Source organism: Typopeltis vanoorti, chromosome 11 (assembly GCF_054136105.1).
Source record: "Typopeltis vanoorti isolate ZY-2024b chromosome 11, IOZ_Tvanoo_1.0, whole genome shotgun sequence".
Taxonomy (NCBI): domain Eukaryota; kingdom Metazoa; phylum Arthropoda; class Arachnida; order Uropygi; family Thelyphonidae; genus Typopeltis; species Typopeltis vanoorti.
The window spans coordinates 4,659,737-4,731,825 of NC_143559.1; positions in this window are offsets into that span (position 1 = coordinate 4,659,737).

The window sequence follows — 72,089 nt, forward strand, 5'->3', positions numbered from 1 at the left end:
GCTTTGTATTTTAAAAGGCTATCAACTCTGTTGTTAAAATACAGCTTTCAGTTAAATTCTTTTGGAAATGTTTGCTGATGTCGATTTATGTAGTCAGTAACGTTTTTCTTAAAGAATCCCTTCTGCAGATGGTAGAATCGTGGATATTTCAAGAGTATCATTGTGAAGAAGCTGTCAAATACGCTGAAAAGTTTCATTAATAATGATAATCTGAAGGCACGGTTTTCATTATCTGAATGATGAATATATATATATATATATATATATAGTGTCAGCAAATAATATAGCTTTCATTTGTAGAAGCACTCCACGAAATTAATCTCTCCTAACAATTTCAACGAATATTGTTCATGAAGCAATACTGAACATGGAATATTGAGTTTAAACTCCAGTAATTGTCGTTTTGTTTATATTGTACTGGTAGACTCGGATTTTACTGACTACAATCAAATCAGGCAAATTCTGTATATTTTATTGCATTCTGAAACTTGGAACAAAACTTGGATATTCTGAAAAAATGAGCTTGCGTTCATTTTTTTCAGAATGTCCAAGTTTTGTTATACGTTTGCCAATCCATAAGCATGGTTAAGTAGTGCTCAAAGATTTAAAAAAAAAAAATAAATAAATAAAAAATAAAATAAAATAAAAGCAGGCATCTTTGAAAAACTACTGGGTGTTGCAAAATTCTTGTAAACCTGAAAATTCAAGTACTTGCAATAATAAACATTCAAGTTCTTATAAATACTTTCTTTCCTCTAGTAGGGCTGTCATGGGTTTATCAAAAACCCACAATCAAAATTCGGTTTTTCGGGTGTCTTTTTCTATTACTATCGTAACCGGTGCTCGTCCCTCCTTGCACGAAGGTTTTTTCCTTAAGGAATTCCACTGGAAAAGGAAGTACATTGTCAGTAAACAATCCTGGTACTTGATCAACTTGTGTTTTTGACTTCATTGGTGTCAAAAACCCTTCAGCGGTATCTGTGAACAATTTCAAAGCATCATGCATTTATCAACTTTTTTTTAATTGTATTTTTAAATTGACCCCCAAATGGTCGCGAACATAATAATTTGAGAATCCCGTTTTCTACAGGAAAAAACTGCATAATATTTCAGGCTGTGTGCTGCAAAGTGTTTGAAAAATTCTCGGTCAGGAAAATTTATTGAGATTCGATTTTGTCCAGTGCATTAACGAAATACTTCGTGATTGCCAGTATATTCCTTGATTGAAAGAAAACGAATTTCAGATACCTTATCACTCGAGCGATGTGATGTCACTGCTTAACACTTATAAATGAATCGCATGACAATAAAATAGTCTACGGCAGTTATAGTCGTGGTTCTAAATGAGATAAATGAATCAAGAGAGATTCAAACAGGTCTGAGCTTGAACTCACCTCTTTTAGAATTTACACTCGTGACATGGCAAAGTGCGATGTGAAGCAGACTGAATTTCATTTGGAGTATTCTTCACGATTAAACATGCTCAGATGCTTTATTCATTTCACCTGACTTCGGTGCTTCCTGAATCATAGCTATATTAGGATCATTAACGAATCTTTGTTCAGTAATTACTGTCGAATAATTTATTATAAAGTGTTCACTATAAAAATAAAGATTTCTATAAAACGTTATTATTGATTACCGGATGGGATATTAAACTGCTTCACCAAAAGTCATTCTTCTTTTATATTGAAAAGCGGATATCAACATTCAAATTTGTAATCGATACTTAAGAATTTTCAATGACCACACGCTTTTCAATTTTTTTTTAAAATGTAGAAACTTAAATATATAAATAAAACAGGGGGTTCAACTAGCGCGTTTTACTTCAAGTTTTAGCTTTCAAAAACCTCCGTGTTTCTTGCCTTGTATTAACCTCTTCTGTTCTCTTGAAGATCTCGCTAGAAATCCGTCAATGAAATTAATTTCATGTAATTCTTATGTCATTCCGAGAGGCGCTTACACATCCTTCAACTCTTGGTTCTTAGCTAAGTGCGACGCGTTGTTACAACTTTTGTTTGAAGTGAGCGCAGTTCGCTCCGTCTTGTCTCGAAGCACGCGCTGCGATGTATCCAGAAGTAGTGCTGTTATTCCGCGATGTCGATTCCAATCGGCAAGAGGGAAACGGAAGTTAAATACGTGGTTGCACCCTGGGATTACAGCCAAGTGTCACTCGAAAAGAATGCAGACAAATAGATAGAAATAAGGCCTCGGTCTACCGAGAAAGGTCGATTGCTTTGTGTAAAAATACAGAAAAGGAAAAAAGACTGAGCCTCGAGTTTCGGAGAATGTCTAAGATTATTTCATAAACAAAACTAGAAAATAAATGTTGGTTGTTCATTCAAATAAATGTTGGTAAGATATTCAGGAAACAAAAAAAATCTTGAAGGTATTAAACTGGAAATAAACGCTTGGCTACGCATCTAATAATCTTTTATCTTGTCTGGATAAGCATGGAATAGCCCTCCCTACAAAAGCTCGCATTTCACTCGTCCACAGACTCGAACAAAAAAGTTCCCTGCATACAAAAGAAGTTGCTGAGTTTATCGAGAATGTGGAAATAAGAGAGAAAATCTAAAACTAAGAAGGAATCAATCGATTTCACATCATATTTTTGCCAAGCGAGCGTTTAAGTCTCGTAGACGTATGCATACGAAAATTTAGAATAATAAAGAGAATAGTTAAGTTTGTTTCGGAGACTTCTGCGGATGCGGAACATATTGAACGGACATTAATTTCAATATGTGGAATCTAATGTCCATTACTAGTCACTGCAGTTTCGAGCGCATAAACACTTTAAGGAGAGTATCTATCTGATATCACAATGAGCAGGTTGACAACAGGCAATCTGAAGATATCGACAGTCGAGTACATCTGAAACAGACCAAGAGTGACGGGCATGAGCGATTCGTGATGTATCACGGATGCCGAAGTGATGAGAATGTTTGATAACTGCGCGTGCCAGGTTTATATAAATATAAACGCCCCCAGGAGTCAAGACTCATCGAGAGAGGCAATAGTAAGATGCAATCACAGAAATAATATGTATCGTACCTCATCTTAAATTGATTCAATATCTGTGCATTCGCCAACCACTCACTCTACATGTAAAAAAAGTCATGCCTCGCTCTAACATGTACTACCTTCATACTATTTCCAAGAATGGCTTCTTGTCACTTCCCTTCTCTCCTACACATCCTTTGAAAAATATCCTGGACTAAGTCTTGAAATTAAGCTCATCTTAATTTCTGTCTCGATCCTAACACCGCTCTTCTGCCTATTTACCAAATTCTGCTAATTACATTCCCTCAGTTTGTCATCATAATATTACATAAATCCAATACTGCTTTTGTTCTCTGCCTCAACCTTTTCCAGAACTTGCTTCCTCCTAGCAATCCAGGCGACCACAAATCTGTGTCTTGATATGGTCTAATCAAAACTTTGTACAGCGGAATGACCACATCCATATCTCACTTGTTTATGTTGTGCCTAATATAGCGATCTTATCATTTTCGCAACATGTCCTTCATTTAATCCTCTATCCACCAATATCCCAATCCTCCCCCATCCTTCCAGCAAAACTTTGCCTCCAATGTAACACAGAGGGTAACATTACCGTGTTTCAATGTGCAAAATCTTTCTCATTTATTGCTGTTGAATCGGTAACCACAGAAGACAAGTCTATTACTGTTTTAATAGACTTGTCTTCGTCTATTATAACAGTTCTGAACTACCAATATATCAGTATCATTCCTGATGGTTTTGTCAAATTTTGCAACATCTGCAAACGTCTGAAACTCGGCTTACAAACTATCAAACAGACTAAACAGGAGTGGGCTCAGGACAGAATCCTATGAAATTCCATTGTCACCTCTTCTCCTCAGCGACATAGCTCTTATACATAAACTTGTATAATATCTATACATAAACTTGTAATACAATAACGCAATACAGCAATTCGTATAGTAAAGTGTGTAAGTTCGGTTCACTTAAACCTTGGTATTCCAGGTCTATCTACTCACTGATGAGACCTCAATAAAGGTCGAAACCGGTCTGGGTAGTGACCTCTCATAATGTAAAACAGTAATACATCTCCTAGGAGCCGCGTTTTACATTATGAGAAAATATTAAGGACAGTGATCGAAACTTGCTTCACCTTTGCTCCGAGTTGCCCTAGTATTATACTACCAGGTGTTGACTTACACTTGGACTCGACGATAGTTCTTCGGCAGGAAACTCTTAGATTTCGATCTTCGAGTTTCTTATTCGGCTTTGAAATAATGAGGGATTTATTATCCCCTTAACTTAATAAACTTGTAATATCAGAGAGCCACTCTCTTATCCAGTCAACTAATCGATTATCCCAACCCATTCCCATAATTTATACAGAAATTTATGTCGTAATTTCACTGCCTTTGCACCATCCAGAAATATCACTGTATATGAATCAACTACATATAGCCACCTTATTATAAAACGTAAGTAAATTACTGAAACACACCTCCCTTTAACAAACCCATATTGACTTCCATATAGAATCTTGTAGTAAATCCAAATCCACCAAATCCTATTCCTAACCAATCTCACCAAAATCTTTTCCACCCCAGAAATGTAAACATGCCTTTAATTTGAAAGATCTTCGAAAGATTGTTTCAAAATGCAAACAGATCTGTTTGCATTTTGAAACAATCTTTCTCTCTTTCCATTTATTAGGGCCGAGGACATTCATTAAACAACCAAATCAGTTTAAAAACACATTTTAACACAACAAACGGTGAAATTTTATCCACATCAAGATAAATTAACTTAGACATCTACTTCGTTTATATTAAAGGGACTGAGTTGATTTATTGATCCCTCAACTTCCTGCTTCCTTAGAACAATATTACAAACAGGATTAAAAAAAAACTTCTAAAAATGGTTATTGAATAATTCGCTATAACTTCTGCCTTGGTCATTTTTACACCTTCAAGATTCAGCAGAGTTATCCTCCTATAATCATTCCTTTGCTACTCGCATAAGGTGAAAACTACATCAGAAATTTCCCAGTCTGTTTCGCTAGTCTCTACTCATATTTGCACTTCAAGATTTCATGTATTTGTTCACTTCTTTCGAGTTTATATTTTCTCCACAGTCTTATTAATTTCTCTAATAAACCATTTAACCCCTCTTATGTCAACCTTTGTAGATTTAGGCAAACACTGTTATTGCTCTCTTCATATATTTCTTAACTATCACCCATACTACATTAATCTCTCTTCCTTCAAGTTTCTTTTTCCAGAGAATTTTTTCAAGCTGTTTTCTGATACCTTCATAATATCCTGCCCTGTATTTCCACAAGTATCCTCGTATTCCAGACATATCTGCATGCCTTCCATTTCGGGAATGTATGATCACAGTCACCAATTGGTGACAAATATGACATCTGGTCTAGAATTTCCATCGTAATGAACCCACGAGTTCTCTCCATCACCAATTGTATGAGATAATCCTGTAAAACATTCCAAAACTCTTTTCTGCCGTCTACTATTTCTTTCTTCAAGTTTATATTTCGTAAGTTAAATTCCCCATTATCCCTTTATTCTCCAATATAACCCTTTTTTGCACTAGCTAAACTAATTTTGGCTGAGCATTTCTTTTTCAACTTGTTCATTATTTCCAGATCTGTAACAATGATTTATTTCACATTAAAATTTATAAACAAAAAAAATCTTAAAAAATCAAACTTAAAAAGATCACATATTGGTCATCATCAGCAATACAACTCCTCTTATTATTTCCGTATTCTCTAAAAATACTGGGCCCATCAATTTCGATTCCAAGCAAGACATCTTCAGTCAACCATGTTTCTGTTATTCCTAATATTCGAGGCCTGACAGTACCATCCAAAGCTATAAATTCTTCTCTCGCTTTTATTCTTCATACTTCTGGAATTGGCGTATTAGCAGAAGAGTGTATTTTTAGACTTTTTCCTTGATTTTTCATTTTCTCATAATTTCTTCATCCCGTAAAAGTTACTTATAATATCCATCCTCATTCCCTTCAATCCTTGCAACTCCTGTTTCCCTGACCTGATACTCGCACAATTAAACTTTTTTTTTTGTAAACGTGTGCTTCCACAGTTATTAAATACAGCCCATCTTTAGCATACGACTCTTCTCTCTGATCACGCTCATGGCAAACATCCTCATAATATCAAGTCCTCCCTACCTACACATTCTAGCTACCATTTCATTAGTTGACGAAAAATCAAGTTGTTTACGATGTTCTACATTTTTTTCATTATGATCGAGTTCTTAGCATCTTTTTTTTTTCGGAACTACTGGAGAGTTTGTGTGCCTTGTCTCGTAGTTGTTACACACACACACACACCTATTTTCTGTGACAAAATGGTGGTGGTTGCTGCATTCAGGTATCGTCCTGAACATGGAATTCCCGAGTTTATGCTGCTACAAATTCTCTAGGACAATGTATAAATAAAAACGTTTCCTAATTCTACGATAAATTTATATGCAGATGAATGGTCTTAAAATAACTGGCATTCCAGCCGGGCCATAATGTTGAAATGTCATACAGAGTACAATTTCCGTCTGCAAGGGCATGTTTTTCAAACGATTCCATGAACAGTTTGCTTGGAGATAGCCAAAAGCTTTTTTCGGTGAATCTTGTTTTCAGTACATGCAACGCCACTGTGTCCTTAGAAATTATTCTTATTACTCGTGTGGTTTTCTGCTCGAGGTACAACACCACGCGCGAATTTTGACTCCGCTGATCAGTATTTCAGATGCAAAGATTTCTAAGGCGACGATGTGTTTTTCAGGTGAGCATTTAAAATAACATTTATTTTATGCAAAACTTGTAATGTAACTGATGACTGTGTTTGCTGTAGTTCTTTTACAGTAGATTATGTCACTAACTTTGATTCCTCCCCCCCCGGCACCCCATTATAATTCATTCTAATAAGCAGGTGCGCAAATGACTTTCTAGATTGAGTGGATTTGCCTTTTCAAGTTATTATTAAAAGGGTATCTCTATGGAGGCAGAAAGCTCCTTGAGGGAGGACCATTATTCAGACACTAGCCATTATTCACACAAAATCCTATCATACCTCTCTCTTTAAACTCATTCACTGAAAAAACGCTTAAACCTTCCTCTGCAACCCATCACCTTTTAGTCTTAACACCCTTGCTAACCACATCCGCACACAAGTTCCATAGGTAAACCCATGTTTTCTCTCTCTCTCTTCCTGCAATGTACGGAAAATGTCTGTGTTAACCCTATAAAATCTTTTAAATAACTTATATATTTCTCTTATCTCTTCTCCGATTATCAGCTAGTTTTGAAGCCCATGCACCAATCTATTCTCATAAAGTGCACTCCAAAGACCTGCCACCATCTTTGTCACTCGCCTGTGCAGCCTTTCCGCCACTTCATTCCCACGGAATGCTGGTGACTAAATCTGCAGGCAGTAGTCCATATATATGGTCTTATTAGAGCCAGGTAATTTGCGCTGTTTTGGAGCCCTTTGCAATATGTCATCTGAACTTCAACTCCCCCCCCACAATTCTCTGACCTGATTAGTTTCCTACAATTCAGTTCCATAGATATAGTACACAGCTTCTGATCTCTTACCAAAGAGCGTTACCTTCCATTTGGCCACACTAAACTGGTAGCCATTTATCTTTGCCCATACAGTTAGTTTATGTGTATATAAGTGGTACTGCTACTTTACATAAGTCATTTTGTAGGATCTCTACATCACCTTATACTATCGCTCTTCCCAGTTTTGCAGCAAACAACTGAATGCTTTCCATCAAATCATTTCCTATACCATTTATGTAAAAATTAAAACAGAAAGCCAACTATTGAGCCTTGTGGTACACTATTAGTCACCTGCCTTCTCCTGGACTCAACTGCTTAACAAACCATTCTTTTATATTTGCCCATCAATTACCCTGTAATCCAAATCACCAGCTTCAGATCCATTCCCATTTGCTCCAATGTATGCAATAAAGTTCTATGTGGAATCCTGTCAAATGCCTTTTCAAAGTCCAGCAGTATCACCGAGTAAACACTTCCTTTATCCAACTCCACTGTTACTTTATTACAGGAAGTAAGTAAATTACTAAGACAAAACTTATCCCTCACAAAACCATGTTTCCCCTTATAAAGTATCATATTTCTCCACCCTGTCCTGAATTCTGATTTTTATCAACTTCTCCAAAACCTTAACCACCATCCTGATATACTGATTGCCTATAACTTGCTACTTGTCTTGGAGCTTCCTTATTTAGTTACACTATTTTGCACTTTTCCACCTTCCCAGTACAGGAATTAAACTTAAGCAGTACCAATAATTCTCCAATTAGTCAACGTCATATCTGTTTGCAATATTCATCACCTGGATGGTACTACATCCTTGCAAAATGCTCAATGACCTTCCCCCACCATCACCACTTTTTAAAGTCGACCTTCCATAATTATTCCTCCTTTTACCTACCGCATAGCGAAACACCTCTTTGGTGTTTCGCTATGTGGTAGCTTTGTTATTTTTTGGCCTTTCTTACCATACTGGTCACCCTTCTTGTCTATGAATTTGTACTGCTTATGAGCATACCGATTATCTTTTTGTTTGTGTTTCCTCCACAAGTTTTTTTTTCTCTGCAGCAGCTCCTGCTTAATGATGTTATTCATCATATACCTCCTACCTGATTTATCCCTCTGGCTATGAATATACAGTCTTGTTTTGCTTTCTTCAAACAACCCTTGATCCCCTTCCATGCATCACGAACATCTCTCCCCTCCTAATTCTCAAGCCATTGCTCACTGAAATCTGACTCCTGAGTGTCATAATCACGTGATTTGTAATTTCACACATATTCCTTCTTAATAGAAAATGCTGCATGCCTGGCAATCTCCAAGGTCACGATACAATCTCTTTCCCCGAGCATTGGCTGCGTATCTAGATTGGTTCTAGATACAGTGGTCTTTAATTCAATGAACAGATAAGCACTTGAATCTCACGTTCTCTCCATTACATTGCATGCCGTCTCAGGTGACATTTCTCAGAATCGGTCTAAATACCATCTGCTTCCCACAAGGTGGGAAGCAGATGGTATTTAGACTGATTCTGATGGTATTTAGACCACTCCTCCTCTCAATCTATGTCCTCATAGTTGAAATTCCTCCCCCCCCCCAATAATTATTCGATCTGCATTCATCATGTTAATTTTCCAATGCATACCATTTATGTTCTCCCTTATACATCCCGGTTTATAGCAGCAACAACTAATTATATATTTCGTCCTGTTAGTCTATCTCGTATACCACATAGCCTTAAATGAACTGCCCTCTTCATCCCTGTCCTCCTGATGTACTTCTCTTTTCGCTTCACTTCCTCTGCTTATAATCAGCAAAACTCCTTCCGCATCCTGTTCCTTCCATCATCTCTGAAGACGCCATATCCCTTGCATTCTATCCCTATGACCACATGATCCTCAGTCCACCAGGTCACTAATGCTTATAAACGTTTAGCTAACCAATGCCAAAAACTCCTCTCCCTTATTCCATATACTTCTGACACTTTCTCAAGAATCCGCGCCCAAAATACATTTAAATGCAATCCACTTTATATAAATCCTTCCTTCTAAACTCACTCCACACCGTTTCTCCTGAATAATCTGTGCACTGATCAATTCGGGATCATAGCTTTCCGTCTCTAGCTTTACCCGTACTGCGGCGACAGGCTCAATTTTTAATTCCTCTCTTCTTTTTCGCATGTACCAGCAGAGCGCATATGAAAGTCATATTTTCCTTTAATACTTTTTTTCATAACTCTTATAATGCATGACACAGTCCAATCAAGTCATCTTTTTGAAAAGAAATTTCTTCTACAATGTCAAGTTATAACTTGTTTGAAGAAAAATATTGTATATGAAGCAGAATCTGGGTTTGCAACCAACAGACTGATTCAGACTCCAATTTGGCCAGGATATTTATGGAAGTCTTTAAAAAGAGGTGGTTGATTTCAATTGCAGGTGCGAGACCATCCTCCGATTAAAATGCACCTGAAATGGTTTGAAAAATAATGTGCAATAAACCAAGGCTTTAGTACTCGTAAAAATAAACATTTCCCAGATCTTCACCAAGTAAAAACTGATATGCGAGCATTATTTGAACGTGAAGTGTTTCCCGTATGAATTAACTTGAGTATGAACACATGAAAGCTGCATAATTTTTGTATCCATCATGGAATTCCTGATCTTTAAATTTTTATTCAAGAATCACCTCGCTATTCAAGAAGTTTAAATATAGAAATACTCGCAAAGTAATTTTTGATTTATATTTCCTTCCGTTATGCAACGTGATTATAACCGAATATTATAAATCGAGAGGTTTTATGAGATCTCAAGAATGAGCATTAAATAAAGTGAATTCTAAGAAAGAAAAAAAAACGGTCTGTGCCTTTCACACAATTGCCTCATTCACTCTCCGATGCCAGCATTTCTGTCAACAAAGGTCAGCACTCCTATCGAGATTTATGGCCTTCGCACTTGGTAATGCGATGTTTCAAAAGGAAGTCCCTGCGCTAATCTTGACTTATGGTTTAGTGGGAAAACGACATTTCCCTCCATTCTCAAATCGCCCATTTATTCAAGATGAATTGTGATGAATTTCACTTTTCTTTCAGAGGATGCTTTTCAATTTCTTGAAACTTGGTCTCCCATGTAGTGGTCTAGTGATTTTGAACGTCAAGACGAATGGAGAAATCCACTAAACATTCTTCTGTATGACCCAAGTAATCAGCGGAGAAAGAAAACCACGGCCTACAAGTAATGCCAGGAGGAGCGTCTCATAAGGGCATCGTTCGCGAATGCATTATTTTGATAGTACTTATCTTGAAGCGTTTAGTGCTCCAATATGCAGCATTTATTTTGCCCTTGCCGTAATCCCCGCGTAGTCATATCGAAATAAAAAAGCATCGCGGCTGACACGCCAGGAATTTAACATACAAGCACCACATTTGGTAATAGATATGATCCTTAAAGAGACGTAGATAAAGACCATCTGCGCAATTAATCTATAAACATTAAAAAATAATGTTAATATTATCTACACATAAATATTTGTTTATTCGTTAAAGGGTGCGAAATGTTGCGTTTTATATAACTTAATGAAATGTGCGCGTTGTTGTCAAAATCTCTTGATGCAAGTTACTATTTCAAAGCAACAGCAGCGTTGCCGCATTTAGATATCGCTAAGAACAACTGCGTTCCTGTCATGCGCAATTATAAGTTTCATCCTTCTGCAGTAGTCGTTTTGTTAAAGATGAGAAATTCTCCAAAATAATCTACTTTGTGAAAATGAATGGACAGAAATCTATACAAAAGACGTTTGCTGATCCAAGTTCGTGCTTTTCTAAATGAAGACGACGCTTCTATAAAAGCATTCGTTAGACGGGCTCAAATTAAAACGAAATTAATACTGTTGTTTTCTTGGCATTCCGGGTTACTCCTCTTTCAGCTGTAAAACGGAAAGGGCGATGCGCTTTTGCTAATTATTGCTGACTTCGCACTTTACTAAAAGAACGGCATCTGAAATTCCCGGAATGGTCCTGAAATATTTCGCTCGTAATGATGGAATCTCGCAGAGAACTACTGAAAGGAATTTTCCCCATTCTTATTTCTGTAAATGCTAATTTTATTTTATGCAATGCAGCATCGAAAACTTTTACGAGCAAGAGATATTTACTGCAGCTATCACTAAACAGGAATACTCATCCATACAGAAAACTGTCATCTGTAATGTAAATCTGTGTTGCGAGTTTCCCTTTTATTCCTGTCCTTACACTTGTAACCATTTTCATAATCGAATTAATTGCTATGTTAAAATGTCTTCCATAGATTAGGAAACATTGTCAATTGTTTATCTTAAATTATTGACATTTGCTGAGCAATAACAAAAAGTATAAAAAAGTAAAAAGTTGTTAATCATACATATAAATCAGGAATTCCTTATCTTTTAATAATTATTCATGAGTTCGAACCTTAGAGTGACTACCACTAGTTCCAATAAAGGTGGGAGGGGGCAAAGGGCTGATCACCCTTCCCTTTAGAAATTTACCTATTATGGAAACCGAGACTCCAAAACTCAATGTACCAACCAGGTGTTGGGTTTGACTACCTGCAGGATCCCAGCAATTGCGAGAATTAACAAACGTGAAAATAAGAATTTGTAAGATAGCTCGCTTAAAATAGCAAGCGGGAAATGCATGGATCAAGTTTTAAAGACAGAAACTGAAACAGCTTCCTGCAGTCACCGCTTTCATCAAAACAAAAACACTAATTTTCAAAATGGAACCTTCAAATATCCACAAGAAAGAAGCCGTGAAGATTTGATGCAGCCGCGTCAGTGTCCTTTCTCCGTATCAAAACGTCAGAAGAAAATTAAATTGAAACTCCCATCTAGCCTTCAACTACGCTATATGATGCTGTAGATGCAAGTGATTGTGATGATGCCACTCTTACTTATGTACCCTTGTTGACATTTACTGTGCAATGATAAGTTCGGGATTCAAGTGTTTTTATTTTAAAATAAAGTTACGGTTTTTCTCCTGCTAAATAACGAACGTACCGTCGAATTAAACACAAGAAGGTTGTTTCGACATCTCAAACGTGTGAAGGCGCTTACCTTATCTTACCCCACAAAATGGCGTGTACTCGATATTCCGCTGACATGGGACGCCAGCTGTTAATCTTCCTTTAACTTACGTTACTTAATTTACCAAAAGTGGTACTTTCTCTTTAATGTGTTTCTTTCAAAATTGTATTGCAGGCATCATCATGTCTAGCAATATAAATAAATTTATTCTATGAAGAATAAAAACTACTTTTTTTTTATTCCACCCACGAAGGTAGGTTATAAAACGTGCCTTTTAGTACTGTAAGGAACGAGATAAAGCTGGATAATTCAGTTCCCTTGCTCTATAGATCAAACACGATATTTTGTGGATCCTAAAGGCATTCACGAATATGAAGTTCATCGTTTGTTTGAGTCTACAGCCTGAAACCTACTTGGAGGGCGAAGTTACCATCCACTCAGCCAACCAACTTTAGAAAATAAATATGTATATAAAGCAATTAATAATCCAGATTAGTTTTATGTACAGATCTGAAAGCGAGCTATCTTACAAATTCTTATTTTCACGTTTGTTACTTCTTTGGTACAGGATAAAAAAAAAAAAATGAGCTGCTCAAGTCTTCTTAGTTTGTGTAAGGTCGAAATTTCAATCAATTTAGTTTGCATAAAAAGGTTGAAAATCTTTATACACAGATTAAGTATGAAAAGAAAAATGATAGGATTAAATACGGGTGAATTATTTATTCAATCATGTTGAATTAAAAACGCCGAATTTGACCAGCAAGAACTTCTGAAATTAGAGATCCATTAACCACGTAGATGAATATATATTTTGAGCTGCAGCAGAGCGAGTTAATCTGCTTAATGACATCCATTATTTTAATTAATGAAGGCTGCATATGTTATTCTAATCTAGCATGAGCCTTGATTATTAGCTCCAAATGATTTAGCGATACCGCGTTCGCTAGAGATTTCCATAATTTCCCTCCAAGATAAGAGAGCGACGCGCGTGTTACTAACCTGGCCTCATCGTCTCTCTTCCCACGGACAGGTTTCGTAAGTGCGCATCAAGTATTGAATGACCAATAAATTTGATAAACATTACTTGTCTCCCGCACTGTTCTTTTACAGTGATTTAAATACAGAATGAGCGATTTTACAACTTATAACAGGTTTTTTTTTTTTTTTCATGTCAGAAATTCAAAACCTTTTGAAGTTCTGGGAGAAGAATGCTTACGTTTTTCTATGCAAAGATATAAAATATTATACTAATTAGAGGTAATTCTGAATGGGAAACCAAACCTCATTCAGAACTGCACTCAGTCTGGAAAAATCGTGCAACTGAAGAAAGTCGCTGTCTCTTGTGTCTTAACTAACTGCACTCCAGTTACACCACGCGTAATCTTCATGTGCGCGAATGCAATATGACCCTTGCAGCAGTGCAGCGTTCGGTCAAAATGCTTTCGTGAAAACCTGCAGTCTTTCGAAAGGGCAACTAAAAGCGCAGCAAGCGTTTTAATTTGTGAATAGGCGCTATTTTACTTTAAAATAGCACGAGGGGAAGGTCTCATATTTACATGCACGCAATTCGAAGCATTTAAAAAATAAAGTTATTACATTCGCAAATGAAACCTCTTGCTGTTATTTCAGTATTACCAATCTTACACGTATTACAGAAATTCACAGTATTAATAGTAGGAGTAGAAGAAATAACGACACGTGACTGATTATGACAAAGAAGGCTGACCCATTAGTTCAAATGTGTAAAAGCAATAAGAAATATTGCTAACCAGAAAAAATAGCCTGGTGGAAGGAGAGCTGTGGCCTCATTATTCGCCATCTATTTACACCTTTCGTTATTCAAGCTTTTAAGCCACGTAGAGCTGATTCATATCATTGCGGTAAGATCGAAATTCAATCAGTTTGTGAAGGATACCTTTGGATTTGTACCTGTCTGAGCAGGATTACAACTACTGTACTCTGCGGTTGTGGTATGGTAATTAATAGGTTAAATATAACTAGAGAGAGAGAGACTGATGATTGGTCAAGTTTGAGTTCGTTTGAACAGAAGTTGTCTTCACGGTGATTTTAGAATCGCGGCAGTGGGAGATGCTTCTTTGCTAACAGATTTGCAAAAATTCGATCGATTTTTAATCAGCTGCAATTTCCCGTTATATGGGCTGAGAAGTTTCTTGTAATCGTTCCAAGCAGGAACGAATACTAGAATTAGTAATCGTTCCTGCTTGGAACGATAAAAATTAAGTGATTGATCACTTAAAGAGATGACTTGAGAAAGGTAGTCCTCAACCTGTACCTCACCGTGTGTACGTACGTGTGTGTGTGTGTACGTGCATGACGTACGCTGGAAAACTTTCCTATCTCATCTAGATTGTTTAGAATCAGTGAACAATGCACCTTGCAAGCGATATACTGGACAGGCAGTTGTTTCTTTAGAATACTCCACCTGTTTGAAAGAATTCAGTTGAAACTTTTGCTCTTCCAACCATTTCGTAGACACTGGCCTTTTTTTCAGGGAAGCTACGCCACATATGGAGAGCAGAATTTTGCCATCACACGTCCTAAATGATCACAGAGGGGTAGAAGATATAACTTGAAACTTAATTTGATCTGCTGAATCTTGATGTAACCATCAAGATTCAGCAGATCCTACAGTCATCCAGGACTGTGTTAATTCATATAGCTGGAATTCAGTATTTATTTCTATTAGAGAGGGACTATAAGAGAGAGAGAGAGAGAGAGAGAGAGAGATCCTAAGACTATAATATGACAATGTTTTGGAAAATGCAGCAGGAGAAAGGAAATTGTTACTGCGTTTCTTGAAGTGTTGGGGTTGCAATCATCTTTGAAAACGGTACAGGGAAGAATACTGTTCCAGAGGACATTACAGTACAGTCCTTTACAGTCGATTCAATGAGTGCACATATGCTTTCCGGTTGGTTTTGCCAATAGTATTACTGGAGAGGACAAGTTTGCGACAAGTCCACAGCTGCTAATGCCCTATTTGGGGAGTTTACTCAGCCGCTTTGTCCTTTTTCAAATGGACACCTCGTAAGTCGCGCTTGGGCTGTTTTGATTTACACCCAAAACAAACAGGCTGTCAATTCTTCGCCTCCCATTTAGGATTTCATCGCAAGTCTTTTCAACCAAAGGGACTTGCCTAATTGCCAAGAGAAGTCACGCAAGGCACTTGCGACAGACCGTCCACCGGAATTATTCTTGCTGTTACAAATAATGAATTTCCAATTGCTTCCACGCGAAGATTCCCTTTTAGAATTCATGCGCTGATGAGCCTTCAGCTGAGCTGCTGCTATATGAAAATATCACTTGTGTGTGTGGGGGGGGGGGCACACATAGGTAAGGTTCCTATCATACTGATTGATTTTTGCTGCGTATGGGCGGCCACCTTAGTAAGGCGATATCTATTTGCACATTTGCTGAGCACACAAAAATTCGGAACGATAGGCAAATATGTAAATAACTATAAGGTATGGATGCTTGCATAATCCCCAACGTTTGTTCCGGAAAATGCGCATTAACTTAATCATTCAGCTGTCGCGTCAGATAAGAAATCTGCCCTCTCAGCATTTCCTTAATTTAGTGCCGCATCAAAACTGATGGGACCGGCGAAGATATCCACACAAGTGCAATTGCTGCATTTCCGGAGCCTAAAACGATTCGCAACAGAAAGGCGTGAACATCCTTCTGGAGGCCAAATGGCGCTTTTCCGACGCTTTTCTAAATCCAGTGTGTCCGACCTCACTTTCATCGAAACTTTAGCTTAATGTTTGATTCATAAGGTGTCGCAAGTTTTCAAAGATATGAATGCAGCGGCTCTTTGGCGTGAGCGCCGAGTTCTCGCACCTAAATCATTCATTGTGAGGTGGCCGTCAGCAATGACGCCGGATCTTTAATCATTGGCAGCGCGCGATGCATTATTTGAAATTCAAAAAAATTATAACATGACGTCATCCCGCGAAAGAGTAGCGCGTAATGCGGGAAACTTCGGTGTTTATTTTCTTTCATTACACTAAAGCATTTTTTTTTTTTTAAAGTATTTTGCAATTTCTTTAAGAGACGGACTCTTTCACATTTCAGATGAGATTCCGTCAACGCTGGTGTCACACGAACCAGTCAGGAAAGGCAGCTGCTAGTTTACACGAATAAATCAGAACTAAAGCATTGCGGTGATTACAGGGGTTTATATTCAAGGGACGACCAGAAAATGGGTCCACGTGTTTATTCAGCACGCTATCTGCAATTGAAACCCATTAAATTCCAAATCTCGAAATGGTTCACGCGTTTCACTTCCCCCTTCATTAACTGTACTCAGTAAGCAGTTTCGTTCGTGAAGTATTTCGGAGCAAAGATTGAACGAAACTTCTCAAGATCGTCAAAGCAAATAACGCAGAAGTGTTCAATGATGAATAACTTTTTTAGTAATAAACAAAAACAAGTCGGTGAAGATGAGAGCCAGCTAGGAAAGGATCTGCTTAGTTATCCCTGATTGTGATATTTATCACAATCAGGGATAAATATTAGTGGACCGAAACAACTCCTTAACCAGTGATTCGTTTCATGAAGCTGGTTGTAGCTCAAAACCATCTGCAGCTAAAACGACTTCATTGAAATAGTACTCACGCAGAAAATTTCCAGCAGAAACTTCAGAAATCATTTGGTGATTGCATCATGTACGACTATATTTAGAAATCATTGCGGCAGAGACAACACACCGTTCATATTTAGGGCTTGCGTACTCTTGCGATGACAGCGAGAGACCGGAAAATAACAACAAATACTGTAATTCGTCTACAACAGTATTTAAACAGTATATGAACACAGTAAACGAATGGAACATGAAAGGTTTGAAGTAAACTTGTACGTTGATGAAGCAAGAATTGCTTTACAAGATCGAAAGTTAAGCCATCAAAAATAACAGACAAATTTGGAAGAACGTAGAATACAAAGTAGTCGCGAAATGAACTGTCAATAATCTGATATTCCCGTTCAGGATAGATACCATATAATGGCGATTTCGCAGTAGATTTACATAGGAAATGTCTGTTAGGAACTTAACTTGAAAAACACGATCTTGCCTCGTATATTAAAATGCAGAGGGAGAAACTCTTTACTTCGTTCATCGTAGTAATCCTGATTACTGAACTCTGTTTATAAATACCAAACCATATCAGTATCAGCGAACATTAAGCGAGTGGATTTTCTTTACAACAAGATCGTTCGATTGGAGTAAACATCGACGAAGGGTAGCGGATTATAGACGAGCGGATCTCGTACTCGATGCATCGCGCCTTTAAGTTTAAAGGGTCAGCTTTGCAGGGTTTGAGGAAATGGGAAACAATTTCTAATTGAACGAATTCTCTGCGTTTTTAAAAAAAAAAAAAAATCTGTGGGGAATTTACATTCCTAATACTTTCAGATGTTTTTTACAACAAATTTTTCTACAAACCAAGATTTTATAGTTCGATCGTCAAATTTGAAGTACCGTTCATGCGAGGAAAAATAAATCACTTTCCAAAGCGATCGTTTGTTTTATTAGGTGCGCGAGAATGGGCTCTGTGAAACTGGAAACGACTGTCAGATTCGTAAAAGGCCCAACAGGATCGGTTCCTTCACATATTCATTCGACTGAACAGGTGGATAGAAATACTCCTCTCTCTCTGCAAGCCATACATTCGAATCGTGGTGTGTGGACATTTGGGAATGTATTTAGGTATTACGTGGTCATTACCGTCCAATTGAGATCAACCCTCTTACTGGAGGATCTAAATAGCCGAGGAAAAAGGTTCATGTTTGGTCTCTAAAAGGATTTCTTGGTTGCCTGACCTTTAGCCCAACTAGCGTACTAATGCTTTACCGGTTTAGATTCTTTCGTGAATATCTTCACATATAAATATTACTAAAAATATAAGAAGAATGCATACCCGTCTGGACGGTCAGAAATCCAAGATATTTTTCACTACGTATTTTTATAAAACTGCACTTGCAGTGAATTCTCAAGCCATCAATCAAGGCTGCTAGACTGAAGGTTTGACTAGAGTTCCTTTCTTCATCCCATACTCGCAAAGTTCTTTTTGAAATGTTTCTTGAAGCAGTCGTTAAGTAAAAATCGCAGTCTTTTTGTTAACTGTTCCTCTGACTCGAAGTGAGTGTGTTAGTGCTATATATACTGTATGTGTAGAAAGTATTTTACCTTGGGTATAATATATGTTAAAGATACCAGGCTATTTTAAACCTGGTTTTACTCCATTTCCCAAGTAAGCAAACAGACAAATAAGTCAAGTTTGCGCCTGCACGTAATGCAAGTCTAAGTGACCCGTAAAGTAGTACAAGTCGAGTACAAACATATATATATATATATATATATATATATATACTAACAAGTTGAGTTGGCGATTTTAGTAGTGGAGAATTTGCGTTACAATCGCAGAAAAAAATTTCAAGCAAAAGCCAGAATTGTTTTTAGCGGATTTCTTCTCAGGCAATGTTTGCGATTTCTTTAAGGAGAGACTTCGCAGAGATACGAGATCGTTTACTTACAGACCTCGGAGGCCTCTTTAGAACTTCTTAGATTTATTTCTGTTCGCCTAACAAACGTTCGGTCGGCGTCCGTTTTGAAGCGAAACTTTTTAACTCTCGAGCTGGAAGAGAAATCAACTCGCAACCAAAGATGTTCACAGTGGACTCTTAGCTGAGATCGCTGGTACCCACAAGATATCTCAGCTCGAAAACATTATTTGCTTCACTTATAGACACATATTTAGAGAGGAATGGATGTATTTGGTGATGTGCAAACAGGAAGTTATAAAAGAAATGTGCAGCTAATTGGTAGGAAATTCAGAATGAAGCATTTTTACAAAATGCTATCAAATGCAGTTCAAAATTTCTCGCAAAATCAAAATGGAGATTGGCTTGATCCTTGTAAGTTGTTTTATAAAATAACGTCGCGATTTTTAAACCTATATTTAAATATACTATTACAGTTTTTTTAAAAAAAAAAAAATGATGAATCTTGCTTTAGTTGTAACTTCTTAACATATTGCAAATATTCCGAATCAAAACGAAATAATGAAGCTGCTACAGCATATCGTGTTCAAGCACGCTGTGCTTGAACACGATATGGGTGCTCATTTTAATGGTTGCTGTCAATTATAAACTTTGGGTGATAAAATAAACCAGCGAGGATGTGTCCGCGACAGCGATTATGTGGAGCCATGAGCTCTACATAATCGCTGTCGCGGACAACTTCCGTCAGGAGTTGAACTTCTCAATCGCATATAAAGAATGAACAACAAAAAAAAAACGGCGAACGAAAATCGGGTTTCCATCTGAAGTGCGAGCCATTTTAGCAAAATCTCAGCAGTACCCTGCTCAAACTTTGCTACAATGGAAATCTCTTTTTGAGCTGGAAATTTCTGTAGATCGAGATTGTCTGCAACTCGAGATTATCATTCTGTTCAGACAGTGCGAAATCAAGAAAGGGCAGCCTCCTTGAAAACCTCTGACTTAAGAATTTCTTAGTATAGAAGGTACAGAACTTAATATAATTCAGTTCTCATAATTTTTTTAGTGAATTATGAACTGAAATTTCTGAAGGTCCGAATAGTAAAAAAAAAGAACTTTTTTTTTTTTTTTTGCTACATCGAGGAATTGAATGGAAAGAAAAACAACGCCATCTAATTCGATGATGGTGCCAATTCTATATGTAATTTTCTTACCCACAAATATTAATTTATTGTAGAGCTAACCCATGCCTTCTTTTGTTTCGTGTGTGGTTTATCGTTTTATTTATAAATAAACCTTGAACAGTAAATTTAAAAAAAAAAATTACACTAAAGAAGAATTAACATACAAACAAACTTTTTTGAATTATTTGAAGTTATGCTAAATATTTAATAATTCATGCAGTCAATCTATTTCTCTGGAAAGTGCTTTCAAATCCCGTTTCTCCTTAGAATTGGCACTCAAAAATCTTCTCTCGGAGTGTCGATTCGATCTCATAGCGAAAATGCATTTCGCCGAAAGCAATTTCCTGAGCTTTATTTGATTGCGAAGAAGGAAACCTCTAAATCCAACAAACATCTTACGGACAAGCATCCCAACGTTAGTCCAGACAGCCGATATAAAATATCTCATGGCGCCTCGTTTTTTAAAGAACCTTGATATATAAAGAGACTCGCGACGTCCAATTGTCGGCTATGTTGCAACGGTCGAACAGTTACAAAGGGCATCATACATATTTACGACTGAAATGAAACACTTCGCAAATATTCGAAAAATGAAAGCGCTTTCGAGAACACGTCGTCCTCTTCCAAATAGTTGTTAATACAAAATCGCAGCACCCGCTGATCGTAAATCCATAGCCAGTTAACGTTTTCATTAGAAAATCTGTGTTCGCAGTTTTCGGCAAATCTTTACGACTTTAAAAAATTCGAATTTCAACTCTGTATGTAATCTGTGTATAGACAGCACGTGAATGGTGCCTGTACACAGAATCCAATGGTGGTAATTTTTGAAGCAAATATTCTTATCCAAATGTATCATTATTCCAAAGCAATGTTTTCTGTATAGCTTGAGAAATCACCAACACGAAATTACATAGTTCGCCAGATATTTCAGGCATGACGCTCGAATAACCTTACACTTTCGTAACTGAGGTGAATTTTGAAGTAAACAAGCAAGAAGGCGATCCATCTGAATTCAGTTTACGTGGGCAGTGTGGACATCTGAATGCATTTGCTGTTTCTCCACATCATGGAATGTCATTCTTCTTATTTTAATTATCCACGAAAGCCTCGTTATGATTTGAAAGTATTTAAAAAGAAATAAATTTATACTTAGGAAGCAAAACTCATGTTTGTGCCGTAAAACTTCCAAAGGAGTTTCGAAACCTTCACAATTTTCCTTGTTGATGCCGTAATTAAGACACTATCGGACAAGTTTCTGTCCTGTTTTTGTTACTGCTGTTGACCAACGGCTCCACTGGCGCGACAACACCGTCTCAAATTGTTTTATCCTCGGAAGCAAAGCGCAGAACATGGTATGCGGTTCTCTAATATGGGCAAACAAAGGTCTTAAGTTCAATTTAAGAAGACAAAAAATCGTGGTTGTGTTCCACGGCCAACGAAAACGAACTTCACGAAATGAATCAGCGATTTGGAATCCCACTCAGACATCCACATTTGAGTTGAAAAACTTTTTTTGAAATGCATTACGGTTATCTGGAAATCAGTAAAGGAGAGAATTTTCATTGCATTTTAATCTTAAGAGTGCGATTCCACAGGCACCACTCTTAAGATGACAACTCCGATCCAAGAAAACGCTTCCTGTCTCCTGTACTAACTTACAACTAAAGTAAACGAAGTCGTGAAAACGCTGAGGCTGAAACAATCTCGCGTTGTTTCCATGTGACCCACTTATTATCGTCATTTCTGCAAAGCTTGCAGTTTCGATGAGGCAAAACAAATTAACTCCGATCCCCCAACCGTGCAATCGGAATCCGTCCTACAAAGCCGTTCATCAAATTCGCTTTCTAAGCATGTCAGGGAATGAATCCTAATTTCAATTAATTCTTATTAATCTTCGTTTAATTAAATGCACCGAAATTTCGTTTTAGCGCATTTTAATTAATTTGAAGACGCAACGGCTTTCTTTCGTGTTGAATCCAATGCTGTTTCATTAAAATCAGTGCGTGCACACGTCTGAATAATTGAGTTTATTTCACCACGAATATTTAAAGCAGCTTAATCCTAAATAATTTAGTTGTTTTGCCGAGAGAGGGAAATACACCGCGACGAGCAAAACAGCGTGTTGAAAGAAAACGCGTTTCCCGTTATGACTTGAAAATTTTTGAAAAGTGAAACTAACCTTCTCAGTTAACAAAACGAAGGGAAAAAAACGAAAGCAAGTCGAAAGTATTTCAACTTAGCTATAAAGCCTTATTAAGAAGACTGATAATTAACCAGAATCGTTTAATAAGAATTAGGCAAACAGAGCTTGTCTTGGAAACGGCAACATTTTCGACAGTAAAAGAGATTACTGAAATCCCCGCCTATTAATAGCTCTGCTATTGCACTTCTGAAAACGAGCTCCTTCCCCAACAGTCAGTCTATTCCTAAGAGTATTTGCACTTACCAAAGTTTAAGATATTCGAAAAGAAAGTCCGTAAGATAATAAAACCCAATTTGATTAAAATACTCGCAACATGGAGTTGCAGTATATTTGTGTTGATGACCCTGAATCTGTTTTCAGGTCACCAAAATTGCGACAACTTTTAACTACTTGGCCTGTGTAGCTCAGTGGAAGTGGCGCTTGCGTCCTCTGCGCTTGGTCGGTCGAAGTCAGAATTAAAGTCAAGTCTAGTCGCCGACTGGAAGAACTTTTTCTAAGCCTTTCTTCGACCGATTCCCGAGTTAGTCGATCTCTGGCACGGACAAGCGGGTTTTTCCTCCCGGAAACTCAAGAAAATCGACCGTAGTACCCACATTATTTCAGACAGTAACACATCTTGTTAGGGTTAGGTACCAAGAGATGGCAGCACTTGTTTGACAACCTCTTCATCGGTGGCTGCTATAAGTGAAAGACATGGGCCAGCTATCTCCGATTGGCTACTGGTGGCGATTGAACTGCCCACTCAGTCTCCAAAAGCTAGATAGGGTATAAAGGCCTCGTCTACTCCCTATAAGGGAATAAAAGGCATTAGCTGATTTTGTTTTCTCCCTGTACTCGTAAGTTTTCTTAATTAATGCTGTCGTTTAGTGTTTTAACCGCACAACTTCAAGAAATAACAGAATTATGTCTCCGCAAAGACATCTAACTGAACTTATCTTTGAACTTATCTCACCTGTGAAATGCGGGTATTTTGTAAATCGATTTTGTATACCTAACGCAAAGCTTACTATAAAAGATGATATTGATGAGCTCGAGTTTTTCGAAGGGTTTGACGTATCTCCGAGGTTTTTCACTTCTCTTATATTGTACTTCGAGACAGGAGGGAGTTTTTCATTTGTTATTCCCGATGTGTTTCACAATTGATAAGAGCTACGACGTACACATTGCATATAAACCGACATATAAACCCTTGCATACCCTTTAAATTAAATTGCAAGTGACGATTAAACGAAAGAAACACACCGATAACCACAGGCTTTTTTTAATATAGTGTTTTTGTTTTTTTTCATTCCAGTTAAAAATACGCAGTCTTTTGTGTTCAAGTAAGGAACTTGTTTTCAGTCTAGGAAAACGAAAATAAACCAACTTATGAATATAAATGAATCACGTAATAACCTAAAAATAATAATGGACATGAATGAAAGTATCGAAAATTTGCAGCGATGCTTCACTCCAACGCATATTGGCGATGGGTACTCTTTGAACACAATACTTTCGCGATACTTTCAGAAAATTCACATTGATTGTTACATGTGGCAAAAAAAGTTTTCGATTATTTGGTCAACCAAATTATGGGGGATTCCACAGCGAGTTCCCGTCAGCGAAACTACAGCAGAGATGACACGACCCCTTAACATGCATTTGCACTCCAGACGTGAGCAATTAACAGCAAACTAGTCAAAATATGAAATATGAGAAAGGCGTTTGAAAATGATGTCGAATTTCCACGAGAAATAAATATCGTTCTGTAAAAAAGTTCGGACTCTTCCATAGGAACGCTGATGTGCACGATTAGTGTTCTTAGAATTGAAACAGGGAAGGGTCAAATTGAAACGCTCACTCAGTTAACGCGGAAGAAAAGTGGATCAGTCTATTTAGATGTATTTACTGTCTTCACTAAAACTCGATAAATTCTAATAAAACTCTGACAAGAATATATTGTCAGAGCGATCTGTTAACACAAGTGTCACGTTCGTTTTTGCACGGCACCGGACGACTATTATGGTTTGCAACTTTTGTTCGCGGGATAATTTCACATCCTTAAGAAGACACGCATCCTAAGAAACATGATGAAGAGAAAAGTAAATGACTCGACTCTGTTCGCACAAATTTAAAAATCGTAGTAAAATTGATTCGAATGTGAATATTCAACATTTCGTGGATGAGCGTTGAATAGGCAGAGATGGTTTTTTTTCTTCTTGCATTCAGGTTGGCATGCAACGATCATTCATTTAAAAGTTGACGTTTTTCGTTTTTACTGAACATTCAACGGAGACCTCTGCTTTTGGGGGTCAGGAGGGGATAATACGTAAACGCGAAGAGTTGAAAGATTAAAAGTTTGAAAAATTACAAAAAAGCAGAAATACTTTTGTACCACATTAACGAAGAAAACACTTCTTGAAATCCAACGAGCACTTGCAACCGTGAATGAGAATTTCCGCGCTGCTTTGCTCACATTTTTATGACGCAATCAGAGTTGACTTAGGAAGCAAACTTTCTAATTAAAAGATGCGACGAATGCGAACTGTACTTACGTAATTGTGCGTCCAAGTTGCTCAAAATGACGTCAAACAGCATGCGAATCCACCGCACAGAAACAAAACAAGTTTCTCTCCAAACTTCCAAGTCAAACGTTAATTCCTTTACTAACTTATCAAAGTCAGTAAAGAGTTAGCAAAACGAGAGCCACTCGACGCACGAGGTTTATTTAATACTCTTACTGCTGGTGCCAGTCCGGAGGACAAATAAACAAAGAACAAAGTTGGGAAACAGTTGCTCTGTCTACGTGCTCTGAGTGGTATCCGCTTCTGTTGAAGAACGTCCCTAAACAGGAGTGCGCTTTGGAGCACCTCACTGACAGAGAATCGCTTCTTGATATTGCTTTCTATTGATCCTGCACGAACTATCCGCTCCGCTTCCTCCGTAACACTTTTGGAACATGCGCAGAACAACCTTGGCTCGTCGACATTACAACAAATGTTTCCTTCTTATGAGTCAGCCTATTTCGTTCATTTAAATTCGCTGCGCATTTGTTCCAACCAGAGTCGCCTTGAATTCGAATGAATGAAGCGACGCGCTTCTGAAATAATGTCAACATAAACATCCTCCCAAAGAGAACTTGTTACTAAGGGAAGCAAGAAAACTCGGAAATTAAACTTTTTTTTTTTTTTTTTTGTTTGTTTATGATAAATTGCACGCAAAAAAATTGCAGATGAAATAGTATCTGCTGAATAATTTCAGGGAAAATGGAAACTTGTTACTGTCAGATAAATCCTGGAATTAATTGAGAAGCGCAGAAGGAAGAAAAGAGTAACAGAATTCATCAATTCGGCAATAGATGCAATTGTAACACGGATCAGGACCAGCATGTCTTATTTTGTAAGAAGTAGGCAAACAATCTTGTGTTCTCGGAGATACTAAAACACTGACAGAACTAACATAAAACACGTGAACTCCTGAACAGCCCGTCAGTGTATCCGCTAAAAAAGCGAATATCAAATCGCTCCATTCAATGCAATCTTAATTATGACTACACATTTCGTTTACTAATTTGATAAGGGACGTCGTCGTGATTTGAAAATCTCCTCCTCCTCCCCCACAAAAAAACTCGCATCATCTGTTCTAAACTGAAATCCGGTTGGTTTGAAACTCACTGAAGGGGATGCTTTCGGTTTTTCCCTGAAGTAAGTGATAAATCATGAATCGGTTGATTCTGTCCCCTCCTACATAAATAGCTCTGAAAGAGCACGTTTTCACTCCTTTCCCACATTTGGAAGGCTCATTAACTTGGCAGTAACAGAACTTCACCGAATATCAAAAGTGAGGACGCTGCTGATAACTAAGTTTAGTCTGAAGAGATAAACTTTTCATAAATAAGACCAGAAAATATTCCACTGTCCAAGGGTAATCAAAATTCTTCGATTGTAAAGGGTTGATGTGTACCTTGGTTAATGTAATTATCTTAGTGTGTATTTCAGGTCAGTGTCGAAATATATCCTGGAGCTTAACATCAAGCGTTCTGAGTAATGTGTGCTCAGAGAAGGGCGATTCGTACTAATCGTTGTCCTGGCTAATTGCGTGAGTTTCTGTAGGAGTAACGTTGAAAGCGACCTCACAAGGTGGGTAATAAAAAAAGCCATAACGTTGCAGACTATAGAAAGAGACAGCAGATAGCCTGTGAATAATTTAAAGGTTTTCCTGTTCAACTGCCGTAGTATTCGAAAGTGCGCGAAAACGAGGTATTCCTTGTTACCAGAAATGACTGCCAAGAAGAAGATGAGTTTGTCACATTTGCATTCACTGCTATTTGAAAGAGGGATGCAGCAAAGGGGTCTGCTCACTACCTAAAAATGCCCGCGCATCGGAATATGCACTTTATATTCAATCGATTTATGACATGCGCAGCTATTTCTGAGATTTCGGATGCTGAAAGAGGCATCGTGCACCTCAACGAAATGCGTAATTTCCCTCGAGATCCCGAGCGGTAATAATGCTCCTAAAACACTTCTCCGAAATCCACATAAAATGGTTTGGTTATCACCGCATGTGCAAGAAATGTCCGTTCTCGTAGCCAAAAAGCATCCTCGCGATGCCGAGCTGAGCGAGTAAACAACATTAATTAAAATAGTTCAATTCCATTATTGGTGTTACAGATAAATGCCATCGAACAAACAAGCTGAGAACGGCCAGTTCTGACGGTCAGGACTGGTGACAATGCATCACTGCACAAGGATTTTGCGATTCTTTATAATTAAAACATACCTTAAAAAGTAAGTAGTCAAGGAAAAGTGGGCTTTATTATTAAAGAAATTCTAAACTGAATATTTTCTTTAATACGACAACAACAACAATCTATTTAGATTTCTTTCTCTTTATTTCTAACAGCATATCCGTTAACTTATCACATTATTAAATGTACTCAAGGTTTAAAAACTTTTGTGGATAAAATTCATTTAATGAAGTTAAGCGGACATAGAAGATTTTAGTCTACGTATCCCAGAGGAAGGGCAATTAAATAAACACCAAAAGAAAAATTTTATGAAGATCCAAATCTAATAGATAAATATATGAAAACTGTAGATTGAAGAAAGCCTGATCGATTATAAAAATAAACCAAGATAATACCAGAAGAAAATAACCTAAGAATGTTAACATCAGTAGCTAAAATTGTTTAAAAAGACAGAAATTAGACTAAAAATAAATAAAACAGTGTACAGAAACATATAGGGATTATGTAGATAAAAAATCATTAAACAACTGAAAAATAAAATATGAAAATCATATCCAATGCAAGAAAAACGGACGTGTACGAAGAGATATTCTAGGAAGCGCAGCAACAAAAGAATTGAGAGAATATGAACTATAGAAAGTACATTTTGGCCTTCTGATTTGTCTTTTCCTGCATCTTGGCAGAGAACACTTATTTCGCTAACCTTTCTTCTTCCAACCCTACCACCAGAGATTAGCTCTCCGAAATGCTAACAACATTTTCGCCAAAATAAAATGGAGAATGAAATGCAAACAAATAAGATTCACGGTCATTGGAATAGATAAAGGAAAAAATATTTTCTTAATCTAAACACAAAAGAATGAGAATAATCCTGAATATGCAAGAAGATTGTAGATCGTTCAAATTAAGAGAAAAATAGCGAAACAATTTAAGGGATTAAAATGTGACGATTTAAAAATAATTGCATTTATGAACAGAGCATTCATGAAGGAAAAGCAAAAATATTGCTGCTTTTTTTCAAACACTTAACGGACATCAGTAAAGCGATGCATTATATGAAGCGGCATTTGATAGTGTTACGTCTATGAATATTCCGATAAAGATGTGTCAGTTGGTTATCTACGATTTCGTTAATGAAGTCACTGGTTGATAGACAGGCGATTAGAAGTGCTGTTTGCGAGGGAAGTGTCCAGAAATTAGAATAAGAGCGGAGAATTCTATAGTTTAGTTTTGGAGCATTCGCTTTTCGACACATTTATCAATATCAATTAGATTCACGTATTAACTGTAAAATTTCCATTTACTGATAATTTGACCTTATTTACGGTAGTCAACTCTCCTGATGATCGTCATTTTAGAATGTCTTGAGATCTAGTTATGTCGGTCTTGGAATATTGCTTTCGACTTTGATCTCGATTTCTAATGAATGATAAAAGAACTGAAGGCATACTGCGAACGTTCCTAAGAGTATTTAAGGATATCTGTCATGAAAGCTAATCAGTTAAAATTAGTTAAAATCAGATAACGTGATTTGTCGAGGTAAACAGAAAAAAGAGGAGACGATTGAAGTTTATAAATTACTTCGCGGCAAATAAATCTCAGGTCTCTTTCGCACTGGCTGAGCCCTGCTCGTACTACGCGGTATAATGAAATTGTGAGCAATCCACTTTAAAGTCGGGGCGTAAAATTACGGAAAGGTGTTTCCCTGAATGAAGTATACAAGCAGAGTGAACAGCTTTAAAATAAAATAAAAAAAGAATATTTATATTTTTTAAACCAGTTGAGAAATATAAATGTAAAAAAATTATAAAGGTACGTTGGTTAATAGAAAGACTTAATTATTTAGTTAAGGTTAACGTAATCACGACAGAGGAGGATTTTTGCAGTATAATTACGTGTGCTGTTGAACATGTTGGTACGATGGTTACTAATCTGGTCTGAGTTTAGGATGTTTTGAACTGTCTTCGATGTCAAGATGCCACGTACAGCTGAACTAACAGACGTACAGACGGGATGGTAGTTGGTTGTCACATCAGTGATCTTTCTGTCCGTGACATTGCTACCCGGCTCAGTATACTGAAATCCAACGTTCTTTATATCATTCGTAAGTTGAAAGTTCAGACCTCACCCTATCGAACATATTTGACAGACGAATTAGAACGTCTGCACCATAACAGCTGTGAGCGTGAAATGGAAAAATATTCCTGCGACGTATTAGAATTCGGTGGAAAGCATGCCCCGAAGGGTGGTTGTGGATTCAGGCCAAACGTTATCCTACTCGGTATCAAGGATGTAATTAAAAGTTTTTTTTTTTTTACTACAACTAGGTGTCCAGATACTTTTGTCAACAATATGTTATTAGCACATGTTTAGCGTTTCGATTTTTATTAAGAAGAATGAGAAAAAGTCATTCTATTCAAATTTAACAATTTAGGAAGGCAATTGGCGTGAGCGCCAATTATTTCAGTCTGAATATGGCTCACGTGTTAGGTACTTGGGGTAGGTTTTGGTTGTTGCGGATTTCTTCTCGGAAAATGAATGCTGTTGTCATCCTTGATGGACTTAAGTCTTCTGAAGAAAGGCTACAATAATGAAACCAAAACGGATGACATTTACCACGAACTTGCAGAACAAAGAGAAAAAAAAAGAGATGAAAAAGTTAATGACACAAAATATTTAGTAATAGAACAAAATGTATTTTCTTCACAATAACTGAAACCAAAAAAAAAAAAAAAACCAACTGGAAGCCTGAAATGGCTTGGCAAGAGTACCCTGTTTGGTCTTATTGGGTTCCCGCAATATCTAACCGTAACCACCGTACAAAGAACAATAATTTGTGGAAATCAAAACAAAAACAAAAGCATAACATGATGTGAAAATAAACGTACAAACAGTGAAAATTGTAAAACAGCACCAACAATGAAAGAAAAATGATAAAATCATATAGAAATACAAGACAACGGATGGTCAAAATGTAAAAAAAATCTGGATGTTAAAGATAATAAGGCGAAAGTTTTCGAAAAATGACGAAGAAAATTATCGAAAAGATTTCAGATTAAATCTTTTAGATCATTTTTTTCCCTTGTTTATGAACACTAACATATTTCAATATTTTTCTAGGGTACAGAAGGAAATTTATAGTGTATCAAAGTTTTTGGGATAAAAATCACAAAAACTATTTCGATTTTCTGCCCGAATTAAAAATATCAACGCAATTCTTTGGGTTAGAATAAGCTGATGACTTCGTTTAATATATTTTCCAATATTCCATTATTTGCATTTTTTGAAACAATTTTTTTTATTAAATCTTGCTTGGAGAAACACCACTGGGTTGGAAAATTCTGGATTCCAAACCTATTTAGGGGAGAAAGAACATTTATTCAGTCGAGGGCAAGTTACCAGTTTTCAGAGAGCCAAGATGGGTTTGTCGCGTGTGAAATCAGGGAAAACCCGATTCGGGTTTCTTCTCAAAAGAGAAAACCTGGGTTTAGAACTGTTTCCTCTCTCTCACATGGGGGAAGCTTACCCATGAAAGGTGGTAACCCTCTAATACGTTAGTGCTGTCATGACTTTTGCAAGCCATTTGAGACTTGCGGTGTATTAACAGGGTGGAATGCTCACGCACCAAATTCAAAATATTCATAAATGTCATAGCCGCAGTGAAATGCGATAGGTTATTGGATTGTGGACTTTCCTATCAGCGCTGCCCAGTCCGTCAAAATTGTTTCTAATACTTCTTAGTATAGATGTGCTTAAGAGTTTAAGCTGTATAACTGGAAGAAGATCTTCGCGTAGCTATTTAAGATATGCGGAGAACCTAATGTCCAACCCTCGCCTTCTCGTGGTGCACTCTGTTAGGGAACTAACTGGATACGTCCTGAACGAACGAGGATAGGCTAGCAATTTGGGGTTTATCAGACCAAATTTTATTCTTATAGGCGTAAACCACAAGTAAAAGTATGGTACAACATGACCGAAAATTCTTAGTATACGAGATTTCTTTGTTATTTGAATGCAATTAGCCACAAGCTGTGGGGAAGGTGATTACTGCATTGTTCATCATCCATTTTCCCCATCTAGTTTATTGTTTTAAGATCATTTTAGAAGTTATTATTGTGGTAATGTATTTTCATTTTTTATAATGCAGAATATGGGAAAAAGCAAACATCCCACAAGAATGGAAGACAGCAATAGTCATAAACATATTCATAAAAGGAAAGAGAAAGGATTGCGGAAACTACAGAGGAATATCCTTGTTAAATACATGCTATAAAATATATCTAGATATAATTAAAAGTAAATTAACACCATGGGCCGAGGAAAATATTGGAGAAGAACAATGCGGCTTTAGGAAAGGAAGATCCTGCACAGATCCCACATTTACACTCAAAGAAATTATAGAAAAAAGGAATAGAATTTAATCTGCCAAAATATATGGCCTTCCTAGATGGTTATGAGAAAGCATATGATCAAATCAACAGGACAAAAATAATCGATATACTGTATGAACTGAAAGTCCACCTCAAACCACCAAAGCAATAACAAATATAATGGAAGAAAGCTATATTAAAATTAAAATTAATAATGAAACAACCGAAAAAATTAAAGCAAAAGAGGTCTCATTCAAGGAAGTGGATTATCACCAATACTCTTCAATATATAGATGGAAAACATTTCAAGAGAATGGAGGAAAAACAAAATCATAGGAATTAAAATAGGAAATAAAGAATCAACCAGTCTTTTGTATGCTGAGGATCAAGTTATTTTTGCTAAAAATGAAGACCAATTGCAGAAAAATATACACGTATTGAGCAAAATAATAGAACAGTATGACACGAAGATCTCAATAAATAAAACGAAATCAATAGCATTTCAAGGTAAAGAAATTAAGATGCAAACTCCGCAACAAAGTAATAGAACAAGTGAACAAATTTAAATATCTGGGAAATTACATAAGCCCCAATGGAGAAATCGACATTGCATATAAAAAGCAAAAATTCCTAGCAGTCAGTGGAACTTTGAACAGAAGACACTTCAGTAAACAGATGTCGAGAACAACCCAAATGAAACTATATAAAATAAGAGCCAAACCAGTTCTGAAATATGGCAGTGAAACATGGACTTGGGGAGAACGAGATAAAAGACAAGTGGAAACTGCAGAAATGAAGTTCCTAAGACCGCTCGCAGGCTATAAAAGAATAGACAAGATAAGAAATGAAGAAATAAGAAAACAGTTATCCACAATTAACATAACAGAAGACATCACAAACTATGGAAAGAACTGAAAAAACCACGTCTTAGAAAGAATGAATGAGGACAGATGGCCAAATATTGCTTGGAAATATAAACCAAAGGGACACCGATCAAAAGGAAGGCCCGGGAGGAGATGGGCAGAAGACTTTTTAAACCCTTGAGAACGTTACAGGCAAACAGTTGCCTAATACGGGAAGCCAAGAAGAAGATAACGCAAGTACTCAGCCGAACCACAGTGTTTAAAAGCAGAGCATAAATTAGCTGCCGCTTTGTGCCTAATTAATTCAGGAATACGAAAACAAAAGTAGTTAAAAGAAGGTTGCAAGAAGCTGTCGAACAAGAAGTATAGGGAATGATGTTTCTTTTTATCATCTTTATCGCTCACCACAGACACCTCTGGAAGGTAGTTAATTAAGAGAAGGGAAGAGAAAAAACTAAATGATAATCAAGCTGAAATGCAATCTCGCTAATGGAAGACTATGTTTGTTGTTTATCCTTCCGATCTTCTTTGTTTGGTTTTTTCATTTTTTTTTTTATACTGGATGGTTTTCCAATCCGTTATTTTAGAAAACTACCTTTTTGAGGAACTTTTTACAAATTTCTTTAATTGCTCCTAATTGGCTGGAAAGGGGAGAAAATGGACGATGTCCTCCATAATGAAATTAACTTTTAATTGCACAAATAACAGAAAAAGATGTATATGTGTTCTATTATTATTCAAGAACCCCCCCATGGATTTTTTTCACGCCCCTTCAGACCTCCAGTAAACGAGGCACCGGTGGCACACATGGGCAGTGATCTTCATTTCACATCTTTGGGCAATCACAAATATCTCCATGCCCACGGCGCAATACGAACCCGTACGCGACGTATTTTACTGTTAGTACGTTACTGACTCAAGCCAACCATATTCGTGTCAGAGCGAGACTGCTTTCATAATCTGATCTCTAATCAACATATAACAATTCCAGATAATCTGATCTCTAATCAACATATAACAATTCCAGATATGAAGTTATTATACTTAAGATTTTAAAGCGATCGTCATTGCAACTTTGCCATTGTTGGCAAATGGTTTAGCGAATTGGTTGAAACTGAATGCAAAACACACTAACCGAAGCTATGATTCAACTAGGCAATAAACTAAAGAATAAATCTAAAGAAATAAAGAAATAAAAGTAGGCAATAAACTAAAGAACTAAACTAAAGGCAAGTGTATACTCCGTGGCAACAAAAATTACCGATTGGTTTTTCTTCCCTAAGATGCATTTCCCCGAAATCCATCATATTCCTTGATAGTTCACCATATCACTTGCTACGATTAGAGGTGGGCTGCCTCTTCGAGTTCGAAACTTTTCAATACGCACAGAATACGATTGTTTTAAACGTTTACATCAAATCTTTCTCTTCAGTATCAAAGCAACATGGAATGTGAGAAGCTTTGCACACAAAAAAGAGGAACTTGATAAACAACTAAGCCAAACTAACATAAAGATATGTATAGTAACAGAAACAAAGAAAAAACAAAAAAAGAAACAAACAACTATATACAAATCTTCAGTGGGGTAAACAAAGAAGAGTAAACGCATGTATAATGATTGTGTTACATAAATCTCTAAGAACAATATTTTATATTACAACTATTTGAACGAAAGACTAATAGAAATTAGACTCAAGACATTAAAAGACCACGTGACAATAATTGATGCATATGCACCAGAAGAGGGAAAAGAAGAAGACAGTAATATTCTAATATAAAGAGCCAAAAGGCTTCATTTCGGTGATGCAAAATTATATAAGTTAAGTGGATGTTAAATCCAACATCATTTCAAAGCCGAATACAGAAACTATAAAAGTTTCGTGTGAAACTTGACCAGAGAGCTTGCGGGAATACACCGCCACCATACTACGAGTTTCCCTAGCCGAACCTATTAGGAAAAGCACGAACGCTAAAAGCGCCCGTATATTGTCTTCTATTGGTCCATTTTAATAGGTTTCAAACTCATTGGTTTTCGTCAGAGACAAGGCAGAAACCTAAGCGAGCAAAAACTCTCAGTACTAGGGAACTCGAAGCGTGGGAGAGATGTATTTTCCGTAAGCGAATTCTCGGTCGGTGCGCCAAGTAATGACTAAAATAAAGAGCCAAAGGCTTCAATTCGTAGAATGGCAGAGAGTGTATTCCCGCAAGCTCTCTGGTCAATTTTCGCATGAAACTTTTATAGTTTCTGTATTCGGCTTTGAAATGATGTTGGATTTAACATCCACTTAACTTAGCTAATTTTGCATCGCCAAAGTGAAACCTTTTGGCTCTTTATTTTAGTCAATACTTGGCGCACCGACCAAGAGTTCGCTTACGGAAAATACATCCCTCCCACGCTTCGAGTTCCCTAATACTGAGAGTTTTTGCTCGCTTAGGTTTCTTCCGGCGTGAGCCGTGTCGGTGGGTTCTTTTCCCTGGAATATGAGCGGTTCTGCTGATTGGTGGGGTGAGCCTGTCACTGAGAAGGACGATCCTTCGGTCACTCTTAGGGAGTGTCCTGCTGAGGGGAATTAAGATTTCGGGGAATTTTTCCTTAAGAGAGTATTTTGAGTCTCCGGGGGGGGGAAGTTCTTTCCGGCGTGGTCCGTGTGGGGGCTTTGTCGGTAGATGCTTTACCCTGGAATATGAGCGGTTCTGCTCAGTGGTAGGATGAGCCTGTCACTGAGTGGAACCAATGCTGAGTTGGACGGTCATTCGTTTTGAGTGTTCCGGGGGATCGCCTAATTTTTAGAGAGAGACCTTTATTTATACAGTGTCTCTGACGAAAACTAATGAATTTGAAACAACTGTCAGACTAGTGAAACCCATTAAAATGGACCAATAGAAGGCAACATACAGGCGCTTTTAGCGCTCGTGCTTTTCCTAATAGGAAAAGCACGAGCTTTTCCTATCGTAGTATGGCGGCGGCGTATTCCCGCAAACTCTCTGGTAAATTTTCGCACGAAACTTTTATAGTTTCTGTATTCGGCTTTGAAATGATCGTGGATTTAATATCCACTTAATTTAGATAGTAATATATTTTATAAAGAATTATAGAATGCCATAGATAAAACAAACAAAACTGACTATTTACTACTAGCAGGAGATTTAAATGCCAGAATAGGAAACAAAAAATACAAAACAAACATACACAAATTTGGCGAAGATACATGTAATCAAAACGGTCGCAGACTGCGAGATTTTGTCAATTATAATAATATGAGAATAACGAATTCGGTGTTTAAACAGAATGAAATACATAAATATATTTGGTCAGCCAGTGGATGCAAATCAGTATTTGACTACGTCATAGCAAAATCTAAATTAGCGGAGTTCATTTTAGTAAGAACATATTTAGGCTTTGAATTAAACACTGATCATTATATGGTATCAACAAATTCGATTTAAACCATAATAGCTAAAAATATATAAAATTGAAAATTCTTATTAACCGAGTTACAAAATTTCTTCATTACGGGATCCCCATGTTAGACAACAATATCAAAAATGCATAAACTCAAAAATAGAAAAACCATAAATGAATCAAGTGACATAGAAGAGGAATGGGAAAATTTTAAACGAATTCTCGCAAATACGGCAACAGAACGCTTAGGAATAAAACGCAAATGGATTGGAAAAAGAGGACTACGAGACTTGAACAAAGAAGTGGAAAATATAATAAAAACCAAAAAAAAAAAATTTACATTTACCAGAAATGGCGAAATTCTAGAACAATAGAAGCCGAAATAGAGTATAAAAGACACAGTACAAATTGCAAAAGGAGGAGTAAGGAAAAAACAGAGAGAGAGAGAGATGGAACAATTTCGTAACAGAAATAGAAAAGGATTTATTTAAGCCACAACCCAAAACCTATAAAGTAATAAAATACATGAATAAAGAAATAAAAGAAAAGATAAAAATACACACAATAGATTTAGGAAAATGGGTGACCTATTTCCATAATCTCTGGACAGATGAGAACAATGAAATAAAATTTTATAAAACAAAGAACGACTTAAACAGAAATATCACAATGTTAGAACTGAAAAATATGAAACACCAGAAGAAGACAATAAAAATATAGAACTATACAAAAATGCAGGACAAAAATTAAATGAAAGATTCTGAAATTTTTTATATGGTTTGGATGTCTGGAAAAATCCTAACTCTTGGAAAAAAGCACTAGTTATCCCAATCTATAAAAAAGGAAATAAAGAAGATTACAATAAATAAAGGGGAACTAGTCTGCTGAATACAGAATATATAAACTATATACAAGAATATTAAAAGAGAAGCTAAATAGTATTGTAGAGGACAAACTACTTGAAGAACAAAACGGTTTCCAAAAAGACCGATCCTGCAATGATCCAATTTTTTGCTCTAAAATTATTAATAGAAAAGAGAAGAAAATTTCAAAAAAAAAACACACGTCGCCTTTGACAAAATTAGTTGACAAAAATTGTTTAAAATATTAATCGATTCAAATACACCAACCAACTTACATTCCATTCAAGAAATAATACAGGAAATAAAATAGCAATTAAATTAGAACACATCTCAGAATGGAAAGATATATCAAGAGGAGTACGACAAGGATGTACCCTCTCACCTCTGCTTTTCAATATATACTCGTATATATATAAATAAAATTATAACAATCTGGAAAGAGTGTAACCCATTTGGTATACAAATAACTCCACAAATGAAGATAGATACACTACTATTTGCAGAAGATCTAATAGCATTAGCTACATCAGAAGAGGATTTACAAGGATCATTAAAATCATTTAGTGATATCTCAAAACAATATAATATGACAATATCTAAAGAAAAAACAAAAATAATGGCATTCAAAGGAGAAACCCCAATAAGAATTAAAATAGTGATAGATAATAAAATATTAGAACAAGAAAATGCAACAGCAATTGTATTTTTGGTGTTTTATTTTTATATTAAATAATTGTATATATGTGATTTATCATACGAAGTAGAAAAAGACAGACACTGAAATATTAAAGTAATGAAAGGTCAAAGTAAATGTTACAATAAATAATATATTTAAGCCATCCCTAGTACAAAAACACACTAGAATCAGGCTATATAATGTCTTATCAAAACCAACTCTACTATACGGAAATGAAACATGGATCATAAAAAGAAAAGATGAAAAACGAATTCAAACAGCAGAAATGAAGTTTCTCAGAAAAATATACAAATTGGGACCACAAAACAAATGAAGAAATCTTACAATCCCTAAAAATAAAACCAATTAATTACCACATAAGACAGTACAAGCAAAACTGGGTAGAACATTTAAATCGAATGGACAACAGCAGACTACCGAAAATATTATACAGATATAAATAAAATAAGTGGAAAAAGAAGAATCGGAATACCAAGAAAGAGATGGTATGAAAACGGAACAGACCACCCGACCTAAAATCTATGGCAGGAAGAAGATCAAAGCTTAATTTTATAAAGGTAGATGGTTGATGGATACTAAGTGAGTGTGAAATAAAGCAAAGAAAAATTATGCGTTTTTGGTCAAAAGGCAACAACAGTTTTTCTCTCTGTGTAGTTTTTGTCCTTTACAGACAAAACTACACTCTCTCTCACACACACACACACACACACACACACACACACACACACACACACACACACACACACACACACACACACACACACACACACACACACACACACACACAGAGAGAGAGAGAGAGAGAGAGAGAGAGAGAGAGAGAGAGAGAGAGAGAGAGAGAACCTACTTAAAATTAGTTCATAATTTGATATTTGGAAACGAAAATGCACGACAAAGATTGCATTCTCGGTCGGTTCCAGACGTCCCTCCTCTTTTCAACTTTGAAATCCGATTAAAATGCGTCTTCTGCTCGATGTTTTTCTCTTCGAAGGCAAATGTTAACGTTTGGAAGGTTTATGTGGTAGTTTTCCCGGTTTAGAGAGAAACTGGATGCCCACGTGCTGTAACTTTGGAGTTTGTCATTCCTGATGGAGCGGAAATATCAAAAGGCAACAACAGCATTTACAAAGCATTGACTCTCGGTGATGACGTAAACATAAAATTGGAAATAAACGAGACCGACGAACCTGAAAATTTACTCTTTTTACAGCCTTCACACACCTAGCTCAGGAATCTTTATACTAAATACAGTAGCGTCATCTGATGGTCAGTTTGGAAATGTCAACGCAGGTCTTTGAGAAAATATTTACTAAAATTCAGATAAAGGTGGATAAAAATACATTTTTCTCACCTAATCAAAGCAAAATAAAATAAAATAAAATAAAAGGCAAATAATTGCTAACTAGAAACATGCAAGTCAGAATTTTTTTTAAAAAAAGTTATTTTAATTACATTGATTTTCTTTCCCCTTTATGTGTTGGAGAGTAGTTAGGACTGTATGAAGGAAGTAGTGCTATGGACGAGTACGTGCTACAAGGTAACGGTGTGCGTTCTTTTGCATATTGGTTTGTTTGGCTGGGAAAGATTTAGTTTATTGGAGAGGAAAACACTAACACGACAGTGGTAGCGTTTTCTTTTCCTGGTAGAATGGCTCTTCAAAAGAAAAAACTCTCCCATCCTAGATGGATTATATTCCCAAACAAACACGATGGTAATATTCTGATGTTAGTTTGATTTCGGATTTGTACAGGCTTAAGAACCGGACATAAAAAAGAAGCAGTGTCTTCACCGGAACAGGTGTCTCATTTATGGAGACTGAGAAAATAATATCTGTGGTTCAAAGAAAGGCTGATATGAATGGTTAAATTTCACTCTATAAAAAGTTAAATTTCACTCTATAATCATTTTTGGCAATTATGTATACTATCAAAAACATAAGTTGATTTGCTTGCTTTTGCGAGAAAGAAGGTAGGAATGTTTTTTGTAGCTCTCGAGATAACTGGGTTTATCCATGTGCCCCAATGAAAGAATGGTATTCGGGATCGTGCTTAAAGCACTGGTTACAGAAGATATTAGAGCTTGGAATGGTTGAACATAAAAGGTTGACTGAATGAAAGTCCCCGGTAACTCTTACATTATTGGCGTCTGAACAGAATAAGCTTACAACTATGACAGACCACACAGTAAACAGCCATGAAGAGAAGACTACTCAGAGTGGACGGTAGAACAGTGGGACAACAGCCTCCATTGGGTAGACTGAAGAAGTACGACAGCCCACCCAGAGCACAGGGGTCAAGTATAATTGCTGGTTGCAATCAGGAGTGGAAGACTATTGTATTTTTGGTCACTTATGATTCTTGGTCCTGTTTTTGGAGTTGAAGAATGTTGCTAGGAAGTTAGTTTTTGTCTCCAGTTGTGTTTTTACTATGGGGCTATCTGGGGAAGAAAAGGAAGCAGAGATGAATAAAAGTCACCATTGGTCTCTTGCGGAACATGGAAGCATGACTATCATTTGTACACGAGTCAAATTATCTGCATTTATTCGTTTAAACGTCAGACTCATCTGTTAATGGGTGTTTTTTTTTAATTTGTTTGTCCGCTTTCCTAGGCCGAGAATGAAGCTAGATCGTCCAGATGAGACTTAACTGGTTGTATAAGATGTTCATGTGTGCAAAGCGATTAAACACACTATTGGACGGATGGGAAAAGATTATTGCAACATAGAAGGCTAACGAAGTTGAACGCTTACTTACTGCTATAACAGTGCATTTTACCGCGTGCTGAGGAAGAACTTGTTCTGCCTTTTTTTCACTTCTATTCTGGAAGTATAATCCTTAGACAGTTCAGAATATCTGTTTCTTTCCTAAAGTTAGTTCATATGCACGCTCTTTTAAATCGCCACATGTTTTGTACAGTGCTAGGATTCTAATTTCCTGGAAAACTTGAAGTGAGGAATTGCGGCTGGACTAATTACAGTCTCATTTCTCTGTGGTTTGTTAATTACACGCCTCAGTGGAGAAAGTGTAATGATCTATGAAGAGAAGGAATCACCAGAGGAGATGGAAATTTTATTAAAGACTGCACTTCAATTATGTTACTTTTTTTTTTTTGGAAGATTAATAATTTCATTATCTTTCTCAAATTTTGTACCTTTAAAAAGCAAAGAAAGTTATCTTAAATTGTCATTGTAAAGAAAGTAGTTATTACTTCTACTCTAGTATAATATAATCATAAAAGAATTACTTTCTTTACAATGACAATTTAAGATAAGTTTCTTTGCTCTTTAAAGGTAGAAAATTTGTCTTACCTTTCTGGAACAGAGAAGAAGAAAATATATTAGTGTGAGTTAAGATTTAGAATGGGAATTCAATAAAATCACAGTTGCCACAGATATGATCTGCCTAAGGATCAGTTCCTTGCAGGATTTCTAATGAAGAGAATATTTATTCAAGCAATTTATTTACGACGAGTGTCAAATACGATGAACTGAATTAAGTACCACGATTAGGACTATAAAGTCTCAGGCTGAACGTAAATACACAATGAGTATCATTAATTTATGAATGCGGAGCCTTCGTAGAGTAGCTTAGTTGGTTTCGAAGAAGTTCTTTGGAAACACCTGGGTTCGAATCCCGTCCATTAAGTGATGAGGGACCGTTCTGAAAAGTGCGTTAGTTGGTCTCAGACGGAATCGGTAGTTTTTCCCTCCCTCCCTCCCTGAAACTAAGGTTTTTTTGTCCCTCAAACGGGCGCGTAGACACAGTCATATGATACTGACCGCGAAATAAATGAGATTAAAGCCTCACCATCTTATCTTGCTATTGCACACTATGGATCTCAGGAAGAGATCCACGATAGTCAACCTTCGGGATGAAAATGAGACGACTGGACAGGAACTATGAATGCAGCAAATCATTTAGTATCGCTGTTCTTAGAAATCATTTCCATCCTACGTCATATATCGTGGGTGTTTTCATTCAATGTAATGTGTATTCAGCGTAACGCGTAGGAAGAGTGTTTGTAAGCAATCGAAATATCATCGGTCAAATGAAACATTCGCAGAAAGTAATGAAATATTTCGTTCCAAAAGTAAGACATTAGCGTAGATGTTTTCAGTGTGCCAATTTATTATTCAAATTCTATTTTCTTAATTATAGTCGATAAATTATTCAATATACAGACTTACAACGAAAGTGTTATTGAATTGCTTTTGCGGTCCTTTAAATATTCCATAAAACTCGTTTTCTTAAGGTGTTGCTCGCAATGCAATTATCTTCAAAATTTTACTTAGAAATGGTCTGACAAAATGTAGTGCCTGCTATCTTCACAGTCAGTATTCAACTAACAGTCAACTCCTTGATGCCAGCTTTCTGCTTATAGCACTACTGAATTGGGTCTAATGTTGTCCGTCATAATAATCGTATGCTGAGCCTGCTCTGCGAACCACATCTTATTCCTCTACGCACTACTTTTCTGCTACTGACCAGTTAACCTTTTTCTTAGAATTCCTACTCAAACATCTGCATAAACAAAAATGAGAATTTATGTTGTAAGGAAATACCAGCAGAAATTCCCTTGATTACAATAATGCCACACCAGAAAATATTTCCTGTGACATTTGAAATTCAAGAAGGTTTTTTTTTTTGGTCGATATTTCATTTTCATTAATTTGTCAAATTAATGAAAATTAATTTAGTAACGTAGATCATTTTTAATGAATCTACGTTATGAAACATCAGTAACGTAGATCATTTTTAATGAATAGTAAAAGCTGGACAAGCTTCAGAAGAAGATATACACAGAAAGGATATCAAAGCGGGTGAGCTTCTCCCACTTATTTGTAATTTTATCTTAATTGGTGTTTTGATATTCTCCCAGTGCTTCGCAGAGAAACCACTTGTGAAGTCTTGGAACAGTTGGAGACTACTTAAAACTCATCTTTTCTGAAGTTTAATGCCCAAGAAATTACGCATGCTTTAAACGAAATATCGTCTTTCATACAACGAAACCCCTCTTTTTTTTACTTCAAAGCGAATTAGGAAAAAAAATGAAACGCCAACGCTTGTACAGAGAGGAGCGTGTTGCTTAGTTAGATTTTACCCGTAAGCAACCCTGAAGTGAAAAGATTCAATTACTTGTCTGCATATAAATAGAGATAGAGAAGGAAGAAAATGAACGTTAGCTACTAGGAGTTTAGGATCCCGATATCAAAGAGGTCAGTCTGCAAGACGTAAAGATTTTACTCAGGACCAAGAAAAGGGCGTGTACCGAAAGGTCCTTCACTTTAAGGAATAAAATAATTTTTTCAGCCTTTTCCAAACTTGTCCGTCTCTCTATGGCCTCATTTTGATGAGGCCAGTAGAGAGACCGTAAGCAGGTATAACATTTTTCCACAAGCAGGTATAACACACAGGAAATAATAAAAGACAGCAAATATATTTACATGCAAAAATGCAGTTTAACTGATAGAAAACACACGATTATGTGGTTTTTCTTCAGGATAAATGGCTCATCTTTAAGAAGGGTGGCTACTGATACAGAAGGCTTCTAATTTTTAATTAGAAGCCTTCTGTATCAGTAGCCAATCACTATACCCAAGAGTTCTTCACTTGAGCATGTTTGGGTTGAATGTGTATGTAACAGACAAAACTCAACAACACTCGGTCCGCTGGGCGAGGTGAGCAATATTAGTTTTCGGGCATTTTCCTCTTATAAGAATGCAGTTTCCTGCGTTAGCATCTCGTTGGCAGAACTATGAATTATTTGGGCTGTAGGATGATTACGAAATATGGTTGTGCCTTTGTTTTCTCGCATTTCTAGCGAGGCACTTATGTTGATTAGGAAACGTTCATCGTCCTTTTCATCTCACTGATGAACTTAATTGATTTGATACAAATGACTGGTGGGTGTTATTTCACGACCTCGTGCTTACCGCTGTCCTACACTGGCCATTTACTTTATAACCAACTACACTCTACCTGTGAATTTGCGTGATAACATGTATATTCTCTCAGTTGATCATATTTCTGGTAATTAAAAAAAATCATTACGCGTATACATTTATACTAAAACCTACAATCGAGTAATAATTTTTAATAAACTTTCTTAGCCATTACGCTGTGGCCAAATAAAAACATTCGAGTCGATTTTACCGCTAAGTGAAAACTAATGTCTGTATTCATTAAAATAATTTGCATTAACTGCGGCATGACAATATTTTGTGCTAGATCAAAGAATCGGTACCGAATGTTTTTTTTATTTTATTTTCTATTATTTTAAATAATGAGAAGTGATTGTTTGCATAGAAACCAACAAAATTGAGTTGAAATTAATTATTACACATGTTTATAACTGACAACGAAATAGATTTCTTAACTGCTGTAATCATTTTGGCGAATTTATATCAGTATATTCAATTCAACCTGGAAAGTGCCTCCTAAGTAGCTAAAAGTGCATGTCAAGCAAAGGGAGTCGGTGGAAAACATTCGTTGTTCTCAGAGTTGTGAGTAATAACATCCAATTCGATATTATCTCACAACAAGATGTGCCCTACAATAGCATTTGTTGCAATAGCAGTGCGAATCACCTTTAGATCTCAGGAAGTTGTATAAGGACACACAGCGATCAGGACCAACTCTGGCGATCGCAACTGACTGCAGATGTTCTTAATATTTAAGAACAAGTTCTCTAAATACAAGACAAGTTCTTAGCCACACTAGATATTATAGAATATGCTTCTGAAGATTCTAATTGATCACTGGAATGTTTACAAAAGCAAGTAAAATGTACAACAAGCTTAAAAAATTTTAAAAATGAATCTAATATTAAAATCATTATATAACGGCGAGATCAAGTTTCCCAATATCTTGCTAGAAATAAGAATGCGCTTCTTAATCGCGCTTGAATATGACTCTGCGATTCCCAACGTCCTTCAATGAATTTTTTTCTATCATAAAAACTAATTTGATGAACTCCGTTTTTAAAAGGTTAGCAGACACATTTGCAGATATGACCGATAATTGAGGCGGAAAAACCAAGGGGTTACAAGAGTTATTTTGAAATAAACTGCATTGGAAACGTTTTCCCAAAAGGAAAGGTTGGTCTTGCTGATGCGTCACTCTGAAGCGGAAAGTTTATTTTTCTGAAGATTTCACTCTGATTGGTTTAGAAATAGTAAAAATCGTGTATTGCAGTTGTCATATGAAATTAAATACGCATTCGCACACTAAAAGCAGAATCTCCATGTTAGGTTCTCAAACTCCTTTGGGCAACATAATTGAAAGGGATGAGATCTGCGGCTCCAACCACATTCCTAATATAAATGCAAATGGAAAAGTTTGATCCGACTATTTCACAAGCGCGTTAAAATAAGATTAAAGTTTTAAAGATCTTTATCTTTCTTTGAGATATTTCTTCATGGAGTAGAATAGGACTCTTCTTCTGTAACTACTAGTAGAGGGTGGAGTGCCATGGCATATTTTTATTTATTTAAATAACGACTGCTGCAAAACTGTTTAGCAAGAAAGATTCAAAGGGTGTCGCCATCATTCATGTGCAATAGAAAAACGTAACTTTAAGGAACCCTTCGAAGTTGCCAGCCGACTAATGGGACATCTCCTCGGCCTAGATTGCCTTTCTGTACACATTAAATTTTTTTCGTTTCTTTCTTTATTGTTTTAACAGTTTTAATTGTTTCTTTAATTAAGTTTTCCGTTTTAATTCGATTTAATCGCAACTTTGGGAGTCGATTTTGGTGTTAAGTGTTTCTTTCGAGCAAAAAATTATTTTCCTCAAAGACCGACTGCCAGCATAATTGAAATTTCTTTAGAGATCTGCTTGTGTGGAAAGCTATGATAAATTTGTCAACAGATTTCCCTTTGTAGTTCTCCCCATTAGGCAGTTTAATTTGCTTAATTGCTCGAATCATTATTACAGCTTCCGTTCTATTAGCTTCGCCATCCATCCAGACAACTCGGAAAAATGTCAAGGTCTCTCATAGCAGACAGGCGGATATTAGAATGGGGATTTGAAATTACTTCTGCCGAACAATTAACTCCATGAAGCTGGCATTTTAATTTTGCCTCCTGTTCATTACAAATGACAGTCGTAATGGAAGGCTTAATTACTATTTATAACGACAGCATTCTCTTCGTTCAATGTTTCTGCGAAGAGAAAATTAAAGCTGTAATCTTTGTTCCTTATTAGCAGGGTTGTTTGAATTTTAGGTCCTTCACGTTACATTAAACACGTGACGAGTATAAGAAAGTAAACGCGTGGAAAGCTGCAAAGGAAACTGCACGAAATGAAAACCGAATCGAAGGATTGCTCTGCGAAAAGGCAACAGAGAAACACAAATCGTTTTAAATTTCGGTGTATTTTAAGTTGATTACTTTAATGACGACGAGGAACTATATTCATTTTCTTCGTTACTGTTGGAATTGATTTGACCAGCTTACGTTTTTAAGATTCGGCACATTAAAACTGAACAATCACTAAATGTGAAATTATTAATATTCAATTTTCATTTCGACCCCAGATATAAACAGCGCGCTTTTTCTGGTGGTAATGATAACTATAAAAAGTCATATTGTTCACTGAATAAATTCTTGTAAACGTTGATAAACTAAGCATGCACCGAAAAAAAAGATATTACTTACTAATTGTTGCACTTGTATCGATAGGATTGAGATGCAGAAGATCGAGATTACAGTTTTTTTTTTCAGCGCATTTAGGCAAGTAATTTTTAAGTTTCTCATATACCATGGAAGAATTAAAGGTGACGTGCAAGTCTGGCAGTAGAAAGTGGCAGCTGCTGCCCTTTAAAAATTCAATTTTGACATTCTTAAGGCAGACTGGGTGACGCCTTCGCTCTTCTGTGGTGGAGGACATGGATATGTGTGAATGTCTTTAGTAGATACACGAATTTTAATGTCTGCGAGATTACCACTCTGCTTTCTGTAGGATTCAGGCGATTTGAAACAAGGTTTTCGAATAGTGATACGGTTTAGTTTATAGTAATGGGTATAGTAATTTCCTATAGTAAAGCCATTCGATTGGTGAAAGCTCACAGTATGAGCTTTCACCAAGTCACTCTAGAGAAAGATTATACATTTGTCTCTCGTTCTCGCACTCCTGGACTCATTCTTACATTTCTGAGAGGAATGGAAAAAATTGAATTAAGTTTCTCAAATGCTGACCTTCGTTTTTTCCGTTTCTCTAAGGGGTGGCTGTCAATTCAAATATCTCTTAATTTTGAAGTTTGCCTCATTTCAGTTATGTTCATTTTCAGTGTTTCGGACATAACATAATTAATCAAACATAATGTTTGGACAGCTGTCTTTTCGAAAAATCGAGTTTTCGCGAGCATCTTTTCCAAACAATGTCCAAGAAACATAACGTCAATCAATAGATTGAACCACCTTTTAGGAAACGATGAACCTCTTCAGAATGGCACTCCACATTTCTCTTATTAATAAGCATCAGATTTCTTATCCATCCATCTCTAAGTGAAGGATTTCTTTATAGTATCACCTCTCATAATTCTGTAATAATATGCATAACCTTTGGTTTAAAGTAGAACCCTTTCGATGACTGTTTCATAGCCAGACGCATTTTCTGACCAAGACAGACCTCCTTCCTTGCCTATTAAAATGTCACTTTAAATAAATAGCATGGGAGACGGAAAAGTTTTGTTCGTGTATATGAGATTTGCAATCAAACGGCCTAAGTAATTCAGAGATCAAACACAACAAGCGTCATTCTTATCTCACCCTCTTATAGTATAGTTTGTTTCAAAAACACTCTTATAATTACCAGAATATCACGAGTGAAAACTCATCTTTCATGTAAGGGATGAGAATAATTGAAAACGTGAAGAGGGTTTCGCATCGCCTGTTTCCACCACTCTCCACGAGATGCATCCAATTAGCTTTATATAAGCACACCAGTGGTCGTCCAGGAACTCAGTCCACTGGAAGAAATTCATCGCTAGTTTGTAGGAGTGTGTGTGTGTGTGTGCAGAAGAGGTTTCTCTTTGGTGTATTAGATGCTATCGAGCAAACCTCAGGACGTCGCTTCAAACGAAAATGCTTGTGTCAATGAAAGAGTTCGACAGTGAGCATTTAAGTGAGAAAAAAAGTGACCGAGAGCATTTAATATTTCACTAGGCAGTGAGCACAGCATCGTTCATGACTATCTTGACTAACATAAATTTGGTAGTTGAGCTTGCGTTCAAGCCAAGCAGCGCTTGGATGGACCGTTCCCCCCTTTTTTTTTCTCATTTAAATGCTCGGTGTCGAACTCTTTAATTTACACAAGCACTGTTTGTTTGTAGTAATGAGCTGAGGCATGCTCGCTGTGTTTCTTTTAGTGTGTTGTGCATGTCTCCGATCATTGGCACGCTTCTAGAATGCTCATGCGATGCATCTCATGGACAGTGTTGGAAAGAGATCATGCAAACTCTCTCTTCACTCCAGTTATTCCCACTCCTTCTACATGAAGGATGAGTTTGCACACGCGATGCTCTACAGTAAAGTGCGGAAAACAGATGAGTCACTTCGTGATGTATGGAAGAGCAACTTTATGATTCCGAACAGGTCGTAACCGATTATTCAAGCAACCTACATGCTAGCTCTAAGAAATATTCAACAGCAAACAAGCAAATGACTTGCTTTGACTTGTCTTACTGCTTTTTTGTAATTAAAAAACATGTTTAGATACCCACGTTAGACAAATTAAAACGTATCCTCGTGCTCACTAATTCAGACCACAACCCAGTAGCAGTAACATTAAAAGAAAGACTATACTGAAATGTTAATGAATTGGAAAATTTACTTTATTATGAGAAAACGGAATTGGAAAAATTAAAGCAACGAAGTGCTAATGCAGACTGGAAATAATTTCAGCAAATAATGTTTGAGATACTAGAGGACCTAATACTAGAGAACAAGGAAATGATGAAATTAAAAGAAAAAATGATGTAACTATAGAAAATTAAACAGATTAAAATATATTGAGTAAAATGAAATACTAGTGAATTTGAATGGTCAAGAAATTGAGACTTACACTCGATAGGATTTTGAAAAATAAATTAAGATAAAAAGAATTCACAGTAATGAAAAGGAACGAACTCACGTGTATAAAAAATACAAAAGTAAACATACTCCTCCTTGAAGAATGAGTCATCCTAGATTATTGGGGGAAATATATTAACGCCCTATCGATGTTCGGGACAATAGACGAGACTAAGAAACAATGAAAATTAAATATATGGCCCTTCACGTTTAACTAGTGGAGCAATAACAGCATCATCCACTTTATTTAATGCGTGGAAAATTTCAAAATGCGCGAATTACAGAACAGTTAGCTCAATGAACAATGATGTGATATTTCTTAGAATAATGTTGGATAGATGCCAAAATGTATTACTCCTCAGCTATTATTTTAATAATAGCTGAGGAGGAACAATACAGATTCAGAAGTTGCAGGGACCACAAGAGATGCCATACTAAGTAAAAAACAGGTTTATCGCTGTCGTAGATTGGGGGGGGGGGGGAATTTGATATTGTTCACTGTGAGAAGCAGAAAAAGAGAAGGAAAGGAAAAGTCCAATAATGGTGTAAATTATCACTATTTATATCTGGAATATTTTCAGAAAGGTTCATACAAGAAATTGAAACAGCCATTTAGACGATTGAAGAAATAAAAACCTTAAAACAAATACGAAAATAATGCAATGATAATCGCTGAGAATAATGGCGATCCTTCAGGTATACTTAACCTGATAGTAATGATAAAAATTCATTCTAAAAAGCAAAATAAAAAAACAGTGATAATCACAGGTAAAGGGATTGATGAAACCATTCCATAGAGCATAAGTAAAGATATTATCTAAGAAATTAATCACTTGGAATAGAAAACGACTAAAAAATATACAAATATCGGAAAACGCCGTCTTACCATGACACAAACAATGACAATGAATGCAATAATTTGAATAACGATTTGCAATGTCTGTTTCGAAGTAATAACAAGCCCAAGAACATGGGCTACTGGGAAAGAAATGGGAAAAGACTGATGGCTGTGGAGAAGTGGTTACTAAGATGAATGATGAGCATTAAGGGGGATGGAAAAGTTTACAAACCAATACAACTGAAAGAGCAAACAAAAAGAAAATTTGTAAATGAGATCTCAAAAAGGAAAAGAAGATTCTTAGAACATATGCTAAGAGACTGGTGTGATCATCACTGAAAAAATTCCAGGAAGAACAGGCGATAGGATACTATACGAAGGACAAAACACTGAATAAGCTGAATTGTCTTTATGGCCAGAAACCTCCGTAACGGATACGGCACTTGAATGAATTAACGGAATATTTTCAACTAACAGATAAGCCTAGGTGCTGAAGGTTATTCATGAATTATTTTTAACGGCATTGACAACAATAATACCGTTAATAATAAGTCATGGAGTATTTTCAACATCATTTCTGGTTTCCTAATCCAAGTGAGCACAATGTTGAAACCATACTGCCATGTGAGGAGGATGTGTCACTATTTCTACTTGTGGAGAAATCATGGTCCGCATCCAAAATTTGCTGATGACAATGGCGTGCCATCAGCAAATTTTACTTCTTTAATTTAAATATTCAACGAATTTTTTAATGTAACGCCTGATCTTAGTAATCTTTTGGAACTTACTTCGAAACGTTCTTCATCATCATCATATTCCTAACATGTACCATCAAGTGGTATAAGGGATGTTATGAAGAAGTACTACATGAAGAACCTACGTCATTAATAACTTCATATCTACACTTCCTCCAAATCAATCCTTTGCCTCTCAAGACATTATCAGATCTTGTATTTCTATATTCTAAGGCATCGTCACCAAATCAATCCACCTATATCTTGGTCTTCCTCTGGGTCTTTTTCCTGACAACCTGGCAGAGAACATTTGTTTTGCTAATCTTTCCTCTCCCATTCTGTTTAAGGGACCATACTACCTATAATAAGCTCTGCTAACACATTTCTGGATACTAACATTGTCAGGATCTTTCCTAATATCCTCATTTTTAATATGATATTGCTATTGAAGCCATCTGTTCATGCCCCTAATCTTTCTCAGGATTCTTATATCTGCGGTCTCTAGTCTTTAGTTAAGCGTTTTACTTCTGACCCAGGCGGTATAACCTTAACACCCTAACAGAGTAAATGCTGTTAGATCTGCCTGTCCAGAGGCGTTAGGTAGCAGCCCTACCACTGGACTTACCCAGCGACAGGTTAGTAACCTGCCCTGGGGAAATTCAAAATACTTTCAAGTTTCATGCAAAGAAAAGCCGGACGGACTGTCAGGGAAAAGACCACAACCCAGGAAACGGTAAACGAAATTGGAAAAAGGAACACATAATGAAGATTGCAACATGGAATGTGAGAAGCATTGCACACAAAGAAGAAGAACTTGATAAACAACTAAACCAAGCTAACATAAAAATATGTATGGTAACAGAAACAAAGAAAAAACAAAAATGTACAAAAGAAACAAACGACTATATACAAATCTACAGTGGGGTAAAAAAAGAAGAAAGAGCAAAAGCAGGTATAATGATTATGGTACATAAATCCCTAAAGAACAATATTGTATATTACAACTATTTGAATGAAAGACTAATAGAAATTAGACTCAAGACATTAAGAGGCCACATAACAATAATTGGTGCATATGCACCAGAAGAGGGAAAAGAAGAAGACAGTAATATATTTTATAAAGAATTACAGAATGCCATAGATAAAACAAACAAAACTGATTATTTACTGCTAGCAGGAGATTTAAATGCCAGAATAGGAAACAAAAAATACAAAACAAACATAGGTAAATTTGGCGAAGATACATGTAATCAAAATGGTCGCAGATTGCTCGATTTTGTCATTTATAATAATATGAGAATAATGAATTCAATGTTTAAACACAAGGAAATACATACATATACTTGGTCAGCCAGAGGATACAAATTAGTAATCGACTACATTATCACAAATTTTAAATTAGCGGAGTTAATTTTAGACGTAAGAGCATATCGAGGCTTTGAATTAAACTCTGATCATTATATGGTATCAGCAAAAATTCGTTTTAAACCAAAGTGACTAAAAACACATAGAATTGAAAATTCTTACCAGCCAAGCTACAAAATTTCTTCATTACAGGATCCTCAAGTTAGACTACAATATCAAAAATGCACAAACTTAAAAACAGAAACCACACATGAATCAAGGGACATAGAAGATGAATGGGAAAATTTGAAACAAATTCTCACAAAAGCAGCAACAGAAACCTTAGGAATAAAGCACAAATGGATTAGAAAAAGAGGACTACGAGACTGGAACAAAGAAATAGAAAATATAATAAAAACCAAAGAGGACAGTTACCAGAAATGGCTAAATTCCAAAACAATAGAAGCAGAAATAGAGTATAAAAGAAATAGTGCAATTGCAAAACGAGAAGTAAGGAAAAAACATAGAGAAAGATGGAACAATTTCGTAACAGAACTAGAAAAGGATTTATTTAAGCCACAACCCAAAACCTATAAAGTAATAAAATACATGAATAAAGAAATAAAAGAAAAGATAAAAATCCAAACAATAGATTTAGAAAAATGGGTGACCTATTTCCAAAATCTCTGGACAGGAGAACAATGAATTAAAATTTTATAAGACAAAGAATGACCTAATAGAAAATATCACAATGTTAGAACTTAAAAATATAATAAAGAAGATGAAAAATAGGAAAACGCCAGGAGAAGACAATATAAATATAGAACTCTACAAAAATGCAGGTGAAAAATTTAATGAAAGACTTTTGAAATTTTTTAATATGGTTTGGATGTCCGGAAAAACCCCTAACTCTTGGAAAAAAGCACTGGTCATCCCAATCTATAAAAAAGGAAATAAAGACAATTGCAATAATTATAGGGGAATTAGCCTGCTGAATACAGGATATAAAATATATGCAGGAATATTAAAAGAGAAACTAAGCAGCATTTTAGAAAACAAATTACTAGAAGAACAAAATGGCTTCCGAAAAGGCCGATCCTGCATAGATCCAATTTTTACTTTAAAATTATTAATAGAAAAGAGAAGAGAATTTCAAAAAGAAACACATGTGGCGTTTATTGATTATGAAAAAGCTTTTGACAAAATTAGTCGACAAAAATTGTTTAAAATATTAACCAATTTAAACATACCAAACCAACTTTTACAATCTATTCAAGAAATATATACAGGAAATAAAATAGCAGTTAAATTAGAACACACCTCAGAATGGAAAGATATATCAAGAGGAGTACGACAAGGATGTACCCTCTCACCTCTGGTTTTCAATATATATATAAATGAAATATTAACAATCTGGAAACAGCATAACCCATTTGGTATACAAATGACCCCGCAAATGAAGATAGATACACTACTATTTGCAGATGATCAAATAGTATTAGCTACATCAGAAGATGACTTACAAAGATCATTTAAATCATTAAATGATATCTCAAAGCAATATAATATGACAATATCCAAAGAAAAGACAAAAATAATGGCATTCAAAGGAGAAAACCCAATAAGAAGTAAAATAATGATAGATAATAAAATACTAGAACATGTAAACACTTTCAGATACTTGGGATGTGATCTATCACACGAAGAAGAAAAAGACATAGACACTAAAATATCAAAGTTTGTCAAAGTAAATGGCATAATAAACAGTATATTTAAGCCATCCCTGGTACAAAAACACACTAGAATCAGACTATATAATGTCTTGTCAAAACCAACTCTACTATACGGAAGCGAAACATGGACCATGAAAAGGAAAGATGAAAAACGAATTCAAACAGCAGAAATGAAGTTCCTCAGAAAAACAGCTGGATATACCAAGTGGGACCACAAAACAAATGAAGAAATCTTACAATCCCTAAAAATCAAACCAATTAATTACTACATAAGACAGTATAAACAAAAATGGCTAGAACATTTAAATCGAATGGACAACAGCAGACTACCAAAAATATTATATAGATACAAAATAAGTGGAAAAAGAAGAATCGGAAGACCAAGAAAGAGATGGCATGAGACCGGAACAGGCCAGATGGCCTATATTCCATGTTAGAAAGAAGAAGACTTCTGACCCAGCTCTCAGATCCATAATTTAAAACTGGTTTGAACACTGTCTTGTATAAAGCTAATTTAGTGTTTTGGCTAATTTCTCTCTTGTTTCATATAAATTTATTTAGTGGACTTCCTACCATACCAACTTTGTTTATCCTGTTGTCTATTTCCATATTTAATTTACCATCTTCACTAAAAATCCTGCCTAAGTACCTGAAATGTTTTATTCTATAGGTTCTCCATTTACAATGCATTGATATTTTCAATGTTTCTGCCCATTTACATTGTCATTTTCTTGTTATTGCTGATCTTCATGCCATATCTATTACAACAGCTGTTCAATTTAGTCAGGGAATCTTGCCGACTTGTAGCGGATTTATTTAGAAGTATATCATCATCCGCATAAAGCAAAGAGCTGACATTAACATCTCCAATTCTGATATCAGGTTTAATACCACTTTTCTTCATAATGTGATCCATATTGATAATGTACTTCCTTGTCTGACAACAGAGTTAACATTAAACCATCTTCCTGTACTTCTCTCAGTTCTAACCCACAACACCAATAAAGACTAAGTATTGCTTTATATAATGCCCCACTCACACCGTATAACTATAGCGTTTCGAATAGCTTCCCTCTTGGCTCCTTGTCGTATCCCTTTTCCAGATCGACAAAACTTAAATACGGATCTTTGTTATATTCCCATGCTTTCTCAACTATTTGTCGTAAAGTGAAAATCTGATCCTGACAGCCTCTGTTTGGCCTGAATCCAGCTTGTTCTTCACCAAGCTTCCCTTCTACAATCTTTCTCAACCGTTCTTTAACAGAAATATTCAAATATAGTAAAGTTCATACCTTCAAAAAAAGGGGAGGGGGGGCTCTTCCTTTGTGACTAAACTATTGCTTTAACGTCGATGATAAACGCATGCATTGGCGAAGCACGATAACTATTCATTGAACACGTAGCCTTTACGATGATTAACTCTGATCATGCTTTTGCTCATAAATATAGCACGCACACTTTATTGAGTCCACTGAGTCCCAGTGTTATGTTGCATTTATATGAAATGCTAAATGAGAAATTGAGGCGGTGATAATACAGAGATGATATCAAAGATAACTCTGCATGCATTTCATTTCCCCCATGAGTAATACCATCTTGACTAAACCAGTACATTTCTTTTTGCTGTTTTTTCTTCTTCCTTTTCTAAAAGCTGGCAGTTTCTTTGAAAAGCAGAAGCAATTTATAGTTTTAAAGAATAGCAGTCTGTTCATCAATATCCTCTTCTTTCCTGTCATTACTTTTAATTTTCTTCTTTGATGTATCTTCGAAGTTATGAACTACCAAGTAATTTATATTCCTTAGATTTCTTCACGAAAGGCTTTTTTTTCCCTTTTCGCAGAATATTAGCAGAAGTTAATTAAGCAAGGAGGTTGTTTCATCAGATGCACATTAACTGATGCACGCCTTCAATGGAAAGTCCATGTACGTCATCCTCGTTCTTATTATGTCGGGCTTAATAGACTCCGCCGATATAATAGTTTCCTTTCTAAGCTACGGGAACTAAAATCACATCTGATGAATTATCTCTCCGAACTTTAATAGCAACCTTTCAGGTCAGGTAAGAAACTAGGCCCGTATAACTTGCCTAGTTACACGTGCACTTCAACAGAAAAAAGTATTCGCCATATCTGATATTTCCATTCATATGTGAAGCAGAAAATCTCTGTAAAATAAATGACGAAAAAAACTGGTGGTGTCTTTCTAACTCAACTATTTGGAATATACGTAATAATGAACACTGGTCCATTGCTCTAAAGAAAAAAAATAGAGTGCATAGTAAGTTACTGAATATTTTTTAACCCAAAGGATGAAAAATCCACACAAGAAACAAGTACGAAAAATATAAAGGCTGTTCCACAGGTGGTACGAAGTCGGAATAAAAGAGGTTGGATTGAAACTAAAAAGAGGAATGATGATGGCCATTCAGAAGAATACTCTTTATTCTGTTGAATGACAAGCACTGGAGACCTAGCGATCTAATATCCACTGTTAATTCATTTCGCTTGTAGCTGGATCTTCGTTCGTTCTTTATTAATAAAACACATCTACATCAAATTTTCATTGATCTCTAAATCAACCTGCGTCTGAGGAACCTCAAGAAGTACTGCTCAGTGTCACTGATAATTCATTGAATCTATGTACATTCCTTTTTTATTAACTGGTTTTTACAGTTGTCTCTTCTTACTCTTTCCATATTTCAGATGCTTTCATATATATACATGTGTGTGTGTGTACACACACACACATCTATCATATTACGATACAAATCGAAACCAATGGTTTCTACTAAAGGAAGTTCCAAATATTAAAACAATGCAGGAAAGAGGCTTCCCCGTTAAAATTAAAAATAATAAAGATCAGACAGGTACAAAGAATGGTAGTACGGGAAGAAAGCCACCATGTGAGAGATCCATCTAAATACCGTTAAATGTCGATTACACGAGTTTCTTCGGACCTTTTAACGTTGCATCCCTAGGTTGAGGGAGGAATGCAAGGAGATTCTTTGTGAACGGAAAAATGTTCAAACTCATACTGATGATAAGTTCAGTAGTAAAGAAGTTGTTAGCTTTTCCATGCTGCAATAGACCTGTCTTTATTTTGGGAAACGACCGAACAGAGGTGAACTTCCAATCTGCAGGGTGGTGAGAGCAAAAGGAGGCGGTAGAGAAAAAAAGCATATACATGGGAAGAAGTTTCGATCGATAGTCAGAAGATGAATTGGTTAGTATTTAGGATATATGTCGTTAAAGCATTAAAGCTGTATAGCATAACTATGCTAAGTTATAACTATGCATAGTTATACTGTATAACTATGCTATACAGTATAATAACTTTCAATAAATTAGCGCCGAAACAAGCAAGGTTAGAAGCATAAAAAACAAAGTCGTACTTAGTTTTCTCAAGTATTCTTCATAACCATACTATGCGTTGGCGAGTTCTCAAACATTTGTCATACGCAAAAGTTTTACCCTCCTTGTACCTTGTGGCACAAAGAGAACCAATGGTTGAATAACGGATGAGATTAGGGTTTGAAGGTCTTCACATTACAGCGTTAATAATTTTGCTGACTCAGTCAGTACAGGTGTTTGCATGCCAATAATGGAAACGCTAATGAAATGGGTTCTACTAGATGAGGTACGGAGGCCAAGTACCTGATGCTGGGCACAACGCTGTTCAGTGGAAAGGAATCCTGCACAAAGTTATGGTCAAAGTTAACAAGGAAATGTGGTATTTAAATATACTGGAACGAATGTCTTTCGGAAACGATCAAGGATTGTAGAAAAGTGGGCAGGATCTTGTATTATTCTAGTTGGTAAATGACAATTTGTATTTGCATTCTTTTAGCCACTTCAGAATTTTTCATTTAGTTCTGTAGAAATGAACAAATATTTAATCATGGCGTTAAAAAGTAAATTTTTCGAATAGTTTTACTTGAAAAAAAAATCACGTTTTTGGTGCATTTGCATTTTTCGAATAGTTTTACTTGAAAAAAAATCACGTTTTTGGGATACCAAAAACGTTTTTTTTTTTTTGTACACTACTTCTTCACTACTGAACTTATCATCAGTATGAGTTCGATCATTGTTCCATTCACAAGGAATTCTCCTTGAATTACTCCCTCATTTTAGGGGTGCAACGTTAAAAGGGTACCTCATCTAGTAGACTCGCTTTCATTACCGTTTCCGCAATCGGCATTCAAACATGTACTGACTGAGTCAGCAAAAAAGTCTGCGAAATCAGAGGGTTTGAAGAATTGAAGCGATAATTAAAGATTCAGATAAGTTTGAACTACACACGATCAGAAAAAAAAAAGGATTTCAGACTTGCTCAGGAAGAAAAATTTGACTGAGGAAATCAGTGTGTGGCTAACGTGCAGTGCTGTAATAGTTGCCAGTGGAAGTTAGAAATAAGCCACCCTTGAACACCTTGAGCTATGGAATTAGCATGAACATCGTCATGTTCATGCCAATTCCACCCTGAATTTGAAACTGAGATGAAGATTTGTCGTTTGATTTTATTTTGTAGAATTTTTAGGCGGTGTGTGCATAGTCCATTTATAAACTTATGTTGGGTTAGCCATGAAGTGTTTTTCCCTTTAAAATATTTATATTACATGATCAAGAGGTTTCAGGTTCCTACAAAATATCATATCTTATTCCATATCTTATTTCCAATAAGTTGTTTCTAGGAACACTGCAACCAATTTATTTATCGACATTCGAAAAAGATTCCAGATATGTACAAAACACTTTGTAGACATTTTTCTACGGCGAGGGTTCTAAATGTTTTCCCAGGTCATTTGCTGAATTTTCACCTCGATATTCAGTTGGTTATAACCGAAAAAGGATTTGGATTCTAGAAACGGCTTTTGATGAGGCGGATTTAAAATGGGGGGGGATAAGGATATTTGTGGAGAGGATTCAGAAGCGAGTGACCAAGATGGTGAGTGTCTTGCGTAATGTTCCCTATAAGGATAGACTGAAGGTGTGTGGATTGCAGAAGTTGGTTGATAGGAGAAAAGGGGGATATGATAGAAGCATTTAAGTTGCTTATAGGATTTTATAGCATAGATTCAGGGGAAATGTTTCAGCACTTGGCTGGAGGAATCAAAACAATAGGTCGTCCGTGGAAGTTGAATAAAGGTGTGGTTAATAGGGGTGTGAGGACTAGATTTTTTGCCTGGAAAGTGGTGAATGAGTGGAATGGGTTGCCAGAGTCAGTTGTGAGTGCCTTGTCTGTTAATGGATTCAAGGAGAGGTATGATAGATTGTGTGGATGGATTGTGTTTCCAACGATGAGTCTTCTGACTCCATGGAGGTTCCCGTATAATAATAATATGATCAGCACGATTGAGTATTTTAACTTTGAGAAATATTCCCTTATGAATATTTTTCTTGAAACATTCACGAGGTTTGTCCTTAATTTCAAGATGCCTGGTGGGAAGATATTTTCAACTTGTTAATTTTCGCTTTCCAGCTGGTAATATATCAAAACTATCACACACATCGAAACTCGTTTATCCCTATTCACTAAATTAGTGAAACTGAAATTTGATTAGTTGATTTCTTCGTTGAATTAAAGATATGCTCTTCATCAGCGTTTCATTTTGATTACACTCTTTTGCTCTAAATAAAAATATGGCCGAAGTCGCACACAAAGTGCAAGAACATGCACATTGCGTGCGTATTCTTGCAGTTTCCAGTAACTGGAACAGAATACCTCGAAGTTAACTGAACAAACACATACGCAACGTGTGAATCACTTTCGCAGCAACGTGAAAAGAAACAGAACGACAGTTGACCAATTTGAGAAATCTTTGAAATATGAAGGGTAAAAATGTGAATATGCGATTCCCATTTTCCCTTCCCTTTTATATCTACATCTCTACACTTAGCAAGTGTGGATATAAATGTGTGCATAGCATCTCCGCTCTACAACCAATAGACTGTTATTTCGAATCTCTAGGGCATTTAAGGAGATAAATTTCGGTTCCTGGTTACAGGTACACATAGACGCCCACCCAATCCGCTTTCTAAAGGGCGAAGTCGCCTGAAACGCTCTGCTTGATTTCCTTTGCCCATCCACGCTAATGTTTACAAGCTTTCGTGAGCGGAATCATAAAACTCATTCCACGCTTTACCTTTTAATGGAGTGCACTTCGCAGAACACTGAAACAGAATGTTAATCATCAGCATTTCTCTTAGCATATTCTCAATCTTTCTTCATCATTTATATCAATAAGGTCCTCACTATAATTCTCAGCCATGGTCTTTAAAATCCAGACACACACTAAAAAAAGCCGCATTCTTTTCCACTCCCTTGAAGTAATGGTATGCGAGTAACACAATATCGTTTGGGGAGGGAGAAAGAAGACATGAGGGAGGTTTAAGTCTATATTTTCCATATATGCTTTGGAATAGACAGGCTGATAAGTTTCTTACTAGAGAGGTTTCGTCTTCCAAGACCGTTATGGAAAATGAAGAGAACACTTCGAAAAAACTGAGTGTTCGCAGTCATTTATTAGTACACCACATTCGCTTGTTATCTCAGTGAAGTTCATTCCACTCTTTTCTAGCTTCAATCTGAGCAATTTCAGTTTTACAGATCGGACGGTCAAGCAGAAATATGCTGAGGTGCTTTTATGAGATTGTGTTTGGCAAATAAGATTACCAAATACTGGATTTCATGTTCCATAACGTGCTAGTACACCACCTGGATAAGAACCCTCTAGAACAGCGTTTCTCAACCTTTCTATGGCCAAGGACTAGTAAAATGCTGAAAACAATTCTACGGACCACTAAGTTACAGAGGCGTAGCTGGGGGAGGGGGGGGGGACGATCTGCCCCACGCGGCACTTTTTTGGAGTTTAAGAAATCTTGCCTTACTGTCTATAAAACAGCAACTGAGTGATAAAATAGACTTCTACAATGTCATCGACGATTTTGGGAACAGAAAAGCAAGAAAAATAACACTTTAGAATGTTGGAATTAATGTTTTACTTCAAAAATAAAGATAGTGTTTTTAATTTTTATTTCCCTATACGTCATTGACTTTTCGTAATTTTTTTAAAAACCTAAATAGGAATTACCAACATTTCGGAAAAACTGTACCATTTATAACATAATAAATCTAAAAGCATGTTTCGAATACATATGGAAACATAATTAAATTGGAAGTAAACGATTAAAAGTGTATCATCATTGAACAAAGTTTTAATTTTTAATAAACAAATAATGTGATCTAATTATGTTACTACTTACTTTTAATGAGATGGTTGAGCTTCTCGGTCTTGCAGAGTCGCTGGATATCTGGCTCAATATTGGTCAACTTCAGTCAAAGAACGCCACACACACACGAAGACCATTTCTGTATTTTGTTTTTATTTGAAGGAGCGCTGAAAATTCTTTCTCACAAAGATAGGTTGTAGAGAATTTCATGACGATTTCCAATGCTTCTTCAGATAATTCGGGAAATTCACTTCACACTGAAGGCGAGATCCAAAATCGAGCCAAACCGAGATCACGGAATTGCATTTTAAGTCCACTGTCACTTGAAAGCTCAATTAATTGTTCATTTTTTGATAAGGAAAGGTCGTTCTCGAAAATTCTTGATTGCAACTCTGAAATGGATCGCGAACCCACAGAAATTTCCCATAAAAGTTATTCGGAAAATATGTTTCAAAATTCCGTTTCAGATTTTTAAGGTGGTCACAAACCCTTTCCACAAACTCAGAATGAACAAAAATAGCATTTTCCACTAAAAAGGATTTCAATGTTGGAAAAGGTGCAAATTGTCTGTCTTTTAGATAATTAATCCATAAAACTAGTTTTTTCTCAAATGCCTTTATTTTGTCGTAGGCATCAAGAACAGTTAAAGAATTTCCCTGAAGGGAGAGATTTAGTTCATTTAATTTTGAAAAAAATATCTGAAAGATAGGATAGTGTTGATAACCATGCTTCGTCAACAAGGAGTGATGCAAAATCAGAATTACGTTCATTTACAAATAATAAAACTTCGTGCCTTAATTGAAATAACCGTGTTAGTACTTTGCCCGTGGAAAGCCAGCGAATTTCAGAATGAAGCAAAAGTTGTATTCACTGCCCATTTCATCGCAATTACTGAAAATAACCTGTTATTTAACGGTCGAACTTTAATAAAATTAACTAGCTTTACAACCTTATATAGCACATTTTAAATTCTGGTGGCATTCCTTTGGAGCTAACCCTATGTATGTCCAATTCATACCCGGAGCTACTTCCTTGACCATAGAAACAACCCCACTATGTCTGCCTGTAAGGGCGTGAGCTCCATTCGAACAGAAGCGTATACATTTTTCCCACTGGATCCCTTTGTGTACTTATTGAGAGTGTGAAATATTTCCTCTCCAGTTGTTCGGGATGGCAAAGTTCTGCAAAACAGAATATCATCGTGAATGTTGTTATCATGCGCATATCTTACGTAGCATATTAACTGCGCATCACTTGTAACATCAGTAGTCTCGTCTATTTGTAACTCATAATAAGGGCTCTTCTCAACTCTTTCGATTAACTGAGATTCTACGTCACCTGCCATATTATTAATTCTGCGACCGACAGTGTCATTTGAAAGAGGAATCAAATCAACATATTTTAGTATTTGTTGCCATAACATCGTGTTTGCCACATCTTTTATAGCTGGAGGTAGCAAATTTTCCCCGATAGAATGAGGTTTCCCTGTTTTCGCTATGTGCCTACTTAAGAAATAGGATACTTCCAGTGCCTTTCTATTAATGGAACCCATAGCCGAAACTATATCTTTCCCATGATCTAATGTCTCTAAGCGTCGCTGAAAAAATTCAATTGGCTTATTTTTCACATCACAATGTTTAGTTTCTAAATGTCGTCGGAATTTCGCAGGTTTCATGCACTCGTTCGACAACCCTTCATAACACAAAACACACTGAGGTTTCTGTTCACTTTCATCTCCACACCAAGTAAACCCGAATTGCAAATATGAACTGCTATATTTTCTATTGTATTTTTTCTTTGAGCTGCTTGTTTCTTCTTCTTTAATAGTATCGTATTTACTCGCCGTTACAATACCTTTATCACAATTAGGGTTAGCATCACCTGTTCTAAGCCACTTTCCCATTATGAAAAAACGTTTTTGAAAAATATATAAATACATAATAATACCGGGGTTAACTTGGTACGCACTTTGTCCAAGTATCACTTAGCACTTCTCAAGATATATCGAGCCTTAGTTGAAGGAGGGAAACCTTCAATAATAAAAATCAATAAACAACAAGCCATTAGTTGAAATGTGGATAACACATGTTCACTTCAAATCTGACAAAACAGCAAGGGAAGATGGAAGCAATAAAACTATATTATTGTTCACTTCATCCCTCTTTTATTATTGTCATTCTGCCGCTACAAATTTAGTGGCAGAATGACGAATAATAAAAAGGGTGACGTGAACAACAATATAGTTTAATTGCTTCCCCCTTTGAACATTCTGACAATATTTGTTGTTGTTTTTTTAAGTCTTCATTTGATTTCAATAATTTTTACTTACTTATTCAATTTTAATTTGTTTAGATAATTAAAAAATATATATTTAATTGATTTAAGTCTGCCTGAGGACCACCTGTGGTCCGCCGACCACAGGTTCAGAAACACTGCTCTAGAACACCATTTCATGTACCAGCTGCCATTTGTCTTAAGTTCTCAAATATAGAAGACTCCATGTTCGCCTTTCGGTCTAAGACTGTTATGCTGAAGTCATTTTAAGCAACACGAAACATTGAGTTTGAACCTCGTACAAACAGTGAAATATACAGCAATTCATATGCACAGGGGAAATAATCCTATCGATATGTATTCATGTGTAAAATATGAACACACTTTAGGCAGTGCTCTCCGTTGAAAGCTTCTAAATTAAAATAATGGCATCGTATTTTCTGCAAATATGCGATATTTAAGTGCGGATGTTTGTGTGTGTATACAAACCCATCAGACTTTTCAGTTTCGCTGAAAAAAAAAAAAAATATATATATATATATACACTCACACACATATATATATATACACTCACACACATATATATATATATATATATATATATATATATATATATATATATATATATTAGACGTATGGGGAAGGGTGTTTTTCGTGACATATGATTGCATGTCAGTAATTTAATTTGTACTAAGCAATGGGGGTTGCGCATGTGCTGAAAGTAAACAGACAAGTCTCCAAGGGATATCTCTGATTTTCTCAACCTCCGGCAAACTTCTCCGACGACAAATTATCCCATATGGAAAGAGTTGACGAGCCTCCAATCAGAGAACGCTTTCGATTGTACTTGTAGTATTATTGCAGTAGAATTAGCAGAACGCCTTCGCATGGCTGTTCTGCCACAAGGGATGCAGCGGTGATTGCCAAAAGGTTAGAGGAAACGATCGGACGAAGCGGAGTTTCGTTACTGCAGCGTAGCCAAGAAGAGCTTACGAGTATTTCACTGTTAATGATACCCGCCAGCAATGGCGGAGGTCAAGATTCACAATTTTACTTGAAGTACAGCTACTTCACCCTTTCTCCATCCTCATGCGCGTTATCCCATGTTAACAAACCTTTCATCCCCAATTACTGGGGAAGGAAGGGGAATGGTTAGGGATTTATGCTACGTAAATTGTGTGCAGCTACAAATATCAGCACTCAGCAAGTAATCGGTAAAAATGAGTTAGCGGGAATTAAACAGAGCACGACTCACATCATTTCGTTCATGAAAGTCACACTTTAGTTTTCGCTATGCTAATCAGCAAATCCACATAAGATATGATGCATAAACTTTCTTATAATTTTACCTAAAAACTCTCAACACCCATTCTAATGCATAAAATTAGATAATTTCGCTCTAATTTCAAGCAAAAATTCTGATCATGCTCAAGTTTTGTTGAATTACATATCGGCTTTAAACAAACAAAAAAATGACTTAATGGATTTGAAATGCCACTTTTAATTCAGAACACAAACGCAAATTTCAACGAAAATACAGTACAGAAAGTTCAAGACATATAGAAAAAATCAGAGGAGGTCCTGTTAAATAATTCTTCTCAAATATCCTTTGATGAAGAAAGACTGTCTAGTATTCTCATTCAGGGCGTGAAGAACGGACGGGTATTTGTTTTGCTTTTCCTCCTAAACAGAACAAAACAACAAAATTTACCGTTAAAAATACCAAGCTATTTTAAACCTGGTTTTACTCCATTTCCCAAGTAAGCAAACAGTGTGCTTACTTGGGAAAAGGAGTAAAACCAGGTTTAAAATAGCTTGGTATTTTTAACATTTATTATACCCAAGGTAAAATACTGTCAACAAAATTAACCTTTTAAAGGATGGACGTGAGCGAATTCTTGTCCGAATCAATGGCATTCATGATAAAGAGTTGCTCCAGAACCCCAAATTGAAAGTTTCTTGCTGTGAATATGAGAAAGAACAAGTAAAAGTTGCATTCATTTCAGATGAGGATAGAGATGACCAAGTTACGTGTGTTTTTGAGAAATAAATTTCTTAAACGTCTGTAGGACATCTAGAAATAATCTTGGTCGGCTGGAATAATCTTTTGCTTCCTCAACATCAATCAGCTAATTTTTTTATTAAGGGAGCGAGCGTTTCTTTTCTCATTGTGCGAGCCAACCACCCTCCTCACTAAAGTGGCTCGACAACGCTCCGTGGTTGGTTGGTTTCCATAGTAAATGGAACCGTCTATCCAGTGTCTGTTAGTATCCTGTGGAGTATCTGATCACTTTCATTCAAATGCACATTATCTTTTATATAATTAGGTAGCTTACTAAGTGAGTTCAATTAGAAAGAAATTCGGATAATTAAACGAACATCCCCCCCCCCCCCAAACACACACATGACACACCTGCTTACCCTAATGTAATGCTTTCTTTTAATAATTTGTGGCAGAGTTTAATTCAGCGTTATAATTAAACTCACTCGTGTTTCTACAAAGGATATAAAAATGACGTTAATTTATTAAAACAGTTCGTAACTTTAGTTAATGTTGTCGAGTATCGCTAACTTCGGCAATGTTTCGTAATGACGACGAAGACAACGCATTGGGTTGGCAATTTTTACCGTCCAAGAATTGCACTATATTTCGGCAGCAGATAAAGAAACTATCATTTCAACAGAGTGAAGCTGAATAATAAATCTTACCAGAAAATATATTTTACACGTTGTTTCCTTCTATCGTCCAAGGAAAGCTCCATTGAGTTAACCAGTAGTTTGAAACTGACGCAGACTTTTGTGGTATTCGGAAAGCTAATATTCTTTGTAAATAAAATTCTTTGTGAAAGAATATTTAACGCCAAAAGAAATTCATTCGAAGTTCATAAAAATTTATGGGCACTCTTCTGCTTCGTTTTCGACAATTAAGAAATGGACTGCCGGGTTTAAACGTGGCCGTACCAGCCTTGAATCATTGATCAAGTGCATGATATGGTACTGGATGACCGGCGAGTCACATTGCGTGAGATGGCTGAGATTATACGAATTTCAAAAGAACGTGTAGGATATATTTTACATGAAGAATTGCATATGAAAAAGCTTTGCGCAAGGTGAGTGCAGCGCTTGCTCACAGCAGATCAAAAACACACTCGTATGAAAATCTCTGAACAGTGCTTGGAACGTTTTAACAAGAATAAAACTGATTTTGTGGGTCGATGAATCCAAGTCTATGGAAAAGACTTGGATTCACCATTACACACCAGAATCCAAACAGCAGTCAAAACAGTGGACAGAAGCCGGTTGTTCAGTGCCAAACAAGACAAAGTCGGTTCCGTCAGCCGGAATGGTCACGGTGTTTTTGGATGCTAAAGGCATTTTATTTATTAATTATCTTTAAACGGGTAAAACAATAACCGGGGAAATTATTCCGATCTTTTAACCAGACTAAACGAAAAAATTCGTGAGAAAAGACCCGGTTTGCAGAAGAAAAATCATCTTTCATCAGGACAATGCACCTGCCCACAAAGGTGTTTTCGCAATGGGAAAATTAAGGGCTCTTCACTATGAATTGTTCGAACATCCACCCTATTCCCCAGATTTGGCTCCCTCTGTCATCTATCTCTTCCCAAAACTAAAACTCTTCCTCGCTGGTTATCGTTTTTCTTTGAATCAAGAGGTGATTGCAGCTGTAGAGGGGTATTTTGCAGATCTTACTGAGAACCACTACAGGGACAGGACAATGGCACTGGAGTATCGCTGGAATAAATGTATTAGTCTTAAGGGAGATTATGTTGAGAAATAAAAATAATTTTGAAATTATAAATTCGATTTTTCATTGTTAGGCCGAGAACTTTTCAGACCAGACTCGTACTAGTGGACGACAGCTTGGTCTGCAGAACAGAATTTATGATGCAAGGTTTCACGTTCTTCAGCTGGTATTGGTCTTTTCTTGAATCTAGAAAATCACTCGAAATTCTATCCATTCCGCTGGGTCATTTGTAAATTTAAATTCTTATTAAATTTTCATAAACATCCCTAAAGTAGTTTACTTTCTTTAAAAGAAAACTTCAAAAATAGCAGAACATAACTGAGCAATGAAACCGTGTTGCCCGTAAAGAATGCGCCCTAAAATATAACAGCCATACTTGAACTTAAACTCTCAATGAAGTAATACAACACTTAGTGACAGCAAGTCGTATTAGCTAACTAACTGCAGCCTTTGCGGCTATTCTACGACGTTTATTGTAATGCCGCTTCTTCGTTTTCAACAAAAGTGCATATGGTTCTATTTTAAAATTAAAATCTTGAAAATATGAATCTGGTTAAATCTTATCACTTCCAAGACTGCAAGGTTGGCCGAGTGGTTATCATATCCGCTTTCCCACGAGCAGGTCTTGGGTTCGAATCTCGCAGTGGACATGAATGTTTGTGATCAAGTTTAAGGTCGGAGATGGACTTTATTGTCCGATGCGATGTAAGCCCACCTCACTTGTCGGAGGCCTGAAGTAGCAGGAAAATGTTTCATGTTCAGTCCTCGAGAAGGGTTTGCAGAGTTTGTGTGTGTGATTAATAAAAGAATAGAAACCCTAACCCCAGCAACGGTACGAATATACTGTAGGTTTAACAAAAACATTTCGTGGGAGTGAGCCATATAAACAACAACAAAAAATTCCTATCACTTTTTTCCACTTTCCCTTTTCTACAAATTTTACGAATAAATGTTCTCTAGAGGGGAACGCGCATATGTTGTCAGTATTATCATATACGCAGCAACGAGTATTTAACAGTCCTCACGGAGTGGTAACATTTTAAATTACGAATAATTTGATCCAACTTACGAAAGACGAAAGTGAGTTCTTTAATTCTGTCTTCGTAATTGGAGTGCTTCTTTGACATCAGTTTTCATAATTAGAAAGGAAACACCGATTAATAAATATCTAACGACATAATGCTCGAGAAAAAACTTACTTTCGTATTGCATTTTGTAGTTAATTAACTCTGACACTTGAATGCAGCTGGTTTCGATTTGCGTTAATTAAACAGAAGTAAGAATTTTCGTTTTTGCGTTGAACTGTTTTGTGTTTTGTGATCCAAATTAAATCCTGGCTGTTTCGCGATTTAAAAAAAATGCATTGTCTTGTACTTAATAAAATATAAATAATCTAAGTCAGTTGATTTTCACTTTTTTTCTGTACAAAATTACGTTTTCATGTTTTGAGGAAAAAACTGAATTATTTTTATTAAAATGTATCTTAGTCGTGCAGCAAACGGTAGTCTGTTTTAAGCTAACGCTTATGAAGTAAAAGTTCTCATTAATTAATGTGTGTGTGTGTGTGAGCACTAAAACGAAGCAATAAATATTTTGTGCAAATGTTGGATGTTTGTTTTGTTTATTGCATTTGCTACAAGATGAATGCATTTTATTATCCTGCTTTTTAATGCAAATTCTTATGGCTTTTCTCGACTCGGGAATTCAGCTGATGGCTCTCGTATTAGTGGCTTTTGTGTGCACAGACAGAAAACATTCAATTTTATTTTACTCCAATGTAAACACCATTATAAGGCACTGAAAGTTATCTTACAACATATATCACTGCAGATTGATTTCAAATACTGCATCTTTATGTCCTCCCTCTTCAGTATTTCATGGGAGTTTCTTCTCAATTAATTATGAACTAGGAGTAAGACAGTTAACAGTTTACTGGATTCTTAAGGTTACTTGAAGGTGTTTATCTTGTGTTAGGCGTTGGTTTGTGAAAACACGGAACGCCACTTTAACAGGTAGACTAAGATAGGAGAAGATAAAGATGACAATCCTTTGTCCACAATAAAAAAACAAAACCAAGTATCAAATTCTGCAACAATTTCTTAAGTGAGAAAAAATACCAATCTATTGCACGATTCACACACGGAAAAATAACTTATATAATAAACAAATTGATGATGATGATAAATGAAAGTACATTCGGCAGCTACGTGCATCACTTTGACAGCAAAGAATTATTTATTCGGTAGCAGGCGCAGTAATTTTTTTCCCGGTTGGATTATACCCCAAAAAACAAAGGCTATTATTATTAGCATTATCATCAACAGATCTACATGGAGTCAAGAGACTCATCGTGGGAGGTCCCAGTCTCATATGCACAGCTCATCATACCTCGATTAAGTGCATTCACTGTCCCTGCACTCACCACACTCTTATCAAGCAATGCACTCCAGTCATTCCCACTCTCCATGCAAAAAATGTATTCCTCACCCCAACACCTTATACAGTTTCAATAGATGGCCTCTCGTTCTCCCTCCGTCTCCAGGTATTCTATGAAAAATCTCATCTACGTTAATATGGTAGTTATCCCTTACCACCTTATACACGTCTACACCATATCTCCTCTCTACCTTCCATCTATTAGGCTCTATCATTTGCATTCTCTCAATTGGTCTCATATTCCACATTTCAGAGACCAGAAACCAACTTGGTTATTCGTCTTTGAACCCTCTCCAACATCTCATCATCCTTTTGAAAACCAGGTCAATCAAATCTGTGCACACAATCCATACGCGGCCTCTGTCTTGTGCAATGGAATCAAAACATCCTTACTAAATGTCAGTGTTCTCCGCATCGTTAGCATAAATCCGTTCTGTTGTCCTCACAATTTTAGCAATCTGAAGGAATCTTCGCCACTTTTAAATAACATCATTTAACCCAGCTTCACTTGAAAAAGCTTTCTTGAAAAAATATTCTTGGCATCCTGTGTTGGAAAATGTTTCCACTAAAGGACTAATGTGTCTTTCTCTTAACTGAGCTACAGACACAGCAAAGTGTATTCCACGCATATATTGTGTGCACGGTTTCGAAGGGCAACAATATATACAAGTGAACCTGCAGCGATTTCATGTGAAAATTCATTTCCAATGTATGCAGAAATAATAGTATTATGCGCAATTTTGGTCGCCAATAGTTAGAGGTACTAGGGGGAGAAAAGATGTGTGAATTTCTTTGGTGACCTGTTGTGAATCCACTCGATTTCACTCCGTGCCGAAGACGAGGTTAGATTATTTCTCCCTTATTTGCCGCGCGTCCGCGGCAAATAAGGATTTTCCTCAGGCATAGTCAAGTTAGTCGGTCTTGAGAGTGGACAGCAGGCTTTTTTCCCCAGTTTACCTGTGGTTTTTCATCACGCAAGCAGGCAAACCGGCCCCGTGAACACACACCGATAACATTCATGATTATCGCCCTTAGGGGATGCAGCAGAGGAGTGGCGAACCGGCTGCATTAATACGCCAGTAACCCCTTATTAGGAGGGGAACCCAATCGTCTTAGGACGGACGAGAAGGGGATATTTGCCGCGCGGAAGATTGGAATAAAGAGCAGTTGAATGCAGACACAAGGGAAATAGCTGAGTGCTGATTTCTCTACTGCCCATTTTAACAATGTTGTAATTTTTTGCATGACAAAAAAAAGAAATATGTTAACGAGAAACAAAAGTTTCTTTGGCATATACACACACACACACACACACACACATATATATACATATATTGTTATTTTTGACCTAACTATGCATGCCAAGAACTAATTGGATTGGATGGATGATTCGTGATGCTGACTGCCGAAACTGGGTAAGGAGAACAAATTTTCAGAAAAATGTTTCAAGACAGAAGAAAAAGATTCCTAGGAGGGTGTGTGCGAAAGGGAGATTCATGATAAGATACTCTTATTATAGCCTAACAGCTTAATATATGGCGTTTCTGGAGACGCATTCAGAAGACATTTCCTTGTAGCTCGTATTTAGTAACAATATCGTGGATGTTTCAGAAAATTTACTCAGAGCTTTATGTGAAACAGCTAATGGTTTTATGAGATCAAAAGCATTTTGCTCTCGAGAACTGTGCTGTTCGGACGTCATTAATGCCATACACTTTCTGCTTCATCAAATCGCATTTACCATTAAAATAGAAAGTTCTCAGATTACAGTTCGAAATATTTTTCCATTTTGCGAACGTTCCAATGTTTGAAAAATGTATTCATATAATTCTAGGAAACGCATTAAAGTAATAGCGAATGAGGAAGTAACTAGCAAAGCTAGTGATTGCACTCAAATAACTATACATTAAGCAATAGTATAAGGAACTGTTCTATTTTGTAAGCTTCCGTCTCTTCTAAGAGGCAGTTCGTTTTCCTAGTGTATTAATCACTCTTGCATTAAGGGCAGAAGCAATGTCAGAAATCATAATTAACGTTAGAAGCAACTTACATAGCTTAGTTGGTCTTTAAAATTACTGCAGGAGCAATGAAAGCCATGAGACCCACCAATGAATTATTTCTGTAAACTGCGTGTTCTTCTGAGCCGTTTTGAGAGAAGATGAAAAACCCCAGTTTACGGGAGGAAGAAATACCCCTACTGTCTTCGGCTAAAAAGCACTTATAAAAATTCCTGGCGTCCGGGAGAGTATGCATACCCAGACGTTATTAAAAAAAATAATAAATAAAAAAAAAAGAGGCATCGTCTATACCGATTAAACCAAGGCGGCTCCCTCGTTGACTGAATGGATGTCTCCTAATCTTCAACCATCAGGTTACTGGTTTTGATCGCGTGCACGTTTTGATTCCGAGCAGGCAAATACGGTGCACAAAATCTTAGCATAACTAAACTTTGAATATTGCATTGGTCACAAAGATCTCATTTATAGAAAACCAGAAAGAACACCAAGAGAAGTTAACGGGAAACATCTCGCAAATGAACGGATGAAGTGTGAGAGTAGGTTTGTTGCAATCGCACCGAAACAGCTAAGACTATGCAGACCAGTATTTGTTAATTTCTTATGTTCTGCCGCCGGTTGTCTGTTTCGGTAAGTGAGAAACCCCTTCCTTCCCTGGCAAGAGACCAGTTAACTCCCCTTCGAAAAGTGTTTATGAAGTTTTGAGTACGATGAGACAAAGTCAGGTCCTTCCGACCGAAGGTCGTCACCTATTCACCACGCCACTCTGGGAGAGCTCGGGGTCTCAAGATTCCAGTTTCTTAAAATAACCCATTTTCTTTGCGACAAGCACAATGTTAAAAAAAATGCAGATAGCGAAGAAGTATAAGATCGCAAATGTCTTAAGTCATCGTAGTATTCTAATGTACCCCTTGATGGTATCCGCCAAAATGCTTTCGAGTAGGAACGCACTTATTCAACTTGTATTCGATGGAAGATTTTGCAAGTGGGAAACAAGACGGGCAATCGCTTTCAAAATACAACAGAATAACAACTGGATTTAAGAAAATATAGAAGGATACAAATCTTACCGCTTTGAAAAATAAATAAATAAACTGGTAGCTGAATTGAATGTTTTCCATTGCAGAATAAATCTTTGGTATAAACAGCATTTC